The sequence below is a fragment of the Chlorocebus sabaeus genome, chromosome 13, assembly GCF_047675955.1.
Source record: "Chlorocebus sabaeus isolate Y175 chromosome 13, mChlSab1.0.hap1, whole genome shotgun sequence".
Taxonomy (NCBI): domain Eukaryota; kingdom Metazoa; phylum Chordata; class Mammalia; order Primates; family Cercopithecidae; genus Chlorocebus; species Chlorocebus sabaeus.
This window is the reverse complement of record NC_132916.1, coordinates 56,827,731-56,886,409: the sequence shown is the minus strand read 5'-3', so window position 1 is coordinate 56,886,409 and position 58,679 is coordinate 56,827,731. Positions and strand designations below refer to the sequence as shown.

The window sequence follows — 58,679 nt, the reverse complement described above, 5'->3', positions numbered from 1 at the left end:
GAAGTTATTTAAGCCAACATATTTCAAGCATAAATTTTGATGTTTGGAAAGGCAGGATTGAGACCACGTGGTCCTTATATGTGTAGGGACCATATGATGCATCATCTGAACTGAAGTACGTTTCAGAATGAAAGGGCATGCTCAGAAGACAGGTGGCCAGGACAACAAGCATTAACTAGGACTGTCCTAGCAAATTAAATGTGTGGTCACCCTGTGTATATGCGAGGGGCTTGAACTTGATTTTGAGAGCAGTGTTTTCCATTATGCATATTTAAAAGTTTTACAGACAAGTTCCACCGTCAAATACACTCATAAAATACCAGGTAAAAGAAATTTATACATGTTTCTTTTCTGAACCACTTCTCAGTGACTTTAATTTACAAATATGTTCTGTGAATCTTCAAGAATGTAATATAATATGTTTCCCAAACATTTCTTTGTAGACCAAGTTCCTGATTCCTTACTTCAACCCACATAATTCCCCAGCTCTCCCCAATTTAATCATTTTGGGTTTTTTTCTTAAGATTTACAGTTCAAGGAATGCTGCAATCATGGAAATGGCATGAAGCCTGGAGAAAAATTCTCAGACTGGAGCTTCAAATATTCAGTGGTGGCTTTGACAATAATAAAGTTGAGTAGACCCGGGGATAGAAGATCCAACAAGGAGGCTATTGCAGTGGATCAGGATGTCAACTGTGAGGGATAGAGAGAAGAGGGCACATATGAATAACACTTAGGAGGTAAAATTAGAAACGAAAATACCAGTCATCAGGAGGTAAAATTAGAAACAAATACACCAGTCACCATGCTATAATGCTCCACGTAAGATTTCCATGGGATACCTGTTTATTACCTCCATGTTCATAAAGCTAGGGCAAAATCGATCCTGTACTTGGCATATGACTAGGCACTTGTGTGATCTTAAACAGAAAATAAGTAGACTGTAGAGAGACATGGAAGATGCTTAAAAATAAGGTACAACTGGACTAACTCTTGTTTATTAAGTATTAATTTAAGCTTCCTTTTAATCTAGCACAGATTTTTTAAACTAGTTGTGGTTTTCCCATTGTATTATAAATAAAAAACAAACTTTCATAAGTCAGTTTGTACTTCTCACTTACCAATAAGTCCCTGTCTTGCTCTATTCACCTTTTTGCATCTTTTACTTCTTTGGTTTTCCCAGAGAATCATACAGTGGTCATGTAAAAAATATTTTTAGTTTAGTAACTATTAAATGAACCAGCAATTATCTCCTTCTATTCCCTGGAATTGCTATCCCAGACACTGGAGATACAGCAGTGGACAGTTCTCCATCCTAGGAGGTATTTATATTAATAAGGACACAACAAGAATGCAGATAACATTCCCCACTCAAGAACTTCTGGTTTCCTTCAAAATCTCTCCAAGAAGGCTCAAATCTCCAAATTACTATTTCTGAAAATCCAAATTACAAGCCTTCAGTCGCAGGTAACTTCTGCACATGGAAAGGATTTATTTGGGGAGATGTGACATTATCACTCATCAAATTAGGAGACTTTTGAAGCCCTACCAGGTTCAAGACACCTGGCTGAATTTAACTTGGTAGCAGCCAGATTCACAGATGAAATATTATAAGTGTCAGGAACTCTTTGTAATTCATTTATCCTAATACTTCTAAATTTTGCAAGGTTGTCTAGACATATTTATTTTTTTCCATTTAAATACCAAAGGATGAAATCTTATTCTTAAGTTTTCAAAAGACCTGGAAGGAATCCATTCATAACACATTTTAAAGCAAGAAATTGCAATAAGCCCAGAATGGGGGCTCAGACGGCTAAGTTTTGGTCCCAGCATAGTCAGTAACTATCAGGGCAACTTGAAGAGGCCACTTAATCTCAGGTTCTTCTGTAGTGCATTGTACCTTCCCCTCCCAGAGCCCAGAGGTCTATCAAAGATAATATGAATGGTATTTGGAAAGTGCACTAAACCTCACACAGATGTAAGATCCTTTCATGAGTTCCTTCAATGATTGAAATGTCTCTTCCAACGTTCACCAGCCACTTCCTAATTCTCAAGTACAAAGCACTACTTTCAGTTCTTTATTTACTTGAACTTTCTGTGACAGATGACATGATGGACCATTCCCTCTTTTTTCCCTTCGTTCTCTAGTTTGCCTTTTCCTGGTTTATTTCCTATCTTGTGGATTACTCCTTTTCTGGGTTATTCTTTCTCTGTTCATCTCTCTTAAACAGATGACATTCCACACTTAGTGTTGGTGAGTTCCAACCAGAATTCTATACTAGGTTTTGCTTTTTTCCACCTAAGTGCATCTGGACTTTTGATATCACATATCCGGGTAATCATTTTAGAAAATAGTGTTTCCTTAATATAGGCGAAGGCTAAGCCAATCTATCTTCTAATTAATTTGGTGAGGGCTTTCTTTCATTTGTAGCAATTGATGCTTTTCATCTAACAATTACATTATATTTGCATATTTATCATTGTAACAGTCTCTGCTTGTTTTAAACCCTGTGAAAATTACGCCCTGCTTTTCAGGAATGCTTCGAATGACTTGTACGTACTAGGAAAACTTGTTTACTAAGTGAGGACCCAGAAATGACTCTTCACTTATTCCTTCATTGTTCCCGCTAGGATTGTGAATTCGCCTTTGCATTTTTCGATAGAGCTGTGAACGCGATCTACTGCAGTTAAAGGTTAGCAAACAAGATAGGCAGGAGCTAAAGGGGCGGGGTGAAGACCCGCGTGCAAGAAGGCTGGCTTCACCAGATAAAGAAGACAACTGTCCTCCATTCTGTCCTCTGCTTTTTTGCACGCAGGCTAAGAGGCGTTCACCATCTCTACGTCAGGCTTCAAAGAACAGCTCCCTTGCAATTTTGCTGATACCCCCATTCCTTAGCTTGGAACCGGAGGGGCGGTCAGGGCCGCTGTCACTCAGCCCCGCGGGCCAATAGAAAAGGGGTGAACCCCGCCTTCTTCCTTGAATTGTGCTGCGGGCATGCGCATTGGGCGTCCCCACGCCACCGCCCATCAGCTGAGAATTGCAGCTGAAGGCTCGGGGGTCGGTGGGTGACGGTGGTCGGAGGTGTAGGAGGGAGCCGCCGAGGTCCAGGTAAGAGGACCCTGGGGAGGGGGGTTTCCTGGCCGTGCGACAGGGAGGCGCGGTGCCCCTGCGGCGCCGCTCCTCCTTGTTTGTGCGCGTGGTCAGGTGGCCGCCGCCCTGCGCTCTGCAGCAGGCACTCGGTAGGTGAGGAAGGGCCGGACTGTCCCGGCTCCCGGAGCGCCTGCGGCTCCCCACACCCCCAGGCCGGGTGCAGGGGCGCGGCGTGTTCCTCATTCCTGGAGCGCGCGGCTGTGGTTAGGTGGGCCTGGCCAGCCACGCACCCGCCGCGGTCCCATGGGCAGCGTTCCCGAGGCGCACGGCTTGGCGGGCGCCAGACCCGGCTGGGGCCCAGCTCAGGAATCCAGACACGACCAAATGACCTCTTCCTCTTTTCAACTCACGGATTGAAAAACACACTTTAAACTTCCCGAATATAGAGGAACTGAAAAATGTATGGCTGTAATAGACAAACCGTGTATGTTTGTTTATTCAGTGGCTCGTAGTATTTGTTTTATTTGGCTTGATGACTTAACATACTATCTTTGACATTCTTAGTATCCACGTTTAATTTATTTACATAAAAACCTTTAAACATACATAAAATATTTCTAGTATTTCCTCCACCTTGTTTTTTAGTTACTTACTTTCTTTAAATTCAGACAAAGAAAAAAAAGTTGCATTTCTAATCAAATGCTGTGTGTTTTTTCCCACAAATTTCTCACATTTGCTTGACTCTTATCTATATACGTTAATTTTTGTTTACCTCAGATCGTTGTATTCTGACTATAATTATATATAGTATATAAAACTTGCCTAGAATCTGGAAGAAAAGAAAGTAATTATGAAATGCTGTGCTATTTAATAATGTTAGAAGTGAGCGTTTCTTCTGCAGGTTCTCTGAGCACACCTGGGCAGAGGCTGATAATGGTGTTAAACTGTGTTTGTGATGTGGCCAGGCCTTATAGGCCACTTTGAGAAGTTGGCCTCAGACTTGTGACTAGTTAAGAATTATGCTCTTCAACCATTATGGAAAACAGTATGGCGATTCCTCAAGGATCTAGAACTAGATGTACCATATGACCCAGCCATCCCATTACTAGGTATATACCCAAAGGATTATAAATCATGCTGCTATAAAGACACATGCACATGTATGTTTATTGCAGCACTATTCACAATAGCAAAGACTTGGAATCAACCCAAATGTCCATCAGTGACAGATTGGATTAAGAAAATGTGGCACATATACACCATGGAATACTATGCAGCCATAAAAAAGGATGAGTTTGTGTCCTTTGTAGGGACATGGATGCAGCTGGAAACCATCATTCTCAGCAAACTATCACAAGAACAGAAAACCAAACACCGCATGTTCTCACTCATAGGCGGGAACTGAACAATGAGATCACTTGGACTCGGGAAGGGGAACATCACACACCGGGGCCTATCATGGGGAGGGGGGAGGGGGGAGGGATTGCATTGGGAGTTATACCTGATGTAAATGACGAGTTGATGGGTGCAGCACAGCAACATGGCACAAGTATACATATGTAGCAAACCTGCACGTTGTGCACCTGTACCCTACAACTTGAAGTTTAATAATAATAAATAAATTAATAAAAAAAAAAAGAATTATGCTCTTAATTTCACAGTGTCTGCAGAGGTTAATATGATACCATATTAACTCATTAACATCATTTTTCCTCAGATATGTTACTTATGTTGCTCTTGATAACAAAATCAATCCTCATTTTGATTATGACCCCAAACTTTAAGTGCTGATGATTGAAAAGTAAATTATAGAAGATATCCACAGTAAGTCTGAGTAAAGGTTGCTGTGATTCCATTTAATTTGCAAGTTTTGTGTGTGAAAGTGTGAAAAAAAATAATCCTTGATATTGTGAACTAAAACCAAGTAGTACAAAAGTTCAGTGATGGAAGAGCTAAGGCCAAAGAATGCAGTTAATGTAGTTTGTGCAGAGGATACTTATGTAGACAGTTCCTTGAGCATTTAGTATGCACCAGGCACTGTAGATTACACAGAATGACAAGGTCATCTATCCCCTGTTTATATTCCAGAAGTAGCTCCTGTTTGTATTCCAGAGGTATAGGGATCAATAATAAACGTTTGTATTCCAGAGGTGTAGGGATCAATAATAAACAGTAACTAATTAGACTATTGAGTATTGTGAAGCAGTAAGTTAGATTGACAAAGAGTGGCCTGTGGTGAGTTCTCACTTTCAGATCAGAGTGGTCACAAAGGTTTCTCTAGCATGTGATGAGGCCTTGCTGGGGAGAAGGAGCCAGTCACATGGAGATCATGGGAAGAGCCTTCTAGAAATAGGAAATGGCACCCAGCAAAGGCCCAAGGCAGCAAGGAGCCTGGGACCTTCGGGATCTGAAAGAAGGCACTGGAATTTTCTGTTTTAGAAATGGTAATATTTACCCTCGTGCTGGGTGTGTGTTCTTAGGAAGTGGGTACATTCATTCATTCTACAAATATTTGTTAAGCACTTATGATGTAGCCAGGCTCTGAGAATAGTGCAGTCCACAAAACAGACAAAAAAATGCTCACCCCCCACCCGTCAGAACTTGTTTGGGGTAGAGGGTAGAGAGAAGTCCAGTTGTTTATGCTGATGTTAATGATTAAGAAAGCGAAACTGACCCCTTCTTTGCCCAGAGTAGATTTATAGAGCATGAGATATATGCTAAATGGAAACCTTAGGGATTCTACAGTATATCTGATTTTAACTGGGAGTAGTGTTTGACACTTTAAGATTACATTTTAACGTTCCCTTTGTTCATTCTTTTGTGTTCTTTAGAAGCAGTCTTGAGAAGACGCTCATCTGAGTGATGCACTTTGATTCTCCCTTCCTGTTTTTCTCTTTATGGTGTTTGTATATCTTCATAGATGATTATTGCAATGTGGAGATTGGCACTGTGCAATAGCTCTTTCTGTGATAATGGACGTGGTCTGTGAATGAGCTGTCCAAGCTGCTGGCCACTAGGCACACAGAATTTTTGAACGTTTGAAAGGTGTCTAGTATGACCGAGGAACTGAATTTTTCATTTAACTTAATTTAAAAATTTTTAAAAAACAAGAGCTACAATGTAATTTAAGTGATATACAATAAAGAACGGTGTAAATTGTCACATCAAAAAATGAAATGTAGAGTAAAAGTGTAGTTTCTTACTGCAGTTACCTTGTTAGCAGCTTATAATAAGACTTTTTTTTGCTTTTATTTTAATTGACAGATAATGATTATACATATTTGTGGGGTACATGTGATACCTCAGTAGATGTATACAATGTGTAATGATCAAATCAGGATAATTAGCATATCCATTCCCTCAAACATTTAACATTTCTTTGTGTTAAGAGGATTCACAATTCATTCTTCTAGCTATTTGAAAATATGCAATAAATTGTAATTAATTATAGTCACCTTTTAGGGGTATAGAACACTAGACTTCATTCCTCCTACCTAGCTGTATTTTGGTGTTAGTTAACCAACCTTTGGCTATCCCCACTCCCGCCATCCTTCCCTGCTTCTAGTAACCACTATAATTTAAATTTTAACAGCCCATTTAGTTAGTGGCTACTCTATTAGTGCAGGTCTAGGTAATGAATTATATAATTATTATTCTGAGCAATGAAATAGGAATTCTGAGTGGGTTTTCAAAAGTATTCAACAAGAGTACTTTAGTGCATAGCTGCTCTGGGCTAGGTAATGGAGACTGATGTGGAAAAGCAGACATCTGAATCAGCACCCATTTAGCCTATACGCAGAGATCATAAGCTTTTAATCAATTTGTAGTTACTTATCCTATCTGTCTATGCATGTGTTTGTATATGTATATTTTAAAGACTACCATTTGGTTCCTTTCCTTTGTGTGTCTCATTATCAAAAGAGCCAACTGTTGTTGCCTTTTGGATACCACGTATTAGAAGAATAATAGAGAAAAGGAGTAAGCTATTCCTCTCTGTTACCTTGATCAACTCCTGTAGTTATCCCAGGCATGTTCCTTCATCTTAGGAGTGGGAATAGCAAAACTTCATAGGGGGCTTGCAGAAAAGTGGTAAATTTGGTTTTTCTTTTTTCTTTCTTTTTTTGAGACGAGTCTCACTCTGTTGCCAGGCTGGAGTGCAGTGGTGTGATCTCGGCTCACTGCAACCTCCGCCTCCTGGGTTCAAGCGATTCTCCTGCCTCAGCCTCCTGAGTAGCTGGCGCTACAGGCGCATGCCAGCACACCCAGTTAATTTTTGTATTTTTAGTAGAGACGAGATTTCACCATGTTGGCCAGGATGGTTTCGATCTCTTGACCTTGTGATCTGCCTGCCTCGGCCTTCCAAAGTTCTGGGATTACAGGCGTGAGCCCCTGCACCCAGCCCAAATTTGGTTTTTCTAACTGAGTTCATCTGCCCTTAATTTTGTTGTACGAGGAAGCAGTATGGTTTAGTGTTTAAAAAATGTCAGCTCTATGGTTATTTTCAAATTTTAGCTCCTTTGCTTAAGCAGAGCTTATTCTTATTATGCCTCAATTTCTTCATGTAAAAAAATCACATTAGTAATGTGATTTATCATAGGCTTATAAGAATTAACTGAGAAAATAAATTTAAAAGTCGTAAGCACAATGTTTAGGAAATATGAGTACTAGATGAGTGTTGGCCATTGTTAACTTTGTTTTATTTTACATATCTTTCTATCTTTCGCAAATTGCTTTTCATTCTTCACTCATGATACCTGGCTAGATAACAGTGGCTCAAACCTGTAATCACAGCACTTTGGGAGGCTGAGACAGGAGGATCGCATGAGCCCAGGAGTTCAAGACCAGCCTGGGCATCAAAGTGAGACCCCCATCTCTATAAAAAAATTAAAAAATTAGTGGGATGTGGTGGCAGGTGCCTGTGGTCCCAGCTACTCGGGATGCTGAGATGGGAGGATTGCCTGTGCCCGGAAGTCAGGGCTTTAGTGAGTCGTGATCACACCACTGCACTCCAGCCTGGGTGCTCTTGTCTCAAACAACAATGACAACAACAACAGCCAAACAAAGAAAAAGTAAAACAAAACTTATGATTCCAGTCAATCTAAGTAGCACCTCTTTGGGTGAATGAAGCCAGTTGCCAATGTCTCACCAGCAGGAACTTTCTTGCATTTAGTAGCTTGAGGAAAGTGATGAAGAAAATTGATTGTGTTTGTGACTAAGTGGTTGATTTTCCAGAGAGGAAAAAAGGTGGCCTTGAAAGAAAACAGTGAGAAGACTTGGACTTCACTGGTGTGAGTTTTAGGGGTAAGGAAAATGCTGTAGAATACTGTCCTTGACTTGATAGAGCTGTTTATGGGAGAGAGAGTAGGCCTCAGGTGTGGTTGCATGATTTTTAGACAGGTGAGTTTCTGATGGTCTTGTGCTGATGTTGGTCCTGCAGCCACAAGAACAGATCATAACTTTCCTCTCTGTAGGGTGGAAAAGCAATTGTCTCTGGATGTGCGTTATCTCATTTTGATCCTGGCAATTGGCCAAAAGCTACGTGTCTTGCCCAAAGTAGAGGTTTCTTGTTGCTACTTCCGTTGTGTGCTGCACAGGAAATGGCTGAGTTCTTGTAGCTTCACAAACATGTAGACATGAGAGAAAGCCAAGGGTATGAACTGGATACATGGATATACGACTCATTCAGGTATAGATTAAAATGGAATCGTGTATGGAGGAGCGTCCCCAGAGAGTACAGGAATAACAAACTGAACAAATTTTCACTCAATGTGTTTGTTTTGGCTTGTCATCCAGTTTTTCCAGAGATCTACTTGATAGAGGGAAAGGAGAAAGGAAGATGTCATTGAACCAAGAGAAAATTGTCTTTATCCATACCTTGGAATATTGTTTGGCAATAACAAGGAATGAAGTACTGATATATGATACAGCACAGGTGGACCTTGGAAGCATACTAAGAGAAAGAAGCTAGTCTTGAAGAACACATTGTATGATTCCATTCCTATGAAATGTCCAGAATAGGCAAACCTATAAAGATACAAAGTAGATTAGGAGTTGCCTTTGGCCAGTGAGGTTGAGGAGAAGTGGAGAGTGATTGCTAATGATGACAAACTTTCCTTTTAGAGTAATAGAAATGTTCTAAAAGTAATGATTGTACAATGTTGTGAGTATATTAAAAACCATTGGATTGTGTTCTTCAAGTAGGTGTATTGTACGGCCATATCTCAATAAAATCACTTTATATGAATTTAAGGGGTGCACATGCGGTTTTGTTACGTGGATATATTGCATAGCGGTGAAGTCTGGGCTTTTAGTGTAACCATCACCTGAATAATGTACATTGTACCCATTAAGTAATTTCTCATCCCTCACCCTCCCATTCTTTTGTGTCTCCAGTGTCTTATTATTCCACACTCTGTCCATGTGTACACATTATTTAGCTTCCGCTTACAAGTGAGAACATGCAGCGTTTGACTTTTTTCTGAGTCATTTCATTTAAGATAATGGCCTCCAGTTCCATCTGTGTTGCTATAAAAGACATCAGTCTTTTTTAAGGCTGAATAGTATTCCGTTGCATTTATATACACTACATTTTCTTTATCCTTTCAGGAATGTTAATAGACACCTGATGGGCACTTAGGTTGATTCCAAATCTTTGCTATTGTGAATAATGCTACAATAGGCATACAAGTACAGATATCTTTTTGGTATAATGTGTTTTTTTTTTCTTTTGGGTAGATACCCAGTAATGAGGTTACTGGATCAACTATTAGTTCTATTTTTAGTTCTTTGATGACTTGCCATGCTGTTTTCTATAGAGGCTGTACTACTTTACACTCTCACCAACAGTGTGTTCCTTTTTCTCTGCATCCTTACCAACATCTGTACTTGTTTGCCTTTTTTTTTCTTTTTTCTTTTTTTTCTGCTCAAGATGTGTTTGTGGGTGACTTTTTTAATAGCCATTCTGACTGTTGTGAGATGATGTCTCATTGTGGTTTTAATTTGCATTTATCTGATGCTTATTGATGTTAAGCGTTTTTCATATGCTTCTTGGCCATTTGAATGTCTTCGTTTGAAAAATGTTTATTCATGGCTTTGGCCCCTTTTTAATGGGGTTATTTGTGTTTTTTTTTTTTTTTTTTTTTTTTTTTTAAGTTGTTTGAGTTTCTTATAAATTCTGGATATTAATCTCATTGGATGTATAGTTTGCAGATATTTTTCTCCCATTCTGCAGGTTATCTGTTCATTCTGTTTATTATTTTTTTTTGCTGTGCAGAAGCTTTTTAGTTTAATTAAATCTCATTTGTCTGTTTTTTGTTTTGTTGCCTGTGCTTTTGAGGTCTTAGTCATAAATTCTTTACCTAAACCAATGTCCAGAAGAGTTTTCTCTATATTTTCTTTTAGTATTTTAATCATTTTAGGTATTACTTTTAAGTCTTTAATCCATCTTGAGTTAGTTTTTTTTAATATGATGACAGATAAGGGTCCAGTTTCACTCTTCTGCATGTGGCAGTCCAATTTTCCCAGCACCATGTATAGAAAAGGGTGGCCTTTCCTCAGTGTTTTTGTCAACTTTGCCAAAAAGATCAATTGACTGTAGATGTGTGACTTGACTTCTGACTTCTCTATTCCGTTCCATTGTTCTATCTGTCTGTTTTTATATGAATATCGTGCTGTTTTAGTTACTATATCCTTTTAGTATAATTTGAGGTCAGGTAATGTGATGCCTCCAGCTTTGTTCTTTTTGCTTAAAATGGTTTTGGCTATTCAAAACCTATATTTGTTTTTTAAGTGACTTGGAGATGCATTTAAAATTGCATGGTTTCAAGGATGTCCTGGATGGTGTTGGTGTCAATGAATCCCCCTGTTTGCTCTTGTTCTGCCTGGACCCAAGTCCAAGGCTACCTGGAAGGAAGTTTATTCCTGTCTCCCCACTGTAGTGGTCCAGCTGTCTGACTTTAGGTTTCAATTTATCCTTTTATGAAATTGCTTTTGGATCTATCTCTAGGATTTGGTGCAACCCAAAGAGCGCAGAATGGATCAACTGTACCTGAGAGGGAAATTGGAGAATATCTAAAAGCAGCCAGGGCTCTCAGGGTCGCCAGACACATTCAAAGTGCACCAGAGTTCCAGGCATGGAACCAGTACTGTTCTAACAGTCTCAACAGTACAGCTGTTGTACTTCCTGCCAACACTGTCCCTTAGAGCAAAGACACATTTCACTGTGGCTTATTCTCTCCCAGAAATCTTCTGTGGCCTTAGTTCTATGTGGTAGCAAGCATGAATAGCCTTGGCATCAGAACCCTGGGACTGAATCCCACCTCCACCTGTGGGTGGGTTGGGTTGCCATTACTTAATCATAATAAGCCTGCTGTTTGCTCATCATTAAAACAAGAATAATGCCACTTAATTTAAGGAGGAGGTTGTGAAAATTAAATTAGTCTATGTGAAATACTTTTCATGTCGCAAATGTGTGAGAAATGTTAGGCCATTCCTCTCTTTCCCTTTCTGTTGTTTCCCACTTGTCCCAGCTGTGAATCATCTGATCCAGGGTTGACCAGGAACCTTCCCTTCCTTTAGTAAATACCATACTGCGTGTGGCCTTTCCATGTGCTCTGGGTCTCTCCACTCCAGCCGTCGTGTCCTTGCCTTTGTTGTTCTGCATACTGGTCATAACCAAGCATCCAGATCTTATGTTTCTATTTCATAAATCCTTTCTAGACAAGGGTGATGGCCATTTTTTCTTTTTGTAGCCCTTCTCATTTTAGCCTAGCACGTGATTTTTTATGGATTTGTGGGGGTTTTTTGTTGGTTTGCATTATTAGCTTTATCCTTCCTCCTAAATGACAAACTTGATTTAAGCAGATACTGTGTCAGTGTGTTTTGTTTGTTTTGTTTTGTTTTGTTTGCACCTCCCACATGCTTAGTTTAATGCTGGGCATGTAGTGGACTCTTAGTAGAGAGCTGGTTTACAAATTGACCACCAACAACTTTGCGGTATTCCAGTGCATATTCATGGAAACGATGGAGTGGCAGTAGTTGAAATTCTTTGCTGTGCACAGTTCAGTACGCAGGGACATTCCTTTTCAACCTTCTTTCCAAACCCTGATTGGAGTGGTGTGGTTTGAAGAGGTAGAGAGTGTCATCTCACCTGCCTCCTGTGGCAATATTTCAGTGTCTCTTCCATTCTGAGATGCTGGCTGCTGAAAGGGGAGAGTCATTCGTTCTCCTTCCTCTGTCAGGAAGGTTTGATAAACATTTTATATGACATTTGCTTCTCAGTAGTTGGCTCTGCTATTTCAAATTTAACCTTTTCCGTTAAAATTAGAGCCCTGTTAACCATACATTCCTGAGCAGGTCCTGTGTGTTTGTTAAATTACATATTGAGGTTAGTGCAAAAGTAATCGCCATTTTTACCGTTACTTTTAATGGCAAAAACCACGATTAAAAGTAATGGTAAAAACCGTGATTACTTTTGCACCAACCTAATACAGTGAAATTTCTGGGGATAGCCTGGAGTCTGTGTTCCATTTAATCAATATTTAAATGCCTGTTTGTGCTAAGAGTTGTTTTTAATACTGGAGAAAGATAAATAGCATATGGGCCCTGCCTTATAATTGTTTGGAGTTTAGTTAACGAAAAAATATGTAAACAACTAAAATTATATACAGGAAAGGGATTTAGTAATTTTTCTTTAAGAGATCAAAGACGTTTTCAAAGGGAATATGCAATTTGAACCTTATTTTAATTGTTTGATGTGTTTAACATGACTCTGTCCTTTGAAGTCTAGTTTTTTTTAATAGACATGAGAGTTTTGCTATTTGATGTGTCACTTTGCCAGATTTCAACTTTATTAGATTAATCAAGTTTGTCCTTATAACCTTACAGTTTGTTAATTTGGAAAATGTAAGCCAGTAACTTTAAAAATATAATCGTGTGCCTTTTATATTATTTAGGTGACTGCTTAGAAAACTGCACAGCCTACCAACATCTGATGAAATTAGCGAATAAGCGCATCAGCCATGTCTTACACTCCAGGAGTTGGTGGTGACCCCGCCCAACTGGCCCAGAGGATCTCTTCCAACATCCAGAAGATCACACAATGTTGTGAGTTGAGTTTTAAATGGACTTCACTGTTTGTATCCACTCTTAACTGAACTTGGTGGAGGTTCATAAAAGGACACCTCTGAGAGAGGGAGGAGCATTCCTCTAACAACAGGTTTTAAAGGGCTCACACTCTTTAGAATGAATGCAAGAGAATTATATCTGAGATAACGCTTACTGCATTTTTCCATAGAAAGTCAGGGCCAGGTACATAATACATTATTTCATTAAATAAAATAAAGATTTAAAAGGATAATGGATTCTTATATCTGCTTTAAAGCTATCTGGTTCTAGATGAGATGATGAGACCTGATGACTCAGTCTCGTAGGTTTGGAACCAGATAGCACTACCAAGGGCTTAAGGAACATAAAGCTTATTAAAAGTAAAATCTACCTGGATATGGGTTAGGTTAATCTTATGACAGGCAAGTATGTGGTACCTTATTAAGGAGCAAGAACTAAGGAGGGGAAGTTTTAGTCTATTGAGGAAGATATTATAGAAAATCAGACCTGCATTCCCTACAAATTATTCTTTGCTATACTTGTCAAGAGATAGAATACCAGTAGACTGATGCAGTGTGACACTTTGTTCAGAACTATTCATCGTCAGGATATGTATTAAAAAAAATCATTATAGCAGATTTGAGCAGATAAGTTTTTTTTTTTTTAAACTTTGTTTTTTGTTTTTAAATTATGGCTAATCAGGTGATTCTAGTCATCTTGCTCTCAGTGTTTGGCCCTCGGGGCATTACCTGAACTCTTTCATCCTTCAGAGTATGTTAATACAGTTTTATTCTTCAGCCTACTTCCTTACAAGGCTATTCTTTTTTACAGAATGTTAACACATGGCAGAAATAATGTTTTCCAATGACCATACTGTGTTTCTTTACCTAATCATTAACTCCCCAACAGCGGTTCCTCTACCTGAATGATTTAAATGAGATGCCAGTGTGTTTTAGGAGCAAAGAGAATAAAACTAGACTCTAAAAAGGTGCTGCTGTGTACAATGGTATAAAATAACCCTTATTCTGATTTGGGAGATTTCTGGGTTTTTTACCTATTCCTGGAAGAACAAGTAAGTGCACAGTGCCAGACACCATGTTGTCCACAGCAGGGAATATAGGAATGGTACATTGAGAACTGCTGCAGTTTGTCACAGGCCACCAGCATTGGCTCTGCTTTGCTCCTCTGGCATCAGATCTGTTCTGATGCTGGCCACAGAAGAGCCTCTTTTCTTTTCTTTTCTTTCTTTTTTTAATGTTTTCAGAAAAAGAATGTTTTCTTTTTCTTTCTTTTTTTAATCTTTTCTTTCTTTTTTTTAATGGCTCCCTTGCTGCTGGTTAGAAATAGCACTGATCTGCCCCAAGTGCATCTGGCTACCTGTGCAAAAATTAAGGAAGTTTATAATTCTAATTACATATGTGGAAAATTAGGACCTTTATGCAAGAAAGGAGGCCAAGAGGCCTTCCTCCAAAGAATAGAATAAGCATTCTGTGTTGGGAAAGCTAAATAGTGTCAGGAATTGAGGATAAGGAATGACTGTCCTGTACCGAGATTGTAGAAGTAGCAAGCAGTAGGTAGTATGAAAGATACATGGATTGAAGATTGTGTGTGAACATGAACTGGAAGGAGAAAAGCGTTGACTTAAATCAGGCCATGTTTCCTAAGAAAGAGATCAGTTGATTCAGTGGATGAGAAGTGACAAATTGGGCCAGAGTGGAATATTTATGGCATAGTTGGTAGCTAAGTGTGTGAATACATTCGGGGCAGTCTTGGAGCATGTGAAAGGCTGGCGATGATACTCTGCAGTCTATGTGAAGAGCTGTTAAGAAGACTGGGACTGTTCATGCAGGTGAAGGTACAGTTACCATCTCCAGATATTTGAATCACTGTCATGTGTGAAACAGAAGCCATATGTTCTGCATGAATGTAGGAGCCTCCACAAATGTACAGAAGCTACAGGTAGTCAGATTTCAACTCGAGAAGGAAGAAGCGCTTTTGAATAATCCAAGTTGTTAAGGGAGAATTGCCTCCCTCAGGAGGAATGAGATTCCTTATCAGTGACCAGAAAAAGGATGGTCAGATATTTCTCAGATTTGTTAATAAGAATTTTAAACATAGGAATAATGGTTCAGACTAAGAGGGTTTTAATTTTGGTATTCTGTTGGGATTCATTCCACAAATAATTTTGGGGGCACATAGTACTTGCTAGATACTGTTCCAAACTGTAGGAATGTAGCAGTAAACAATCTATAAGGTCCTGTTCTCATTGTAGTTTACAGTGTAGTAAGGAGAAATAATGAGCAACTTAATTTTCTGTAAAGAAGGTACAGTGAAAGTGAGGTGAGAGCAAGTGACCGGGGATACTGCCTTTACTTTAGATGGTCTTTGAGGATGAAGAGGGACTGGTAGTGAGAAGATTCAGAGAAAGGGCGTTTCAGACCGAAGGAATAACTAGCATTAAAAATTCAAAAACAGACCTGGGCTTGAAATACTCAGAAAATAAGGAAAAGGGAAAAAGCCAACGTGGCTGAAGCACAGCATCTGGGGTAAGCATGCCAGGAGATGAAACCAGAGGAGTCTGGTAGGTCAGCTGGGGCCTTGCAGGTCGTTCAGGGAGTTTAGATTTCATTTTAAGAGGCAGTGGAAATCACTGGAGGCATTTAAGCAGGGGAGAAACATAATCAGATCTACATTGTGAAAAAATTACTTTGGCTGCTGCTTAGAAAATAGACATTGGGGGAATAGCAGGGAGGTATGCTGGTCATCACAGAGGTCTGGGGAGAGAGATGCTGGCTCGCACCAGGGTGATGGCAGTGGGGATGGAGAGAAGCAATGAGTGTATTTTGGAGGCAGAGCCAGTGGGACTTGCTGATGCATGTGGGTAGGGATGGTAGAGAAAGGAAGGAGTTAAAGATGACTCCATAGTTTTTGCATTGAGCAACCAACTAGTTGGTGGCAAGTGTGTACTGAGATGGGAGGGACTACAGTTCAGGACAAGTAGGGGAGAGTTTTGTTTTGACTAAGTATATTTTGAGATATCATTTAGATATCTAAGTGGAGATATCAAACATCTACTTTAGATACAGGAATTTGGAAGTCAGAGTGTCGTCAGAGTATAAATGGTATTTAAAACCGTGGGTGTAAAGTAATCACGTAAGAGTGAGCAAAGAGAAGAGGCCTGGAACATTAAAAAATGTTGAAATCAGGAAAGTAGCATAAAGAATCTAAGGAGTGACCTGTGAGGTAAGATAAAAATCAAGATGTGGTAGATTTCTAGAAATTAAACAAAAAATGTTTCAAGAATGAGTGAGGCATTATCTGTCTCTAACGCCGCTGAGAGACTAAGATAAAAGCAGATAATTGGATTTGGTAAACTGGTGACTTTGAAAATAATGTTCTCATAGCCATATTGCAAGTGTAGATGGAGGAAGGGAAGGAGAAGCACCCACTCTTTCCATTTTAAAGAGACTTTCCAGATTTCCTCCTCACCTCTGCTTATGTAATTGATCATGTGGCTACACCTAGCTGCCAGAGAGGCTGAAAACATCTTAGCAGGATTTCAGTGTGCTCACTAAAATGGGGGATTATTCTATTTGAGAAAGAAGGGTGAGAGAATCAATATTTAGTAGGCAACTAGCAGACTCTGCTGTGAAAGTAGGAAGAGGATCAAAGAAAGGGTTCCGTTTTACACTGCAACAGAGAAATTCTCGTAAGAGTATAATTGCAAAGGAAATGTTTTGAAAGTGAGAGGGCATGGGAATGGACCACTAGAAAGTGGTTCACATTTCATCCACTTTATAGAGGCAAGGCTACGTGTGGAACAGATGGAAACGTGGTGGGCAAACAGATTTCCTGTTTGAGTGGTCTGTTCTTAAATGAAATGGGAAACAAGGTCATCAGATAGAGAATGGGAGGGAAAGAAGGGTGTTTAGCAAATGTGTTGAGTATACATTTAGGATTTGGGGTAACGAATTTAGTGAAACCAGTCATCACTGTACTTTCTCTAATTTTGAGATTCAATGTCTAAATGAAGGGGAATTTAGATTAGATAAAATATTGTTAAAAATCTAACTACTCTCAAGAATGTGTACTGATAAGGGCTATGCAGAAATCACGTGGAAGTGAAAGGCAGAAGTGTGAAATTTCAGTTCACTTTTTTCCCCATTTGGTAATGCTAATAATACTGGGTGCGACTGAATAAAATAATACTTTGCACCGCATTTAGGTTCTCTTCACACTACATTTGCAACTTTTGAAATTGTGTCAGTACAATTATCTGATTTTACAAAAGAAACCTAAAGAGAAGATGCTGTAAGGTAACCTGTAATTAGAATATGAGCAGCATCTGTTAAACTAAAGCTAAAGTCTTCTTGAGTGTTGTGGTGGGAAAGTTTATTTTCACATTAGTTTTGATGAAATAAATAAACACTTATAAAATATTAAGTTATATGGTTTAGTTTATACCAAAAAAAAAAAAAGAAAATGGCAGTCAAGAATGTTTTAAACCATTTTTTGTTAAAGATCATCTGTAGTCTTTTGAATTTGTTTCACTAGTAAAGCATTTAAACTATATTATAATGATAGAATTTATATTAAGCATAAAATATTTGAATATTATAAATGCTTACATGTAAAATAGATTAGAAATGTAATTGTATTAAAATAATAAAACTGTTAAATAGTTATAACAAGCTATGACTTTATTACAGGTTCTGTAGACAGTTTAAAATGATTCAGAAAATATTTTTGTCCTATGAGAGAAAGTGTTGACTCCATAACAGCCAGCAAGGCCCTCGTGCCACCCACGCTCCGTCTTTTGCCCATGGCATGGACAGTATTCTCTGTTGCTGGCCCAGCATGCCATCCAGTCTTTTTCAACCCGAGGCTCCAGGCAACCATTCCAAGTAGACTGGAGTTGGCAGGCAAACAAAACTGTTTGTTATCACAGGTCTAGAAGATCATCATGCCTCTTAGAAATGCTTAGATTTAGTTTTCAAATTCTTAGATTTAGGATTGAGATGTTCAAAAGTGACATTTTTATTAGCAACATCTATGCCCATTTACCTTCTATCTTTTCTCCGTATTTTCTGTCAGACATACTCCTAGCTGTGATGTATAGTGTAAGGATAAGCAAGGCTTTGTGGGTTTACCTATATGATAGGCTCAGTCGTCATGTAGGTATAAGGTACCTATCATATAGGTAAACCCAGAGTAGGCATTTTCCCAGGGGCCATTCATCCTTCCCCAAACACATGGTAGAAAAATATCTTGAGAACACATAGAGAAACTCAGGTTTTTAAAAGCAGCAGAATCAGTATATCAAAATACATCACATAAGCAAACACGGGCTTGTTTTTTCAGACTTTTAAAAAATGGAAGTATAATGTATACATTGAGTACTAAACAAATTATTTGTATATAGCTCAATGAATTCTCTATTATACTACCATAAATGTCAAGAAATAGAACATTACTTAGCCCCCTAAAACCCTTCTTGTGCTTACACCCCTCCATGCCCTTCAGAGATAACCAGTGTCCTGACTGTTAGCATCATTGACTAATTTTCCTTTTCTTAGTCTAATAGAATGAATAATCAAGTAGAATTATTTTTTGTTGGGCTTCTTTCATTATGTTTGTGGAATTCATCCATGTAGCTGCAGGTCGTTTGTTTTCATCACTGTATAGTATTCCACATTTAAACACACCACAATTTATTCTTTCTACTGTTTGTAGTGTTTCCATTTTTTAAGTTTGTTTTTATTTTTTGCTAGGATGAACAGTGCTTCCCTGAACATTCTTGTATGTTCTTTTGGTGCATGTATGTGAAGGAATTGGGTTACTGGCTGGTAGGATATGTGTATGTTCAGCTTTTGTGGATAACAGCTAAGCAGTGTCCTGAAGTGGTTGTACCAGATATGAGTACAGCCAGTGTATCAGAGTTTTTGCTGCTCAAAGTCCTTGCCAACATTTGATGTTTACAGCTTTTTATTCATTTTAGTCATAGATTTCTCATGATTTGCTTTTGCAATTCTCTGATTAGAATCAGAGTTTTTAGAATGTAGCTGAGTTAAAGAAATCAGTGAGATAATAGGAAACGTTTCTAATCAGGCAAGCTGTATGTGATTGCATGTACATTTCCTGAAATCATACAAATAGCAGTGTAAGCAGTGTAAGACCTTGAGTAATCTCTGGAGACTTCCAGGACATGGTTTTCTCATGTATTTTCTGTGGGCTAGATTATGGTCTCTTCAAACTTTAACAGGCAATAATTCTAACCAAAATTTTTTAAGAGTCCCGAAACTCTTCTAACAGGTACAAGATTATTCTATGTGTTGTTAAGAGGCCAATTGCCGTATCTGAATCCATAATTCATGCTCATAAAACCCTGTAATAGAAGAAGCCTTCACACTCAAGACTAGCTAGAGTTCCACCAAGGCTTATGTATTATTTTTAAGTGTTAGGAGATGGTAAAGTTGGGGCACAGAGGTTTGAATCCTGTCAGAATTAATTTTGTATTGAAGGAAATTGGTGAATAGAAATGAGAATAACTGACTGTGAAACATAGTCCTTGAGATAAAAATTTCCCTAACCCCTAAATAACATAGTAAGCCTTTCCACTTGTGCTAATGTGAATTCTTGCATGTATTTCTTTTTAAAATAATAACCTGAAAGAGGAAGATGTAGTGTGACTAAAGTTGGAAAGTGAATAAAACAGATATATTGGAAACATAAAATCTACTCATCAGAGTTTATGAGTATAGAAGTTTCAGCTAAAATATGCATCATGTATCACATGGGCTTGTGTATGTGTGTTTTTTCCAGAAGATTTGGAAAGACAGAACCTTCTAGGGGCACATAAAGTATGAACATAAGCTTATAAGCGCTAAGAGAAGGTGACTGAAAAATATTTTTGTTGAATCTTCACTTGTTGCGTTTTTAATCATATCTCTCCTACAGATCACAGACTTCAGTTTAAAATCGAAACAGATGCTGTTGGTTTCTTTGTGTTGTAATTAGCTTCCCATGCTGAGAGTGTACGTTTCAAAGTTGTTTATTAAGAATTGGTGCATGGCTCCTGTCCCCATAAGGTTCTTATGACTTTGAGATGAAATTAAAAGTCTATGTAAAAGTGTGAGCCCTTTTGTTACTTTTGAGAATGATCACAGTTCTTTTAATTAGTTAGGGTCTGGTGAAGGGGACACTTGTTTTTGCATTTTAACACATGACTACACAAAAGGGAAGCTAATATTATCAGCTTTTTTTTTTTTGGTACCAGGGCAAATATTTTTTTAAAAAAGGAGCTCCAGTCCTGAGAAATTAATAAATTTATTGGAACCATATATTTACTCAGGAATTAAGAATGTTTCCTTTTTTTCAGGGTAGTCTGTTGGTGGGATGGAAAGGCAGTTTATTAGAGGAAAAATAGTTGAAAAATTGTCTCTTCCCCCTTCCTAAAATGCTGTTTGAGATATTTATGTCTAAGATCGCACATCTGAAAATATGTGGTGGGTGATTTTTTTCCCCGCCTTAGAGGAGAAAAACTTCAGTAGTGTTTATTTCATTGTGATTTTCTTCATGCCTAAGATGCTGACATAAAGCAGAGATAGATGTGAAGGTTAATATCTTATCCAAGGAAATTTTAACAGTGTGACAACTTTTCTTCTCTTCAGTGACTTTTCCTATATGACTGAACATGGTGTTTATGGCCAGATATGAGTGAATTCTTTGTTTTATGAACTAAATCTTTAAGATGTGGCTCCAGGATGCTTCAGGGAGCTTTATCCCTCACTCTCCTATCTATGAACCATACACATGCTTCTGCCCTGAACATGAACTTTCTTACCCTTGGTTCCAACCCCAAACCATAGTAGTGGATGTCTTCATTCCCCGTATTCAATATAAGTGTAAATCTTAGTGGTTCTACTGGTCAAATCTGTGTCTCTCCATCTCTGCCATTATCACATATGCCCAAGCTGCTGCTATTTCTTTGAATGACTGCAGTCTCCAAATTGTTCTCCTCACTTCCATTCTCGCCTATTTCAGTCTTCTCCAAATAGTTGCCAAGGTAAACTTGTAAAACTATAAATCAAATCATGTCATCCTATAGCTTGAAAGCAACAGTTACTTCTGTGGCTTTTATAATCAGATATAAATCCCCACCATGCCCCACAATATCCCCAGGATCTGATCCCCGCCCCCACTTGTCAACTACCACTCTGTCCCATGGTGCTGCTCTGCTGCTCCACATTCCACCAGGTAGATCTTCTTTCTGCTTAGTGAACAGTCAGCTCATCCTCACCTCAGGGCCTTTGCACTTGCTCTTCTTCTGCTTCAGACATCTTCCCAGATCTGCATGTAACTGGTTCCTTTCTGGCATTCAGGTCTCAGGGCCCAAAGCTCACTTCCTTAGCAGTGTCTTCCTTGCCTTATCGTTTTGCTTCCTCCAGTCATTCTTTTTCTCATTAACCTGTTTTGTTTTTATAATGCCTTTTATCAGTAAATTAAAGTACTGTTAGTGTTTACTTATTTTTTGACCTTCCTGCTAAAATCTTGGCCCCCAGAGATGAAAAGCTTAGTATATCTTGGCTACAAAAGTATTTACACATAATTTTATTCTTTCATTTTTTTAATGAAATTGAGATCACACTATATAGGTTTTTTGGTGCTTACTTTTTTTTCTCTTCTTATTGGTTGCTTACTTTTTTATGTGGTTATGCCATGCGTCATTTAATTAATTCTCCATTAACAGACATTTTGTCCTAGGTGTATATGTTTAAAAACCTGAAAACTTAACCATTTGTGTTGCCTCCACAAATGACTCCTCTGAGTTCTCTGTAGATAAAGTGTCATGGTGACCATGTGATAAAAATCCCCATACGTCTGTTTTGATACTACATTTATTTAAGAATTTCTATAATAATTATTAGTTTTTTTCCAGCATAATCTGTGCTCAGTAATTGTGTGACAGGGTAGCTTCTCTTTGATTACATATATTCGTTAGTTGTGTAGCGGCTACTCAACTGCCCTGTGAGGCTATCCCTCTGTACATTTTGGTTGATTTGGTGCTGAAGTAGGAATCGAACAGTATGAGTTAGGCTTGGCATTTAGTTTTGGTTTCCTGTAGTGATTTTGGCAATCATCACCCTCATCTCATTGATCCCTTTTTGTTGTTTTGACCAATTACTGAACAGTGTTTTTATTAAACAGTGTATTAGTCCATTCTCACGTTGCTAATAAAGACATACCTGAGACTGGGTAGCTTATAAAGAAAAAGAGGTTTAATGGAGTCACATTTCCACGTGGCTGGGGAGGCCTCACAATCATGGCGTAAGACGAAGGAAGAGCATAGGGACTTCTTACATGGCTGCGGGCAAGAGAAGACTTGTGCAGGGGAACTGCCCTTTATAAATCCATCAGATCTCATGAGACTTATTCACTATCTTGAGAACAGCACAGGAAAGACCTACCCTCATCATCCAATTACCTCCCACTGGGTCCCTCTCACAACATGTGGGAATTGTGGGAGCTACAATTCAAGATGTGGTTTGGGTGGGGACACAGCCAAACCATGTCAAACAGTGATTGCACTTTATACTTAATCCAAACTGGGTGTTTTTTTAAAGAAACAATTATTAATTTGTTTGCCTATTAGTTGTTTAGAAGAAACTAAAAGTCCTACAAGGTATTATTCTGCAAGTCTTGGTACATTTATTTTTCCTATTCTTCTTTCTCATTATAGTATCATTATCATGATCATTATTTGAAGTTATGTATTAATGATATTGAGTATGGCCACCCACTTCTTTAAGATAGTTTGCCTTTTATTCCATATAAAGTCAAAGAAAATGCCCACAGACATCACCAAGATCCTGTCCTAGTCTACTGCTTGGGAGCCTTCAACAAATATCCAGCCAAGGCCGCTTATTTGTGAATACCCAGTTCACTGCCTTGCTGCTGGGCATGGGAGGAGAGTGGGGCAGGGTGGCCCAAGTACATCCAGTGATTTTAGTTGTATGGTATTTCCTATATACCCTGCTTTGTTCAGTAATCTCTTTCTGGAAGATATGTAAGCTAGTATTTTTAAACTATTTTTAATTGTTTACTCTGTGCCTTGTATTAGGTATCTTTTATTCCTTTCTTTGTGCATTGTTTTTGATCTTCCAGTCACCCTGGTCAGGTGAGAAAATTTAGGTTTGGAGTGGTTGTCACTTGCCCAAGTTTGTACAGCTGTTAAGTGGCAAGGCTGGTATTTGAGCCCGGGAGAGTCTGGTTCATATAACACGGTGCATTTGGATCATGCTGTATATTTTACCAGGGTGTTACTTGTGCATTTATGTTCATTCCTGCATGAGTATTTGTTAAACACCTGTGACGTGCTAGGGACTGTCTGGGTGCTAAAGGTATGTCATTGAATAAAATAAAAATATCTGCATTTATGGAGTGAATCTTTAGTGAGAGAAGACAGACATAAAATAAATAAATAAGTAAATTATGTAGTATGTCAGAAGGAGATGTTAAGTGTTATGAAAAGAAACAATGACAAAAAACATAACGGCAAGGATCCAGTGTGCTGGAGAGGGGTTTGCATTTGACAGATAGGGTGCATGGGGAGTCGGGATGGACTGTACTGAGAGTTCCTCGTTGAGCACACGTTTGAAGGAAGGAAGGGAATGTGTCCCACAGTATCTAGGGAAAGAGTATTTTAGATGGGAAAATAGCATGTCTTTGGGCCGTCAGATGTAAGCACCCCTGGCCTTCAGAGGAATGGAGAGGAGGAAGGAGAGAGAGTTGGGACCAGGTCAGGTAGGGCCTTGCAGGCTGGTGTAAGGACTTTACTCTGGGTGGAGCCAGCGTTGCGGGGAGAGGAGTGCAGTGCTGGTGCAGAGGCAGTGCAATGTTGGACTCAACCAGAGTTTTAGATTTTTCCAAGTGGTTAAGAAGGGAGAGAGGGGCTTAAGATACATGCAAGAGACTGGATATGATGACTGACTCCAGAGTTTAAGTTGGGTAAGGAGTGGGTGAAGACATTGGAGGTGAGGAAGCATGGCAGAGTGGCAGGATCAATGGATGGCAGGTTGGAGTTGGGGCCAGGAGAGTGAGCTGGACGTGCAGGTGATTTGTAAGTAGATTGCCTGAAACCAAGATTATGGAAGAGTGACAGTTCCTAGTAATGAGAAGGTGTTTGATGGGATCTTGGAGTGTGTGGCTCAGGGAGGGTGGAGGACAGAACCATTTCAATAGGAGACATGTGCAAGGAATGGAGGCCAGCCAGGATGGTGGAAGGATCGTCAACCTGTGGATTGAAATCACAAAAAAATTAAGACAGGAGTCATATTGGACAGAATGGCAGCGAGCCAGGAACTACAACCAGTGAAGAGTGAGGGGTGGCCCGAGGAACCAGAAATGACTAACCCTGCAGTGGGTGATGATCACGGGGACTGATGTGTTCTGTCTGTCTGTCTGTTGTTGTGCTCCTTTTCATGGGGCCTTTATTTTTGAATTTGTCCTTCTTTTCTGAGTTTCTCCAGTCTCTAGTTTGTCACTGCATGCATGTTATCTGGCCGTCTCTGAGGAGTTCTTTTGTGATCTTCCTTTATACTGTGATTGCTTCATTGAGTTGTTTTTTTTTTTTTTTTTAAATCCTGTGGGTATTTTGGGGTATAATTTTTGCCATATTCACTTTGTGGCAACATGTTTTCCTGCTGCGAGTTCTCTTAGGGAGTTTTACTGTTCTTTTCCACATTTTAAAATAGTCTTTTGTGTGGTTACTCTCCCCATTTTTTTTTTGTTTTTTAATGGAATGAGTTTGATTTTCCTGGCAGGAGATTACAGTGGAGGGAGAGGGACGTGCCAGTTTCTCTGCTCAAGGGCTCCATTCTCTCTGCTGTGCTGTGCTGCCCTGACGGGACTGTTTCTTTCCTCCTCTGCCTCTCAGCACCTAGCCTGGTATAGGAGGGCTTCCTGCTCCATCCCTGATGTCATCCCAATCACTTCATCAGCCCCAAGATGCACAGACACCTCTTTCCAAGGTGTTCCCCTGGTTTTTGAGAAGGGTCGGCAGCCCACGGCCTCCTGAATCTGTTCTGTGTCTCCTTTTCCCACCGCCAGCACAGTCCCGGGTGCTTCTCCGCCCTGCTTCTGCCATTCCCAACTCCAGGTGGAATCGGCTCTTCTGATGATTTGCTGGTGACAGTGTGGAGCTCTGCAACGCTGGTTATTCTCCACCGCACCCATACGGCTTCCTGCTCAGGACCTGCTATTTTCTGTTGCTTTTGGCCATATTTACATGTTTTCGAGAATTTGACCGTATTTACACATTTTGTGTTAATTTCTCTGAAATGTAATTTTTGTGACTTTTCTCCCTGCTCCCCCATTCTATAATATGCCTTGAGGAGGGAAGAAGGAGGAATATTCAGAAACATGCTTCTACTGTGTTTCTATAAGAAGCAGAAATCGATTTTCGGTGTTTTAGATACAGCTGCCAGCATGTGTTGGCAGTTAGAACTGATCAGAAATGACTGAAGTAAAAGGTTTGGGAATCACTGCCTGTAAACTAGAGGGGAACTCGCAACAAGAGTTCAGCTGCTTTTGCAGCAGTTGGAGAATTATTGGGCCCTCGAGTGGATGACAGGAAGGAAGCTCATCATGATGGGCAAAAGATGTGTCAGCGGGGTTGGGGAACTGCAAGGCGCAGGGCCTCACCACTGCCCAGTCCTTACCTGTTTACTTCTTACACAAATCACATTTTCATGGAACCCTTGTTGCTTCTGATTCCAGACTACCTCAGAGCAGGTAAACTGAGCAGGTCCATGTGAAAAATGTTAGGGTGAATAAATTTGCTAAAAGACCCAGCCTGTAATGTTCCAGCCATCTAGAAGTCCAAATTATTGTTTACATACAATTTTAGATGACTTGTTTTTGTACTTTATTTTTAAGAACTGTACCCTCAGATTTAACCTTTTATTAATCTACAGTAGCTTTAAAATGCCCCAAATTTCCACTGATTTGACCTTTATGCCTTTCTACCTTTAAAGTATCTGGGAAGAAAACCAATGACAAAGTGAAAATTAAATGTGTTGTAAATTTGAGATTGCTTTGTGGAAGCGGGCTATGCCTTCGGATATTCTGTGCTGGGAAGGGGAGCACAGGAAGCCAGTGTAGTTGGGCCCTGTGGTTGGACACTCTCCATTGAGCTTCCAGCCTCGAGACTCATCCTTTAGAAGATCCTTCTCCATCTCCCTTCCCACCCCTTCTTGTCTCTGCAGTTCGGATCAGTGCTTTTGCTCACAAAGAAGACACGTGTTCTCTTCAGGTCATAAGACAGACCATGAGATATGCTAATGCTAGAGGGGAGAAGCCAAAATTGTTTTAGTAGCCATCCTTCAGATTCTCCAGGAAATTTTTCCACTTGTGATACGCTTTTTAGAATTTTAATACACTTTTCTTGTTTTTTCTTGATAAAAGAAATAGATAGACGTGGATATTTCTAACGATACATTTTTCTCTGCACATTGTACCGTATAACAAACCTGGATCCTAACTCTTAATTGTCCAAGACTTATTAGTAATAACATCTTGTACTTTTATTCTTACAAAGATCTGTGCCATTTCTAAAATGTTTATATATATACATATATATTTAATTAATTAATTAATTTATTTATTTTTTAAGACAGAGTCTCCCTCTGTCACCTAGGCTGGAGTGCAGCAGCACAATCTTGGCTCACTGCAACCTCCTCCTCTGGGTTCAAGCTATTCTTGTACTTTAGCCTCTCGAGTAGCTTGGACTACAGGGATGTGCCACCACGCTTGGCTAATTTTTGTATCTTTAGAAGAGATGGGTTTTCGCCATCTTGGCCAGGCTGGTCTCAAACTCCTGGCCTCAAGTGATCTGCTTACCCTGGCCTCCCAAAGTGCTGGGATTACAGGCATCAGCCACTGTGCCTGGTCTATATCATCTTGTTTAATACTCCAAACCACCCTCTAACAAAGATAGAGGGCTTGATAGATGAGGAAAGATTGGAGTCTAAAACAGAGTTTGTTTCTTTTAATATTTAGGTTTTTTTTTCTAGTCCTGTTTTAAATATGTCACTTATATGCAGCTACTAGATATATGTCACTGTCACATAGTAGCTGACTCCTCCCTCCCAATTACAGGCTATAACTATCTTGTGTCAATTGATATTTATCATCTCTACAGTTCTTATAATTATATCATAGATTATTAAGTATTAGCACTCAAGTATGGTTCACATTAGATAGTTAAGAAATGTAAATAAGAAGCTGAACACTTAAAAAAACTGACAGGACTTCCCCCATAGGACAGCTTCAAAATACATGGAGCAGAAACTGACAAAACTGCAAGGAAAAATAGACAAAGCCGCAATTATGGCTTTCAATACCCCTGTCTGAATAATTGATAGAACAAGTAGATACAAAATCAGGATACAGAAGATTGAAAGTACTAATCACCTTGATAGTGACATCCATTTATACAACAGTCTAGTCAACAACAGCAGAACACACATTTTTCTCAAGTGCACCCAGAACATTTATTAAGAGAGACTATATTCCTGGTGTTAAGCAAGAGTTTCAACAAACTTTAAAAGATTCAAGTCATACAAGATCTATTCCTTGACTACAGTGAAATTAAATTAGAACTCAGTAACAGAAAGATCCCTGGAAAATCCCCAAATGTTTGAAAACTAAACACATTTCAAATAAGCTGTGGATCAAAGAGAAGGCCAAACAGAGGAATTGGAAAATATTCTGAACTGAATGTAAATGAAAGCATCATATATCAAAATTTGTTGGATGGTATTAACTCAGTATTTAAGGGAGCACTAAACACCTGCATTAGAAAAGAAGACAGGTCTCAAATCATGACCTCAGTTTTCACACTAAGAAATTTAGTAAAAACAACTGAAATTACAAAGTCAGCAGGAAAAAGGAAATTCAAATCATAGTGAAAATCAAAGGGAAAAAAAAATCAATGAAACCGAAAGCTATTTCTTTGAGATCAATAGAACTGATAAACCTCTAACCAGACTGAATATGAAAAAAATAGAAGAAACAAATTACTAATATCAGGAAAGAGAGAGATGATCTATTACAAATTCTACATATTTTTATATGTAAAAATCTATACATATTTACATCTATTCTGTACATTACAGAATCTGTCATTTATTTAAAGGATTTTTTTTCCTTTGAAATGGTTTTTATTTTATTTATTTTACTTTAAGTTCTGGGACACATGTGCAGAACGTGCAGGTTTGTTACATAGGTATACATGTGCCATGGTGGTTTGCTGCACTTACTAACCCGTCATCTAGGTTTTAAGCCCCACATGCATTAGGCATTTGTCCTAATACTCTCCTTCCCGTGCTCTCCATCCCCCCAACAGGCCCCGATGTGTGATGTTCCCCTCCCTGTGTCCATGTATTCTCATTGTTCATCTCCCACTTATGAATGAGAACATGCAGTGTTTGCGTTTCTGTTCCTGTGTTAGTTTGCTGAGAGTGATGATTTCCAGCTTCATCCATATCCCTGCAAAGGACGTGAACTTGTTTTTTTTTTTTTTTTTTTTTTTTTTTTGTGGCGGCAATTAAGGGAATATTATAAACAACTTTATGACAATAAAGTTGACATCTTAGATGAAATGGATAAATTCCTTGATAGACACAAATTATCAAAGTTCACTCAAAAAGAAGTCAGTAACCTGCCTAGCTCTATATCAAGCAAATTGAAATTACAACTTAAAACTTTCTCACCAAGAACCAGACTCAAATATCTTCACTAGTGTAATCTATCAAATATTTAGCTAATTGTACACAAACTGTTTTAAAAAATTGAAGACTTCATTTTATCAGGTCAGTATAATCCTTATATTGAAACCAGATAAAGACAGTAAAAGAAGAGAACACTAGGCTGGGTGCAGTGGCTCATGCTTGTAATCCCAGCACTTTGAGAGGCCAAGGCTGGTGAATCACCTGATATCGGGAGTTCAAGACCAGTCTGGCCAATATGGTGAAACTCTGTCTCTACTAAAAATACAAAAAATTAGCCGGCAGTGGTGGTGGGCACCAGCTACTTGGGAGACTGAGGCAGGAGAATCGCTTGAATCAGGAGCGGAAGTTTGCAGTGAACTGAGGTCATGCCACTGCACTCCAGGCTGGGCGTGACAGAGCGAGACTCTGTCTCAAAAAAACAAAACAAAAAACAGAAAAAAAAAAAAAACTACATATCAATTTCATTTCATGACATAAATGCAAAAAATTTAAACAAAATTTACTCAAATCCAGCAATATTTTGAAAGGATATAACAAGTGAAGTATATCCCAGGAATTCAGGGTTGGTTTAATATTCAAAGAGCAATCAGTGTTGTTCATTATATTAACAAACTTTAAAAAAAAAAACCTATATAATCATCTCATTAGATGCAGAAAAAGTATTTGAGAAATTCTACTTCCATTCCTAACAAAAATTATCAGTAAACTAGGTGTAGAAGTGAACTCTTTAACCTGACAAAAGAGCACCTGTGAAAACTTACAGTGTCACACTTAATGGTGAAAGACGAATGCTTTCCTTTATAAGATCAGGAACAAGACAGGGATGTCTGCCCTCACCACTTCTATTCAGAATTGTACTGGAGGATCCAGCTAGTGCAGATGGATAATATAAGCAAATAAAGGTCTTCACATTAGGAAAAGAATTAAAACCATTTGTTTTCACAGACATAAATGTCTAGAAAATCTGATGGAATCTACAATTTTAAAAAAGTCTACTAGAACAAAAAAGTCAGTTTAGTAAGGTTGCAAAATATATGATCAATGTACAAAAATAAATTGTATTTCTCTACACTGACAATGAGTAATCAAAATAAAAATTTGAAATTTAAAAAGCTGGCATTTATAATAACATCAAACATTATGAAATACTTAGGGGGCAAAATAAGTGAAATATTTGAACACTGAACAATGCAAAATATTGCCTAAATTAAAGAAAGCCTATACAATTGGGAAGATATACCTTGATCATGCATCAGAAGACAATATTGTTATTTGAACGGACACTTCAACAAAGAAGATATTCAGATGGTAAATAGCACATATTTGCCATCTCAACTAAGGATGTTTGGATGCTCAACATCCTTAGTTATTAGGAAAACACAAATTAAACGCACAGATACCACTATTAACCTATTTGGCAAAATTTAAAAGACTGAGCGTACCAAGTACTGGAGAGGATGTTGAGGAACAGAAGCTTTCATACACTGCTGGTGGAAGTGTAAAATGGAACCGCTTTGTCAAATAGTTTGGCTATTTTAAGAAAGCTAAATGTAACACCTATCGTACTATCCAGCCATTCTACTCCTGTTTATTCACACATAAAAATTAAATATATGCTGATATAAAGACTTCTAGACAGATACTACTAGGAGCTTTATTTGTAATGGACAAAAACGGGAAACAACACAAAGGTCCATCGATAGGTGAATAAACAAATTGTGTTGTATCATCCAGTGGAATACTCAGCAATAAAAGGAATGCACTATTGATATACACAGCATGGATGAATCGTAAAATAATTAGGCTAACTTAAGCCAGACACCACACTTTTTCAAAAAAGAGTAAATACTCTGTGATTACATTTATATAAAACTTCAGAAAATGCAAAATAACATAAAGCAACAGAAAGCATATTAGTGATTGCTTGGTGATGAAGGGAGGAAGGAACACATATATGCAGGAGGGAGGAAATTGCAAACTACAACAAGGAAACTTTTGAGGGTGAAGAATCTAATAACTGTCTTAAGTGTGATGATGGTTTTACAGATGTACACATATGTCCAAACTTGTAAAACTGTAGTTTATATATTTGCACTTTGTCAGTTGTACCTCAATAAAGTGGCGTTTTAATAAAACAATGTTAACAAGAATGTTCTTATTAATTCATTTCTGACCTTCAAGAGAACAACAGACTCTGTTGAACTCTTGCTATATCCGGTACACGGTGCCTACCTGTATTGTTCTTGGTTAAAGTTTATGACAACTGAGAAATAGGTGCTTTCTCACTGTTGAAGCAATTATAGCTTGGGGACATTAGGTAAATTGTCCAGGGTCAGCAGCCAGGAAGAAGTGAGATAAGGTTTCCAAATCAGGCTTTCTGGCTCCAACTGTGCTTGCTGATCAGCCTTCATTTGTACTTCTTCCTCAGTGTGATGTGGCTAAGTCTGTGTTGGAATCTCAAAGTCACTTGTCCAGGGATTTTACTAACCATTATTTTTTTCTATGTTTGGCTGTTACAAGTTGGTTATTTTATGTGGAAAACAGATGTTTTCTGCTAAAATTGAAGACAGCTATTCTTAGTTATTTGGAGACAGTTCTTTGAAGGTACTCTGTGTGTGTGTTAGGTTGATCTGCCATGCCACCACAGCCTGGCCAGTCTCATTTGTCAGACAGCATCCATTCGCTGGTGAACTCTGACAGGTGGTAACATTATGTATTAATAGCCCCTGATACCAAATTCAGCCTACAATTTTATGATAAACTATTCTTTACTGTAAAGCTTTTTTTCTTAAATAATCCACTAGATGGCAGCAGATCCATGTGGAATAGAATGGGTCTTCATTGCTGTGGATGAAGAGCCAGAAATGGGACACTATTTTGTTTTTGATGACCCAGTAGTGCCTCATTTTCGGATGTGTAGGAAATGGTATTCTTTTTCTGTTATGAAAAAATGTAACATACTCTTTGAAGTCACGTCTGTGGAAGTGAGTAGTGGTACAGATAGTTCAAAATTGTAGATAATGCAAAAATAATTTTTTCTTTGTATTCTCATAGAGACACATGTTGATTTAATCCTATCTGTATGCATTAGATGAACCTTTCTTCAAGAAACTGTTTATGCTTAAATAATTCTTTTTATGGTTGGAAAAACTGCAGCTTGTTTCATGAGTTTTTTTCTTTAATTGGACCTAGGCCGATCAAAATAGAAGATGACTGTCCTATAAATTCATAGCACCTAAGGCTAGATAATGAAGTGAAATCCTACAGACTGGACTTGGGAGAAATTAGGAGGATTATTTATTTTTCCAGATCACCATACTGCTTGTCATCTAACTAGAAACCTCTTATCTCCCTTTCTCTAAGCTTATTTTTCTCAAGCATTTTTGAATATGGTCAATTGGGGTGTGGCAGAAGATCCTGTGAACCCACATATCCTACTATCCATGCCTTCGAGAAGAGGAAGAACTTAGGAGATAGCCGAAAACCAGAGAGTCATAAAATAATAGAGTGCTAACAATATTTTTGCAGCAAATATGCTATAAAAATGCTTATCCAAAACAATGAAAAAGCATTTTGTTTCTAAATTAGTATAAGAGCAACAGATGAAAATGAAGTACTCAAGCCAACACCTATGATGGGTGAATAACATATTCTGAGAATTAAAGAAATTCAACTCAGTGTACATGCATGCATGTTCAATGAAAATTTTGTAACATTGTTAAATATTTTACTAGATAGACTTAACAGTATAGTGACTACAGCAGATCCTCCATTTCCGTGGGTTCTGCATGGATTCAACCAACCATGGAACAAAAATATTCAGAAAAATTTAAAAAATAAAAAATACAAATAAAACACAGCACACTATAACAATTTACATATCATTTATTTTATATTAGGTATTGTAAGTAATGTAGAGATGATATTCAGGAGGATGCGCATAGGTTATGTGCAAATACTCTGCCATTTTATATTAGAAACTTGAGCATCTGTGGATTTTGTTATCTGTGGGAGGTGGATGGAGGGAGGCATGGAACCAATCCTCTAGGGATAGTGAAGGATGACAGTACATTCAAATAACATGCCAAGTTGAGTTTTTAAATACAAGGTTTTAGTAATTTTTAATAATTGAGGACAAGGACCGGCCAACTTTCCCTGTAAAGGGCGGACACTTTTAGACTTTCTTGCATTTTCTTTTTTTTTTGTTGTTAACCCTTTAAAACTGTAGCAACAGTTCTTAGCTTGGAAGTCTATACAAAACCAGGTTTCAGGCTCTATGGGCCATAATTTGTTGACCCTGGTGTAGGAGGGTAATGCTAGTTGTATATAAAATGAAGTCTCTGGAATCTTGGCAGTTCATAAAACCCGGAGAAAGAGCAGGCATTTCTTTCTTGATCACTTTCAGCTGGAAGAAGGACCCTTGTGATCCACTGCCGGACCTAAACTTACTTTGAGCACTGCTGGAAACCTCTAAACATCTCAGTTCAACTCCTTCAGTTTACTTTTTCAATCTAGACACACATTTTTTCTTTGTTTGCTTTGTCAACTGTCGCACACCTGGATTATGAAATAATGTGTTTTAACGTCTTTTACTTTCAGTCCTTTTAACACACTGAAAAAAGTTTTTTGAAAACCAAGAAATCTACATTCTAACCCTAGCTCTTCTAATAAATAGCTATAGTTGTTGGAACAAGTTAGTTATTCTGTCTGGTTCTCAGCTTCTTTGTTTATAAAATAGGATGGAACTAATACCATATAATATTTCTTCCAAATTTGATTTAGTAGTTTCAGATTTATGTTTCTGTAATCCCTTTATCACCTGATCAGATGATGCCTTTAATTGATCCTCAAGTGTAGACCTGCTCAATTTAAAGGAACACAACAAATTAATGTTGATGTTCAACAGCCCTCCCATCGTGCCTGGTACATAGTAGATGCCCAGTAAATGTATGTCGAATGAATCAATGAGTGAATAATAAATGGGCATAACTACCTTTCTTAACTCTCCATTTATTTATGCTTTATGTTTTAGAAATACATATTATTATATAAGTTTTGGTCTTTCCAGTATTCTTTTTATGGTTCACTCATAAAACTATTCATTGAGGGTCAACGATATGATAAATTCTGGAAATACCAAAATGAATAAAACTTAGTCTTTGCCTTTAAGAAGTTTGCCTTCTAGTTAGGGTGACTAATAGGTATTCTGATCATTTCAGTGTATGTCTGAGTATGACATTAGAGGTTTGAATCTCCAAACTGAAATGTCCTATTTTTTACCCTTCAAACCATTACAAATGCCACCTTCATTACAGCTTTTTGGATTGTTCTCCAATAGAACACATATATTATAGGTCATTGTTTGAAACATTGTTATAGCATTTGTTGCTGCTGCTCCCTCTGAGTTTGTATGGTGTTTGTACCTTCTTTTTGTCCTTTTCTAGATTGTACGCTGCATAAGTGTAGGGGGACTTGTCTTCCATTTCTATTCATGAGAAGCAACTCACTCTCATTAGTTAAATGCATTCTATTAGGCAATAACATAATGGTTGTTTTCTAAGAGGCTTCATTTTATGAGACATTGTATTATCTTTAAAAATTGTTTCAGAGTGACAAGGAGGTTGTTAGTGAGATCATTTGATTTTTAAGAAATTTCAGTATCTATAAAACCTAAATCTACAAAGCCAAAAGCACAGAGTAAATGTAGCTTTTGATTATAACTAGATTGTTAGTGATAGCAACTAATACTTTCATTATTAATCACCTGAATTATAATGAAGGTAAGCAATGTTCAAAGAATCTTAAAACAGTTTTGTTGCTTTGACCATCAGTTTTTTTCCCACTCCAAAGACTGGCTCTGTGATGCTACTTCTCAGTGGTCATAATATTATAACCAAAAAGATCCCAGTGTAATAGTAGCTTTGGGTATTAGGTGACCCAAAATAAATTTCACTGTAATTTATCCCTTTTGTTTTCTACAGTGAATACACTTCCTTTTTTTGTATCTAAGCTTAAAGCAAAAGCTCCTGCCTGACATACTGCTGCTATCCCTCATACAACGAGAACTCCTTTCCCATTTCCACAGAAAGGATAAAACAGGTCTATTCAGTTCCTGTAGCCAATGCCAAATCTAGGGGGTGATTTCCTGTGCGCTCCTCTCTTTCAGCAAAACTGAGCAGCAGTATCCCTTAGCCTGTGGAACAGTGTCTCCGTGTAACCACAAACAGTACGTTCTATATATAACAGTGGAGGAAATAGATAGGGAAGGAGACAGACAGTTAGTATATCTAAATATATACATTGCAGAACAAGGGAAAGAATATTGGCAGGTCCTCAGTTGCCACTCTACAGCTGATCGCAGGCTGCTGTTTGTATTACTATTTTCCTGTTATAATAACCATTCCACGTTCCTCTTGCTTTCTTTCAGTATCTCAGCTGTTTGGGATAACCCAGATTTTCATCCCTGGGTCCTTGTTGCTCCTGCTCACAGGCTATGCGATACTCACTTTTATGATTGTAGATGGCAGTATTATCAGGTCCCCTCCAGTTCATCTCCCTTTTACTTGTGTATGAGCATACCCCAACTTCTGCTTAATAATTACCTCAGTCAACATACTACCTTGGCCCTAAATGACCAGTTGTAGTCTTGAAAACGTGATTGTTTTCCTCACTTAGATATTGTCTCTAAATCATCTTGAGAGATGGAAAAAATTGTACAAATGGATAATTAGGTGTAATTGTGAAATACTGCACTTTGTCCCCTTACTTCCCAAATCCAAGTTTCTTTCTGGCTATAGGTGAAACAGCACCCTGGAGTGCTGGTTCTTTGAGACCATAAAGATCCTATAGGGAGCATTTCAGTTTCCCAGGATGCTTGTTTCCCAGGTGGTGCCAGGATTGAGTCTCAGTAGGCCATAAACATTCTAGAAGTCCAGCAGCTTCTAGATAACAGAATGCGTGGCAGAGCAGTGAATCCCATTGTCCTTGATTTTTTTTCTCTGTAATTTCTTGATCAGAAGCATCAGTGTGTGGAACACCTTGATTGTGACTAATAGGTGGACTAGGAGTCTGGTAGAAGCACGGGGTGGGGTGAGTGGGGACGGGCAGTAGGGGGCGCAGTGGGTGCTTAGAGGATGCATAACAGAACCCAGAGTAGTACCATTGAAGTGAATATAAAATTCTGCCTCCTCCAAGACGGAAGGAGCACAGTTATCTTGTCACCAGCTAGCTGGGTCAACCCTCAACAACGTCACATCACTAGTTTGCTTTTTACTTTTAAATTAGCACGTTATTCAAAGTGTTTGTAAAGATAATTAGCCATAGGAAATAAAATGGGTAAAACCATCTCTGTAGAGCATATGGATATGCATCTGGTCTGGGAAGTCCAAAGGATGAATGAAAACATTAATACAAAAAATCAAAAATGATTTATTAGGGTATAACATGAGATTGCTATTGCTGCAAATTGGTGTATGGCAATGCCCATGGTCATGTCCACCCGAGTAAGGGGAAATCCATATTGGTGAGCCTCCCTCTGGCTTTTGTTCTGACAACCATTGCTAGTTTATTATTTCACTGAACAAGTGCTTCAGGAGTTGGGGTGAGGGATAGGCTGACTGACATACGTAGAACAAAATGTAGAAAGGCTGTACCAACAAGAGAACACCCAATTCATGGTGAACAGCTTAGCTCGCTTGGTTGCCTTGTACCGTTGTGTACTCTATCCAGGGCTCAGTAGCAAGGCCAGAATGAGTCCTCGAAAGGATAGTTTTGCTCCAATATTCTAAGGGACCCCTATGTTTTTCCTATTGGGATTTGCTACTAGTTTTCTTCAGTGCCCTGAAATTACATAGGCTTGGTGTACCGTTGGATTAGCTGAGTCATTAAAGCCAAGTTGTAGATCTGCTTATACCACCACTTGAACTCTCTGGATGGCCTTTTCTTTTTGGGAGTTGAAGCTGAAGCTGGTAACCTTTGGGTCATTCAGTAAAGGGTGGAAAAAGCATTAAAAAGTCTGTTTCTCATTTGTACTTGAGTCTACAAAGAAAAGCACTTTGCAAAAGTATGTCAGTTATCTACAGATTAATTCACGAAGATTTTTCACTGAGGAAACACTGCCCTGTATTTTCATGGCTTTATTTTCTACCTGCTGGCTTACTTATGCTTTACAGACATCTAAGAGTACATGTTGCTTCCTGCTTTTCTGGTCCTAAAAGCAGATGTAACCAGTCTATTGGACTAATATAGTGTCCTGTAGGAGGAGATGATCCATATCCTTGTCAACAAAATTGTAGTACAGAGATAGAGAGTGTGCATAACCATGAGATAAACCTGTGAAGGCTTGCTGATGTCCCATCCCATTGATAGCAAATCCTTCCTCATGTTCTCTGTCTTTTAGGATAGAGCAAAAAGTGTTTGCTCTATCAGCAGGTATATACAAGTTGCTAGAGATTGTGATGCTCTGTTGTAGTACATCCATCACATTTTGAGGAACATTGCAGTTGGAGTCACCACCCGAATAGCTTTTGCTAGTTGTCATGAGCGTTAGCCTTCTGCATCCTCCAGATAGGCCGGTTAAATGGGAATGAGAGGCATGTCCACTCCCTGCTCTTTCTGTCCTTTGTGGTGGCATTTCTGAGTAATTCCCAGGGAACAGATAATGCCCTTGGTTTTATTGTTTTAGTAGAGTGGGTCCCCAAGGAGTTCCAGTGATTTCTTTCTTCCATAAGAGCCCTTACTTAGGGAGTATGAGTGAGAACTGGGGGTTGCTGAGTATATCTGTTACCTGTTCAGAAACTGGAAATTACCACATGGTGGAACTAGGCACCCACTAGGCCTGTCAGAATCTATTTCTACTCAATTCTTTCATTGGCTGAGTAATTTTATATAGCATTCATGTAGTGTACTTGTTTGTACTTTGCAAGATTGATATGCATTTCAGTCCTTTTTGTGCTATTCGGTTTATTCATGAATATTAAAGTTCCTATTCTTGGCCCATTTTTATTTTTCTTTTTCTTTTTTTTTTTTTGTTATACTTTAAGTTCTGGGATACATGTGCAGAATGTGCAGGTTTGTTACATAGGTATACATGTGTCTTGGCCCATTTTTCTACTGGATTGTCTGGCATTTTCTAAATTATTTCTAGTTATTGACTATTGTTCCCTCTTTCTTATATATTATGTAGTCTATACCTTTTGTTTTTAAGGCTTTTGATTGCAGTTATATCCTCAACTGCTTTTCATAATTTTTACCAATCAGAAATGTGAAAGTTTAATTATCAGTGAAGTTGAAATTTTGTTATATATACATTTGGCTTTTGTAAATTGCAAGATTATAACCTTTGTCCATTTTTTATTGGGCTGTTTTTCTGTTACCAAAAATAACTACCACTGTAGTTTAACCTTTTTCCTCTTCATATCCTGCAGTTACTGTCTCCCATGTGTATATAAACACATACTTACATAAGTACTTGTGATATATGTACACATTTTTTATATAACATTTAACAAAGTTCTTTTATGTAGTCAAATTTGTCAATATTTTCCTCTGTGGGTTTTAGTTTTGTATCATCCTTAGCTAATATTTTATATCTCTTACTCCAAGACCATATATAAGATCATATGATAAAAACATTTATATTTCTTAGAGCAGTTTAATATTTTCAATTTTACTATTTAAATTAATGATTTATTAAAAATGTATTTTGCTGTATGCTGGGAGGTAGGGTTCTTTCTCCCCCGCCCAAATGGTTAGTCAGTTTTCCTGGTGTCATTTATTAAATAATTTATTTTTTCTCACTTGCTATGATTTTTTCCTAAAGAACAATAACTCTTTAGAGTTGAGATAAACACCTGCCAGTAGTCTATCGATGCCCATACTACAGTTTGTATTATCAATACACTTAAGAAAATAAAGCCCCTATAAGGCAGTTCAAGAAAATCTGTTGAGGTTGAGAGGGAATATATAGCTAATCACAAACAGCCATAAGTTAAACACAGCAAACAAAATTTGTTCATCTTATGAAAGGAAAAATCAACTCCCCAAAAGCAAAAATAAATTCCTATTAAATTAACCAAATGCTAACAGTTACTATATGCTTTGATTCCTCTCTAGTCTTTCTGTTTTTCAGCTTTGACTTAAAAGCAGTGTTTATTACTTCATTCCCAGTGACCAAAACTTATACTGCATTTTGCAATAGTTTATCGTTCCCTTGAGCGTGTAAATAATGAATATTTTTAAATCATTTAAGCTATATAAGTAAACCACTCATTTAAATAAAAAGAGTGGGAGGGGGTTAGATTGTTAAGAGGTCTTTGGATTTTCAGATTATTTCTACTTGACGTTTTATTTATGTATCATGACATTTTATTTATCTCCCCACACATATAAAACTATATAGATCCTCCCCTTTTGTGTAGAGCCTTTTTTTAAAAAAAAAATTGAAATAGTCGTAGACTTCCGGATTGTGAGTTTAACATGACTTTTAAGCCCTGGACTTCTTATTTTAAAATTTTTAAGTATTCTAAACCTCACAAAATATATATAAAAGTATAGTACAATGAACCTTTCATCTGGATTCACCAGTTGTGGGCATTTTTCAACTTCTGTTTAATGTGTTTTTACTTTCTGTATTCAAATCTCTCCAATTGTCCCTACGATTTTTTTTTATAGTACTTGCTTTTTCCTGATTCAGAATCTAGTCAAAAATCATACAGTGTCTTTTGGGTATTTTAATTCTTTAATTTAGAAAGCATCCCTGTCTTTGTCAACTTTTTTCTTCCCTTTTTTGACATTGACTTCTTCAAATGCTCAGGCAAGTTATCTCGTAGATTGTCCCACAATCTAAACTGGTCTAATTTCTTTTTGTGATTAGATTCATGTTAAATATTTTGGCAAGAAAAATCCATAGATCATATTGTGACTTTCTCACTGCAGCATGTCACAAGGTTCATAATGTCAGTTTTTTCCATTCTCACTGCTAAATTTGGTCATTTGTGTTCAGACAACAGATTTATATATGATAAAGTTATATCTTTTATATTAATGTCATCTGTGTGGTGGTAATTTAAGTTGTGTGAATGTCCTGTGATTTTAGCATTTTTTGATGATCTTGCTAAAATCAGTTATTACATGGATAATTGAAAAATGATTTTTTCTAATTCTATTATTCCTTTCTCATTTATTAACTATAACTTATTTACATTATATTCTAATGAAATGTGTAATCGTTACTTATTTTCCTCACAATTTTTATGCTAGTAGCATTGAAGTCTGTGTGCCATTGTATTTAATATCCTAATGGGATAAGGAAGAAGATGGTATTTTGGGGTCATAAGTGCATTTTCACAAGTTAACGTTCCCACACAATTTCCTCTTGAAAATTAATTCATTTTTGTTACTAATTAGATTTAAGTAAACCATTTATTCTTTTTCCCAGTTAATATTTTCTATTTTCATCTTTGTTTTTCTGTCTGTTTTCAACTGCCCAATTGCTTGTACATATTTTTAACTCATTGTTTCTGTTGCCTTAACTTTTGTGACAATTAATACATGAAGTTTCTATTATAATAGCTGTAGAAATACAAAGAACTCTGAATCAACTTGGAACACCTCAAGATTCACCCGAATTGAGGCAACAGCTGTAAGTATCTAGTTAAACAAATAAAAGAGAAAGGAAAAACTGTCTTGCTATTATTCTGTTGCTTTTACAATATGTAGTGTTATGTTTATTGGAGGAAAAAAATGGAAAAACAATGGAGTTTTTCTGCTACCTTATCCATACATTTGTTCCAAGCTTTTGTGTAGATTTTTCCCTGTCTGGAGTAGGAAGGTGTTTTTATTTTAAAAATCTGGCAGGCCGAGGCAGGCGGATCACAAGTTCAGGAGTTTGAGAACAGCCTGGCCAATATGGTGCAACCCCATCTCTACTAAAAATACAAAAATTAGCCAGGCATGGTGGCAGGCTTCTGTAGTCCCAGCTACTCAGGAGGCTGAGGCAGGAGAATCTCTTGAACCCAGGAGGTGGAGTTTGCAGTGAGCCGAGATCACACCACTGCACTCCAGCCTGGGCAACTGAGCAAGACTCTGTCTCAAAAAAAAAAAAAAGAAAAAGAAAATTCTTTGATAGGCTTACCCTATCAAAGCAGAATTTCTTTAGTTGCATTTCTTATAGTTTTTAGGTAGGTTGTTTTTGACAGCCGTTGAAAAATTATACTCTAGTATCTCAATTTATGTGATTTACTTTCCATAGCTAGCAATCCCTGCAGTCACCAGAGTTTTATTTGGTTTAGATCCAATACATATCCAGCTTTGTGAGCTGTCTCCCCACAAGTTTATACCTACATCCTTGAATTTCAGAGAGCATTAGCTTCCCTTTAAAAAAAAAGTTATAATGAATTATGTAGTACATATTCCAGTAAATTAATATGCTGTTAGAAGACCAGCAGTCATAGCAATAATATCTTGTCTGTGGTATGTTATGGATTTTACAGAGTATTTTTACATATTTTCTCATTTAAACCTTACAGAATTGGAGTAAGAGAAATAGACCAAAAGAACTGTTTCCATTTTGTTCATGTCTCTTATGGGTTTAATGAGTTGCCCAATGTCATTTAAAATTTAAGTCTTAAATTTTATTTCAGTACTGTTACAGCTGTAAATTTCAAGTCACATATATCTAGTAAGCAATACTTCTAAACAACATTAACTGTAGAGGGAAAATTGCAAAGAGAATGATATTAAAAGATAGGTAATAGGAATTCATATTTTTAGGAAGTACAATTTGATGAACTTACAATTATCTCTAATTTATATTTTATTTTTCCACAGTGGGTAAGTGTCAGAATAGTAAAAATGCTCCAAACCACAATTCATTAAACTAAATTAAAATGGAATAGAAGTACATAATTCATAATAGTTCTAATATTTTGATAGAGTTAATAGTGAAGATTCTGAATATATATCCGTAGTCACTAAGAATTTTTTTTTTTTTTTTTTTGAGACAGGATCTCATGCTGTCACCCAGGCTGGAGTGCAGTGACTTGATCACGGTTCACTGCAGCCTGGACCTTCCAGGCTCAATCGATTCTCCCACCTCAGCCTCCTGTGTAGCTGGGAATACTGGCATGTCCACCATGCCTGGCTAATTTTTGTATTTTTTGTGGAAATGGTGTTTTGCCATGTTGCCTGGACTGGTCTTCAATTCTGGACTCAGACAGTCCCCCCACCTCAACCTCCCAGAGTGCTGTGATTACAGACATGAACCACCATGTCCGGCCTAAGGTCTTCTTTTTAAAACTTTGGCTATATTATGATTTCCAAAGATTTACAAAAATGCATTAAAGATAGGGTATTTGGTAAATAGAGATAGAAATAGATTTTAATTACCCTTTGTCAGCCAAATACAGATCCCTATTCTTAAGCATATTCTTATACAATATCTCATTATTTTAAAGGACCCTAAGTGTGACCAGACCATATTTAAAATGAGGTGAAATATATGAGAGGTACTGATGTCGTAATTTGTAAAATATCATATGAGCTTTTTCTTTAGTGTTATGTTTTCAAATTGGAAATCTTTTCAATTTATAAGCTAGCTAGATAAAATATGGATATGTAGTCAGCACTCTGTATCCATAGATTGTATGTCTCCAGATTCAACCAACTGCAGGTCAAAAATATTCAAGAAAAAAATAACAACACAATAATAAAAAAAACAAAAACTGAACTATATAAAATATGGCAACTATTACATAGCATTTACATTGTTGTATTGGGTATTACAAATAATCTAGAGATGATTTAAAGATATGGGAAGATATGCATAGATTATATGCAAATGCTATACTTTTTTATATCAGGGACTTGAGCATCAACGGATTTAGGTATCCACAGCAGTCCTAGAAGCAATCCCCTGCAGATACTGAGGGATAACTATAATTTACTTCTTTTATTTATTGTGTTCGTTCCCTTTACAAGGAAATGCTATTAGTTTTTCCAGCACAAACTTAAATAATAGTAAATTTGTACCAATATTGTCTCTTTCCTTTTTATTTTTATTTTTATTTTTCGAGAGAAGAGTTTTCCTCTGTTGCTCAGGCTGAAGTGCAGTGGTGCAATCTCAGCTCACTGCAACCTCCACCTCTCGTGTTCAAGTAATTCTCCTGCCTCAGCCTCCCAAGTAGCTGGGATTATAGGCATGCACCACTGCACCTGGCTAATTTTTTTTATTTTTGGTAGAGATGGGGTTTCGCCATGTTGGCCAAGTTGGTCTCAAACTCCTGGCCTCAAGTGATCTGCCTGCCTCAGCCTCTCAAAGTATTGGGATGACAGGTGTGAGCCAGGGTGCCTGGCCACTGCCACCTTTTTTTTTTTTTTTTTTTTTTTAAAGTATCTATAGCATATAGAGAATAGCATCTATTCACATAGAGAAATAAGAGAGGCCAGTTATAACTAGATCTGGGAACTGGGCAAAGTCTAAGGCAACAAATCTTTTCTTGCTCACCTGACCTTCCAGGTGTGAGGTGCAGATTAAGGGCTACCACATCCCCAGTATCTCAAACAAAGGATCAGACATCCAACAGTCTCTCCTTCAAGTTCCCTCTGATTTGAGTCATCTGTGTTTCTAAATGGTCATTGATACTGATTTCTCTAAGCTCACCTACCCTGTGTCAGTGAAGAACCTGACATGTAATATTTGCTCAATATTTATCAAAGAATAGGATATGAAATTTTTTTGATAGAGAAAGTTGAGAGCCAGTTTATGAAAAGGCAATTTTTGTACAACTCTTTGTCAGTGTTGATTCAAATGGCAGAGTTGTAGCTTAAAGAAGTGTATTAGTCCTTTGGTTGTAATGCGTGTTTTCTCACTTTAGGCAACAGAAGCAGCAGTATACTAACCAGCTTGCCAAAGAAACAGATAAGTACATTAAAGAGTTTGGATCTCTGCCCACCACCCCCAGTGAACAGGTATCAAGCTTTAAGACACATTGTTGATGCATTGAATGTGAAAAAAACCAAATACGTTGTAGGATCTTTGAACTGTTACGCTAGAAAGGAAATTATGCTAGAAAGGAAATCAAAAATAATTCTGTTTGAGATTAGTTCACAGAACACAAAACTATATTTAATTGCTCAGGTAGTATCCTGTGGTTCAATAAAGCAAAAATTATTTCCATGCATTTGCCCTGACCCATAATTAAGTAAGTTCTCAGAAAATGCTTCCTGAGTAATTATTTCCTGGCCTTCCGGGGCTGAGTGCGTGGAACATGCAGGCTCATTCAAGATGTGAGGTGTCCTAGGGGCACATATTTATTTCCCTGCTTATTTAATGGAAGTTATTACTTAGCTAAAAGTATAAGGCTTTATTTGCCTGAAAAGGAATTACTTTAAAATAGCCTCAAAATAATGAGCTAGTTTTTAGCAGCATGAAAACTTGAGGTGAGAAATCCAGCATAATGGGTCTTTTGCCTCCAGTTAAATATGCTCAGTATTTGACATACTGTCAGAATGTTGTTGAGAGTTAATCCGTAAGGCCCTGTAATTGGGGAGCAAGTGAAAACTTCAGGATTAAATAAAGAACCAACTACTGCAAACTGTTTTACTTCACAGCTAAATTCTAGTTGGCTTTTTCTTCTCTTTCCTCTAGCGTCAAAGGAAAATACAGAAGGATCGCTTAGTGGCAGAGTTCACAGCATCACTGACAAACTTCCAGAAGGTTCAGAGGCAAGCTGCTGAGCGAGAGAAAGAGTTTGTTGCTCGAGTAAGAGCCAGTTCCAGAGTGTCTGTGAGTATTTTAAAAGACATTCTAGAAACGACCCTTACTTCCTAAGGGTCCTATCAAAGTCTATAGTAGCATAATTTTTTAAGTCATAAAGATCTGTGAATAACTTGGAAATCAGCACTTGAATATTCATTTTTATGCTTTTCTGCTCCATTTTTGGAGAAGATGATAATTATGTATTACTGTGGTTTTTTTTTCTGTGTCATTGTACAGAAGATTACAGACTATATAAAAATAGAGAGACGTATTTTGTCAAAAAAGATTAGGGATCAAACCCTGAGTAGTAGTCTCACATCGTCTTGGTACGGAGGCTTTCTGCTTGTGGACACGCTAGTATAGAAAGCACTTCCCTCCTGGATTACACCAAGATGATGGAGATGAATGGCGCAACTATGTTGTCTGAATATCGAAAATGAACATGAGCCTGGAGAAAATAAATGAAAGGAAGCTTTACAATAGAATTTTGAATTAATTTAATTTTAAATTCCCTTACAAACTATCACGAGTTTTCTTATTCATTAACATATGGATTCCAAGACTACATTAAGCTTTAACTAAATAATACTTATTTGACCCTTAAGAATGTTTAGTGTTTGTCTACTTAGAATATAAAATTACTTCTAATTATGTTATTACTTGAAGCAGTTGACCTGAAAAATTAGAACAAGAACTTCTTTCTCTCTCTCTTTACATACACCACACACACACACACACACACACACACACACAGAGACATGTACATAAATCGTTTAGATTATTAGGGAAAATATGAGTGTTGTTTATTTTTTCTTATTTTTGCTTTCTTTGCCACTTCTTATTCCATCCTGTTACTAAATTATTCAGGGCGGTTTTCCTGAGGACAGCTCAAAAGAAAGGAATCTTGTATCCTGGGAAAGGTAAGAAATACAAAACATTTTACAGATCAAAAGGTAATTTTTCAAAGTTTATACATTAAGGCCCCTGGAACAGAATTAAAGGTTTCAATATAAGTTGTTTATATGTTGAAAACAGAGTAAATTTGAAAAAAATTTTAATTATAAAGTATTTATCATAAAATATATAAAATTTTCCAAATAAATGTTTATGGACTTAATTAATAATATAGACTTTCCCTTATATGAGGTTTAAATCAGCTAAGAAGAAATACCCAGTTGACAAATATAGCTTCCAATAATTAAGTAATAACTCTAAACTCATGTTAGATAAAATGATATAAAAGTGAAATGAAAAATGAATAAAATTTTGTTCATATATCTGTTATATTCTTAGAATTTTTTAAGTAAGTAGCTCTGTGACTTTGAAGAGTAAAACGTCCTATTTAATGAATATATCTTAAATAGGAAATGAGTCTCATTGTTTTGAATACCAATCTTTGTTTGTTTCCACATTCATTTTTTTTCTGTTAGCCAAACTCAACCTCAAGTGCAGGTGCAGGATGAAGAAATTACAGAGGATGACCTCCGCCTTATTCATGAGAGAGAATCTTCTATCAGGCAACTTGAAGTAAGGCTTACGTTGTAGACTTGGGCTGCTGCTCTGTTCTTAGTGAGTTTGTTCTCAAAATGCTTAGGTAATGCTGGGAGAGGGTACGAGAAAGAAATTTTATTTTTTTCTTTTTGAGACAGTCTTCCTCTGTCGCCCAGGCTGGAGTGCAATGGCGTGATCTCGGCTCATTGCAATCTCCATCTCCCAGATTTAAGCGATTCTCATGCCTCAGCTTCCCGAGTAGCTGGGATTACAGGCATGTGCCACCCCAACCGGCCAATTTTTTGTACTTTTAGCAGAGACAGGGTTTCACCATGTTGGCCAGGCTGGTCTCAAACTCCTGGTCTCAAGTAATCTGCCTGCCTTGGCCTCCTAAAGTACTAGGATTATAGGTGTGAGCCACCATGTCTGGCCCAGAGAAAGAAAATTAATGTATCAGTTTGGTAGCATTTGTAATGTATAAATTAGAATAATTCCTTTTTTAAAAAAATAGTATTGTCCTTACTGTTTGTGCTAGGATGAGGGAACATACTCCCTTCTACTGCAGCTTTTTAAAAATTATTATTATTCTATTAAGCCATCTATGGACTACCTTAGTATTGAGAAAATACCAGTGTAGAGATAAATGTCTGTCCGAGAGTCTGGATGTCTTCCCAGGATGCATGATACACATCATACGTGCATGAGTAAGACCTTTTATAAAGCCTTCAAAGAATTTTATTTCTCTTTACTATGTTTATGACATCAAAGAGATCTAAAAGATTTATTAAGTCATAGCTCTTATGGAGCCTATTTAGTTCCTAGAAAGAAGGCTAATAATAGCTAATAATGGCTACAATTTATTGAAGACCTTCCATGTGCCAGGCACTGTGGGATGAATTCTTTATGTTAATTATCTCATTTAGTCCTTATAAAAACTTTATGAAGTAGTTAATTGTGTCATTGAAGAAAAGTAAATTTATATTTTCTTTATTCACTAAATGTATAACTTTTTTATTCAGTAGTGACATTTCAGTAATCCGTTGCATGTTCAAATTATTAATGTGAGACTTTAAATTTACATTTAGTGTTTTCTTATTTTAAATTGTCAAATTGATATGTAAATTTTTACTAGAAATACGTGCCAAGAATATTTTATACCCTTGTAAGTAGATACTGCTTGTGGTAACAAAACTATCAGATTGTATAAAATGAACTCAGCAATCCATGGCTCTTCTCTATTATAGATCCTTTATTTCCATCCTGCCTCACTCACTTGGTATTTTTAATGCCACAAACTTATTTTAGAGAGCTGGTGGCTGTTGTTCAAATTCTTTTTAATTATTGTCAAGTATTTTCCTGATATTTCCAAAGTTTATGTATTATATTTATGTATTATAGATGCATGCTCAACCATGTGTGAGTAGTGGTTTGGGTTTTTAAAATTTTTCCTCTTTTGTGGAATGGGGACTGAATTTCTGATTATAATAATATATGCCTTCTTCTCTTAGGCTGATATTATGGATATTAATGAAATATTTAAAGATTTGGGAATGATGATTCATGAACAAGGAGATGTAATAGGTAAGACCTGCTGACTTAGATTTTGGAGGTGAGAGCAAGCTACATGCAGTTTACCTGCTGTAACTTTCTCACACAAGAGTAACCACTTTCCATCCCTTTTTTGGTTTCCCTGGAACCAAAAGCATGTCTATAAAACACAGTAAGCATCACCCTTGGCATTATCTAAAACAGATCTCATTTTTGACTCCTGCTGGTCGAAATAACCAGCTTGATTTATTTCAGAAGCCCAAATTTAATCAGGGCCTACTGCTGCCAAGACCATGGAAGGCACCATGAAACATTATTCCAGCTTATTTCCAGGGCCTCCAATTTTAGTCTTACTCCAATTTAATTGTCATCGTGCTAAGCACTTTTGGGGAAACTTGTGGTATATGTAACTGTGCATGATGACATCTTGTCTTTTAGGTATTAGGGAATAGGTAGCCATTTGCCTAGTCATTCATTTTAATAGCTTTTTGGTAGATGAATTTAGTAGTATTACGTAGAATTTAGGAATTCTTTTTAGAAGTGATTTTTTTTAAGTTGCTAAGAATCCCTTAAATATTGAATGTAGTAGCATTTCAGTTAGGGGGTAGTTGTTAGCATTCATCAGGATCCTGACCATCTTGAAATCTGGAGCTATCTATTGGTATGTCTAAGGATGCTTTTAGTTTATTTTCTGAATTTGATCCAACTGAAATATTTGCATCTTTACTTCAGTGTAACTATTTTTTATCCATTCTTACCCTCCTTTGTATCCCCATTAGATCACAGGGTAAAATTTCAAAAACTAATTTATTCATCATCCAAAATACGTTGAGTGGCTACTATGTCCAGACACAAATGTAGGCATTGGGGATTCAGCTGAAATTAGATAACAGATAAAATACCCTATCTCAATTGGTCTTATAATGGGAGGAAAGATAATTTTTTAAAAAGGTGAGAAAAGCAAGTAAATAGTGATAAGTGATGGAGAAAATAAGGCCAGGGTAGAGGGATGGGACTGCTAGGGGTGGAAATTGTTGCTGCTTGACACAGGGTAGTCAGGTGTGACCTTACTGATAGGTGACATTTTAGTGAAGCCTTGGTATTTGTAAGGGAGTAAGTAGGAGAAAGTGTTCCAGGCAGAGAGAACAGCAAGTACAAAGGCCTTGAGGCAGAAGTGGAGCTGACATTTTTAATGAGCAAGAAGGAGATGGAGATCATGTCCAAGGGCAGGGGATGACGTCATTTAGGACTCTGAGCTGATGTAAAGACTTCAGGTTTTACAAATGAATGAGAAGCCAAGGAGGATTTGAGCAGAGGAGTGCTATAACCCTGCTTAGGTTTCAGAAGACTCACTTGGCTGCTGGAAAAAGACCAAAAGCAAGGAGATCACCTAAAAAGCTATTGCAGTCATCCAGATGCACAATCTTGTTGGCTTGGATCAGGATGGAACTAGAGGGATGGTTAGAAATTAATGGATTTCAGGTATTTTTTAAGTGGAGAGCCAAAAAGATTTACTGACTGCCCGGGTATGAGTGTGAAAGAAAGAGTTAATTTAAGGGTGATGCTAAGGTTTTAGCTTGGCCCACTATGATGGTGGAGTTACTGTTTTCTGAGATGGGGAAATCTGTAAATGGAACAGGCTTAGATGGGTATAAGTCAGTCATTTTTGAATATGTTAAGTTTGAGGTGCCCCTTTACACCCAGTGAAGGTTTTCTAGACATTATTAAAGTGAATATGGAGTTCAGGGGAGAAGTCTGGGCAGGGAGTCTAAATTTAGGAGTGATCTGTGTACACATAGTATTTAACACCACAAGATTGGGTTAGATAATCCAGGAATTAAGTCTGGATAGAGAATAGAAGGGGTCTGAGAACTTAGCCCTGGATCCTCTAAATGTTTAGAACAGTGTCTTCAAACTACTTGTATTCATTTATGTATTGTTTATGTTTGCTTTTGTACAGTGAAGGCATAGTTGAATACTTGTAACAGAGATCATACAACCCACAGAGCTTATTCATTCTCTGGCTCTTTGCAGACAAAGCTTCTTAACCTCTGATTTAGAGCCCAGACAATTGAAGGAGAACGAATAAAAAAGACTAAAGAATAGCCAGTGATGTGGAGGAAATCCAAATGAATGTATCATCCTAGAAGGGAAGGGAAAAAAAGTGCTTCAAGAACAATGGCTGGTCAGCTGTTTCAAATGCTGCTGTGTCAGGTCAAGTAAAATGAGGATTAAGATTTGACTACTGGATTTAACAATGTGTAGGGATAGGTGACCTCAGTAAGAGCTGCGTTGGTGAAATAGTGTAGGTGAAAGCATGATAAAAGTAGGCCCAAGAGAGAATGGGAGGAGAACAGTGGTGGATACCAAGTATAGATGACTCTTTCGAGGAGTAAAGAGGGAAAGTGAAACAGAGAACGCAGGCATAGCTGCAAAAATGGATGTGGAATAAATGAGAAGTTTTTGATTTGCTTGTTTGTAAGGTAGGATTGATGGAGGTGATCTACCAGGGAAGAAATATTGATGATAAGTAAGAGAGGGAGGGAGTTTGCTGGACTGAGGTTTTTGAGTTAAATGATGGGAAATGTGATAAAGTGCACAAGTGGAAAAGTTGGCTCTTGCTCGGGGTATGATAGTTCTTCTTGGCGACAAGAAAGTTGTCAGGGCACACAGATATTGCATGTAGATAGGGTCGTGAAAATGTGTGGAAATGTCTTCTAATGGTTCCTGTTGCCTCAAAGAACTAGAAATCAAAGTCATGGGCTGAGAATGATAATGCCGGAGGAGGCTTGAGAAGCTTGAGGAGAGAAGAGAAAGTATGACATAGTCTTTCAGGAATCAGGGAAATGAAGTAGACCTGCTGGGCAGTCATGACTTTAAAGTGAAACATGGTTAATCCCTTTTACATCCATTATCAGCTGAATGGGTACTGGTTGGGGTTTTGTCATATGACTAAAGTGGAGGGGCAAGGAGCTGGGGATGAGTGTAAGCTGACGGTAAGTGATTGTCCAGGGACTCTAAGGCTAGGGTAAGGAGGGAAGTGAGGACATGCCATATGTGAGGGACAGTGAAAAAGTGGTAGGATCAATGAAAGTTGAAAATTGTTGGAGCCAGGGAATTAGAAGGAGTGAGCTCTAGAGATAGAAGGTGGTGATCAGAGAGTGAGACCCTTCAAACTGAGATTATGGAACAGCTGCAGTTATTGGAATGTCGGGGTTTGGGCTGTGACCATGGAAATGGGTGGATGAGGAAAGGTGTTTGTCTTTGGAGAAAGTATGGTCAGTGAACTGAGAGGCCAGGGTGTTAGAAGGGTCAGCAGTTGGATCTTGAAGTCACCAGTGTGTATAAGAGAAGTATTTGAGAGAGCTTCAGTGAGTCAGAGGCTAAAATATTCAAGGAATGAGAAGAAAAGGCCATGCAATTTATAGATGTCTGCAACAAGGAGGGTTGGCTGAGTTTGATAGCATGAGCTTTAAAGCTGAGAGTTGGTAGGGAGGAAGAGACGAGGGTCTCATGCTTCAAAATGACACCTGTTCCACCTCCAGGCCCCTGGAGGGTGGGAAGAAAAACTGCCACCAATTGAGAAGCCTGCATGGGCCCTTGGTGAGGGCTAGATTTTAGCACAGAAGTATGTTGATGACCACAGAGTAAATGGTTTTCAGCACTCTGTATTTACCCTAAATAAATATTGTCACCTGCTTGCTACAGAGTCGGCCATTATAGAACACAAACTAGGTAGAGCGTAGGTATTATGCTCCAATAACTTAAAGTACACTCCATTTACAAAGACATAGAGGGAAAAGAAATTGAGAAACATGAATGACTAACATAATGAGTGAGGGATCAAGTTGTAGCATTTGGGTTTTTCTGTTTGTTTCCCTCTGAGGAGATAATATTCTTTGAAAGGTCAAGGTACCTGTTTTTATCATGATGAACAAAGTCTTCAGCAGTAGAAAGAAGAGGGTTGATCTCTTGTGCATTGGTCTTGACATAGAACAAGCTGTGAAGTTTGACACTGAGACATCCCTTGTGCTGACACTGATTTGATAATGTCAGGGTGACAATACTCTTCAGGGGTTGCCAGGTAGAGCCAGAGTTGCTCTGTAATGAAGATGATCAAAGTTCTGTTCTACAAATGCTTGTGTATTGTTTGGATCACCTGAAAAATAGTATAGGTGTATGCTGTAATTTTTACAGCCATCTTAAAAAAAATTCAACTTTACGATATACTACGATTAACCTTTGAATAATAAGCATATTTAATCTTACCTTGAATGAAATCTAGTGATTTGTTACTACAGCATCAATACATGTTTAACACATTGGTGTGTGTGTTATTTTATTTTGCAGATAGCATAGAAGCCAATGTGGAAAATGCAGAGGTGCACGTTCAGCAAGCAAATCAGCAGCTGTCAAGGGCAGCAGATTATCAGGTAATTTAACTGTGATCGATTTTCTTATAACTTAGCCTTTTCATGTGTGTATGTGTGTGTGTGTTGGGGAAGCAGGGAAAGATTAGGTTTAAAGTGGCTGAAGATGTTAAAAATTAAAATCCCATGGAAGAGAAGTCTGTTTAAATAATACCAGTCAGTTTAGAACTGGTTTTAGCCTTTGTTCTTCTCAGGGTTGAACCAGAATTGTTGGCCCACAGGGAGAGAAAGTTTAGTGTTTGGGCCGCAGAGACAATTCTAGGCTTTTCTGATGGCCGGGGATCTCTGATGTCGTTGTGACATTTCTACTCAGAAACCTCCTTCCATTTCTTGCTGCTCCCTTTTACTTTTTCTTTCTGTCAGTGACACTCTGGACTAAAGAGGTAAATTTCCTTGTCCTAGAGAGATTGCTTCAGGTCTTGTGGAAATCGTATTAGCTTGGAGTGTCACTGTTCATCATATAGTCTGTCCACATGCAGCAGACCCTTCACCAGGAATGAATTTATTTCTTGAGTCGAGTTAATATGGGGAGCCCACATGCATGTGTCAAATATAAATTATGTGTCAAGTACTATACAAATATTAGAACTATCAACTATTAATACGTCATACAATATGCAGACCTTTGATGTTCAGCATGGATAAGGCCAGGCTCTTTGGAAACCCCTAAATACCGTGTAGCATTTGATTTCCTTTTTAAAACGCCATTCCGTTGTTGCTGTCATTCATAATTATCGTTTTCTTTACCTTATTAACTATTTTTTTTGACACAGAGTCTGGCTCTGATGCCCAGACTGGAGGGCAGTGGTGTCATCTCGCCTCACTGCCACCGCTGCCATCTGGGCTGAAGACATCCTCCTGCCTCAGCCTCCCGATTAGTGTGTACCCCCACGCCTGGCTAATTTTTGTATTTTTTGTAGAGACAGAGTTTTGTTGTGTTGCCCAGGCTGGTCTGGAACTCCTGGGCTCAAGCGATCTACCCATCTCAGTCTCCCAAAGTGCTGACATTACAGATGGGAGCCACCATGCCCAGCTGCTGTTAACTTCTTATAAACTATCTAAGATATTGTCACCTTCTCAGACATTCTCAATTGCTTTTTGCTTTTCTCACTAACCTTAGAAGTTGCCTTTCATTTCACAGTCCATCTTTTACTGGACAAATTACTGCATATTCAGTGATAAGTAAATAATAATGAAGCTGTATGGAGTTTGCTGAGTTATAACCAATGGTATTCACCGACAGTCACTCCTGTTTATTATCTTTGTGCATATCATTCGGATATGCAGCTCAGTGGAATTAATGTCACTATATCACTGTGTCATGGACTTTAGGTATACCTCATGAATAATCGAAAACACACACACACACAGACACACACACACACACACACACACACACACAGATCTGCAAATGCCAGCAGTCTTATGGAGCTGTTAGCATATAACTGCCGAAACTTAACAGGATCCATCAGTGACTAGGTTCACGTGGTATTTTATTTTGCTTTTGGATTTGGGGGGAATGTGGATATATTGCCAAGTTTTACTCTTTCTCTTCCTTGTGGAAGGCCAAGCCTACAGGAAAAAGCACATGTCCCAAGCTACACCCCAGGACTGGAAGCTGCCCCTAGGCTTAATTCTCCCAGCTCCCGAAGGGGGTCGAGATGGCTAAGCAGCACAAGTGCTGAGAAAAGAGGCAGCTTTCCAATAGTTATGTTTGGAAGCCTTGATACAAAGGTGATACATTCGTTTATCTATCACCACATTGCCCCAGAGTCTCATTACCCCACACTAGGGAAGTACCCCAGGCATCAAATACACCATTGTGGGATACCCGTGATGACTCACAGGTACATTACACGTGTGTTTGTGGTAACCAAGTGGAGTCTGGGAAAAATATTTATGCATGAGATTGAAATTTTCGAGAAATTGTGTTAGATACATCAGGAGTATTCATGTACTCCTCATGAATTAGATGAATATGTGGAATATTCAAACTATGGTGTTCAGGGTAATTTCAGACTCAGAAATGTATCTTTTTATAAATATTTTGGTACTTCTACTTGACACAAAGTAAATTTACAAATTTTTCTACTTTGTAAGAAAAGGGATTTCTGCATGTTGATGTGAGATACAAAGGCCATTAAAGAAATACAGAAATCTACAGCTGGACCAGGAATGAAGAATGAAACAAAATTCTTAACCATTCGGTTTTCAGTGACAGCATTATGATTTTATTTTCTCTGCGGTTTTTACTTGTTTGTTGAGATTTTGAATGTAGCTTCCCATTAATATTAAAGAATGAGAATGATTTTGGAAATTCATTCCAAAATCATTGTATTTTGGAAACAAGAAATGTGTGTGAGGGGCCAGGCACGGTGTCTCAGGCTTGTAATCCCAGCACTGTGGGAGGCTGATGTGGGTGGATCACGAGGTCAGGAGATCAAGACTATCCTGGCCAACATGGTGAGACTCCGTCTCTACTAAAAATAAAAAAGAAAACTGTCTGGGTGTGGTGGCAGGTGCCTGTAATCCCAGCTACTCAGGAGGCTGAGGCAGGATAATCAATTGAACCTGGGAGGTAGAGATTCCAGTGAGTCGAGATTGTGCCACTGCACTCCAGCCTGGGCGACAGAGTGAGACTCCGTCTCAAAAAAAAAGAAAAAGAAAGAAAGAAATACACGTGAAGAAAAGTTGCCAATTTATACTTACTGATATCTTCCGAGAACTCATTTTTAAGAAAAACTGTAATAAAAGGTAAAGAATGTTGAAGCTCTTAAGCTGTTCTGTTTTCATACGTAGGTAACCTCAGTCTCTTGTTTAAGTCAGTAACTTATTTCGTGGTGTCTTCTTTCTTAAGCTCAACCACACCCTTCGAAAAATTACCAATGAAAGTTGAAAAATTTCTCCCTTAATTGTAGCATTAGTTCAATCATTTTTTTTGAGAGAATATTGCCATATATATTAAAGAGATTTTTGAGAAACAAAAAACACAGTCAAAAATTTGAGGGCAATATACTACTACTGATTTTACTCTAGAAATGAACCAAATTATTTTTAGTTGCTATGGAGATACTCCACTAAATCTGTAAACATGTTTTTTTGTTTTTGTGTCTGCAGCGCAAATCCAGAAAAACCCTGTGCATCATCATTCTTATCCTTGTCATAGGAGCTGTGATCATTGGTCTCATCATATGGGGACTGAACCGCTGAAGTTATGAAGGAGCACACTGTTGCACTACATTGTCTAAATTATGTAGGAAGGTTCCTGTAATCATGTTTTTTTAAATTATTATTTTAAAGCTATTGTATAAAGGATGGTCCCCATACTTTGTTATTTTTATTGGGGGGTTGGGGTAGTTCCTTTGGATTAAATCTGATATTTTCTAATACTGAAAGATTTTCTAAATATCACTGCTGACATAACTTCCATGGTCTTCAATTTAATAGTTGTTAAGTTTTTGCCCACATTGTGTATGCCTTTCATTTGTAATTTATTTACCCTGCTTGACTTAGTTTTGGGAATTCGTAAATTTAAAGGTGTGTGTATTCTGTCTGCATCTCCCTGTCACTGTGACACACCTAGATTTGTGTTACTTCAATTAAAATTCTCAAATTTAATTTTGATTTGCTTCAGCAGGGAAAATATTCTCAATAATGTAAAATAATTAAGGTCTATTCATGGGTTGTATTTTTCTGGTTCAAAACAGCACAAAGTGTCTTTCATTTTTCTGTTGGTTTTCTTTTAAGATCCTTTTTACTCTGAAGTCAGTGAATACTTTTCTAGTTTATTTGATACTCCTTCTGTGTATATATTAAGCTTTTGCTGTAGATTGCCTAGTAAAATTACTAAGGACAGGTTGTTTTTACATATGGCCTATTTAAGTCTGATGTTTACTGGGGAAAGTATAGTTACTATAAATGTTTAACATCATTTGGAAGAAGAGTATGAAAAACCAATACCAATTCCTATCGTGTTTGGATTCTAAAGATCCCAGTTTGTTATTCCACTAACCCAGTTATCTTAACCGTATCATCTGGTTTTGTGGGCCATTATTTACCTTCTCTTATGTCTTATAGAATAATGGCTACTATTTTTAAGTCAAAATTACTTTTGGAAAGTAACTTTCCCACAATTAACTGTTTTTGCACGCCCGACACTTAAAATTTAGTGTTTACCTTTTGTGCCATCCTTCATTAGAAAAGCAATTGGATGTTTGCCAGTTATCTCACTTCCCTTTTGAAATCAATGTTGTTTTAATGCACTAATCTGAATTCTGTAAAGAGGATTATCTTAGTTTATACTTTGTATTTTATAATGTTCTTGTATAGCAGTTCAGTACTGAAGGCAATGCTTAACTTAGCAAGCTCTGAGACTTCAAATGGGAACAAATAGTAAGTAGCTAAGTAAACCATATCTTTGCAACCAAAATAAAGATGAGTTAAAAGGTATCTGGTTAGGCCTATTTCATGAGAATTATGCTCTGGTGGGACCACAGGTCACCTGATACTTAGTGCTGCGCTGCCTGAAACCTCAGCATGGAGACGTCACCACATGCACTGTGGCCATTCAGCATCTTTCTGGAGCACCAGCTCACTCCAGGTTTTTATTTTAGGGTGTCACCGGTTTTACCTACTTCGTCAGACTGATAGAAGTTTCTTTGCATGTCAGAAAACTCCATTTTTTTCCACAAAAGGGATTACAGAAAACTCTTTTGTGAGTAAGTGATTGGAACTCAAAGACTCCCGTTGCCAGAATCAGACCGCCCTAGAACAGAATGGACAATGCAGGGAGGAGAATTCACACAAACAGCACCTGTTCTGAGGCCCGGCCCGCCCACCAGGCCTGCTCGAATGTGGTCTTCAGGTGCACAGAGGCACATGAGGTTTCTGGTGATAAACCAGCATCTTACTGCTGTTTTAAAGTCCCGGCCCCATGGCTTTCACCATCAGTTCAGTTTTTTCGCTGTACTTGATAAAATGTTTATTTTCATACAGGTCAAGTACATTTACTTCTATTCATTTCACAGTGAGTACCCAGTAACAACAAAAGCACTTAAAATTGGGGGGCATGATTTTACTACCTTTATTTGAAGTGTAATCATTTTAAATTATTATTATTTTAACTGGGGCAGTGATCAGTGGTTTAAACAGGAACTTTAGTGGTTTCAATTCTTTTAAGAAACATTAATTTTGAGGGAAAAACTTCCCACAAAATATTGGGAACGTAAGAGTAGTATTGATTAGAAAAAAATTAAATAAGAAACATAGTATGGTAGCCACATTAAAAAACAATTTTGAATTTTTCTGTAGGTCAGTTTTAGAATTGCTGTGAAAAGTGAAGGTTGCCCTGTGGAGAATAAAATTAGAGTTGTTTTCATAACTGACGGCATGGTGAGTCCATTTGAGTCAAACTGAAGAATTTCCTTATCAAGTGACTATACATTTGTTTTTGTGTGCTCAAAAGAAATTCTCAAACACAGATTGATATTAACCAGCCAGGTAAATTGAATGACAATATGGCATTAAGTATTTGGCTGTTGTATTTGTCATTAAATACTATGGTCTTGCAATATGATTGATGGTAAAAGAGTGATGTCATATTGATATAGAGTAGCTTGTTTTTTTAGTAGATGTGGGACCATCTCTTTTAGAAGTACAGCTCAGTCCAGGACAGCCGTGGATGCAGTGTCTGGAGTTGGACCCTCTGAGCACGCTGGCTGCCACAGTAGCATCTGCATCGGTGACCAAGGACACTGCACTTTGAAGAGGTCGCCACAGGGTCGTTTAGTGTCTTCACTGCTTTTGTTAAAAATTGTAAAATTTTGTAAACAAAAAAGTTGTGTTTTTGAATATCAATTTTTTAGACACACCTACAGTGATAAATAAGTGCCTTTAAAGGCCCCTCTTTCCTTGAAATACATCTGTGGTTTAGCAAGGAAAGTACAAAACAGTTTATGTAGTTGGTATAATTTTTGTGTCTTCATGTAGAAAAATGAATGTCATAATAAAATATAAAATTTATGTAAAGAAAATAAAGTCATTGTCCACCTTAATAGCTAAGGTTCACAAGGTAACTTACTCAGCATTTATTTTTTTTGAAAGTCAAAATTGAATTTATTTCTTTCACATGGCTGGTTTTCTGCAATATAAAGTTTCAGAATGGGCTGAAGTAAATTGATTGAGGGATTTGAGTTGAATGACATTTTCAAGTTCATTTAAATATGATAAAAATTCGTTGGTGGTAAATAACATCTGTCTTTCCTGGGGAAAAAAAAAAAAAAAAAAAAGTTGTGTATTTTCATGATTCAGTTAAAACAAAAAATAAACCTGTGAATCCCAGGCCTTTTTAGTCCTCCATAACATTTGAACAGTTTGACTCATCAACAAAGAAATCGAATTTTAAGCCAATGAGAGCCTGAAAGTGTTACAATATACTGCTTCTTTGACAAAAGTATCTGTTTAACAGC

The 58,679-nt window shown here is 37.7% G+C and overlaps 1 protein-coding gene across 2 annotated transcripts; it reads left to right on the top strand.

Moving 5' to 3' along the window:
* Positions 1 to 2,999: 2,999 nt before the first annotated feature.
* STX7 (syntaxin 7) lies at positions 3,000 to 58,265 on the top strand. 2 transcript variants are annotated; one of them, XM_008007018.3, is made up of 10 exons: positions 3,000 to 3,109; positions 13,045 to 13,195; positions 40,558 to 40,627; positions 43,860 to 43,953; positions 44,633 to 44,770; positions 45,611 to 45,663; positions 46,174 to 46,270; positions 47,743 to 47,815; positions 52,133 to 52,215; positions 55,330 to 58,265. In XM_008007018.3, the coding sequence occupies exons 2-10, from the start codon at positions 13,111 to 13,113 to the stop codon at positions 55,420 to 55,422; spliced, it is 786 nt and encodes a 261-aa protein (XP_008005209.1). In that variant the 5' UTR covers positions 3,000 to 3,109; positions 13,045 to 13,110; the 3' UTR covers positions 55,423 to 58,265. The 2 variants fall into 2 exon arrangements, with proteins under 2 accessions (XP_008005209.1, XP_072878581.1); XM_073022480.1 differs by lacking the exons at positions 3,000 to 3,109; positions 13,045 to 13,195 and adding an exon at positions 13,197 to 13,227 and having other exon boundaries at positions 40,543 to 40,627.
* The last annotated feature ends 414 nt before the right edge of the window (positions 58,266 to 58,679 follow it).

Excerpts from the sequence above, each read along its gene's own strand:
- STX7 (XM_008007018.3), top strand. The coding sequence starts at position 13,111 with ATGTCTTACACTCCAGGAGTTGGTGGTGACCCCGCCCAACTGGCCCAG. Across the intron at positions 13,196-40,557 it reads CCAGAAGATCACACAATGTT|CTGTAGAAATACAAAGAACT; the intron begins GTGAGTTGAGTT and ends CTATTATAATAG. Across the intron at positions 47,816-52,132 it reads TGAACAAGGAGATGTAATAG|ATAGCATAGAAGCCAATGTG; the intron begins GTAAGACCTGCT and ends TTTATTTTGCAG.